Source organism: Colossoma macropomum, unplaced genomic scaffold, assembly GCF_904425465.1.
Source record: "Colossoma macropomum unplaced genomic scaffold, Colossoma_macropomum, whole genome shotgun sequence".
Lineage (NCBI taxonomy): Eukaryota > Metazoa > Chordata > Actinopteri > Characiformes > Serrasalmidae > Colossoma > Colossoma macropomum.
This window is the reverse complement of record NW_023494797.1, coordinates 13,625,757-13,696,513: the sequence shown is the minus strand read 5'-3', so window position 1 is coordinate 13,696,513 and position 70,757 is coordinate 13,625,757. Positions and strand designations below refer to the sequence as shown.

At 38.6% G+C, this 70,757-nt stretch overlaps 5 protein-coding genes across 10 annotated transcripts in view; 3 read left to right on the top strand and 2 right to left on the bottom strand.

Moving 5' to 3' along the window:
* mfap1 (microfibril associated protein 1) overlaps positions 1-384 on the bottom strand; it is a 5,976-nt gene extending 5,592 nt beyond the window's left edge. The window contains exon 1 of the mRNA XM_036584350.1: positions 303-384. Within this exon, the coding sequence (XP_036440243.1) occupies positions 303-384 (82 nt within the window). The remainder of the gene's footprint in view (positions 1-302) is intronic.
* Positions 385-2,347: 1,963 nt separating this feature from the next.
* On the bottom strand, positions 2,348-4,950 carry hddc3 (HD domain containing 3). 2 transcript variants are annotated; one of them, XM_036584348.1, is made up of 5 exons: positions 4,809-4,950; positions 3,694-3,807; positions 3,150-3,205; positions 2,748-2,988; positions 2,348-2,656 (listed from the first exon to the last, which is right to left on the bottom strand). In XM_036584348.1, the coding sequence occupies exons 2-5, from the start codon at positions 3,803-3,805 to the stop codon at positions 2,526-2,528; spliced, it is 540 nt and encodes a 179-aa protein (XP_036440241.1). In that variant the 5' UTR covers positions 3,806-3,807; positions 4,809-4,950; the 3' UTR covers positions 2,348-2,525. The 2 variants fall into 2 exon arrangements, with proteins under 2 accessions (XP_036440241.1, XP_036440242.1); XM_036584349.1 differs by having other exon boundaries at positions 4,856-4,930.
* On the top strand, positions 4,949-18,219 carry vps33b (VPS33B late endosome and lysosome associated). 3 transcript variants are annotated; one of them, XM_036584345.1, is made up of 24 exons: positions 4,949-4,999; positions 6,510-6,640; positions 6,738-6,818; positions 6,954-7,015; positions 7,097-7,146; positions 7,248-7,315; positions 8,281-8,326; positions 8,412-8,506; positions 9,181-9,285; positions 9,396-9,486; positions 9,787-9,864; positions 10,762-10,835; positions 10,924-11,010; positions 12,073-12,163; positions 12,330-12,404; positions 12,534-12,598; positions 12,758-12,812; positions 12,996-13,042; positions 14,237-14,369; positions 15,127-15,200; positions 15,280-15,381; positions 15,468-15,543; positions 17,581-17,703; positions 17,783-18,219. In XM_036584345.1, the coding sequence occupies exons 2-24, from the start codon at positions 6,545-6,547 to the stop codon at positions 17,860-17,862; spliced, it is 1,854 nt and encodes a 617-aa protein (XP_036440238.1). In that variant the 5' UTR covers positions 4,949-4,999; positions 6,510-6,544; the 3' UTR covers positions 17,863-18,219. The 3 variants fall into 3 exon arrangements, with proteins under 3 accessions (XP_036440238.1, XP_036440239.1, XP_036440240.1); XM_036584346.1 differs by having other exon boundaries at positions 4,981-5,027; XM_036584347.1 differs by having other exon boundaries at positions 4,984-5,004.
* A 1,521-nt stretch (positions 18,220-19,740) lies between these two features.
* Positions 19,741-31,414, top strand: prc1b (protein regulator of cytokinesis 1b). 3 transcript variants are annotated; one of them, XM_036583905.1, is made up of 15 exons: positions 19,741-19,851; positions 21,569-21,701; positions 21,787-21,909; positions 22,369-22,602; positions 23,996-24,166; positions 24,265-24,414; positions 24,867-25,014; positions 25,526-25,662; positions 25,767-25,862; positions 25,954-26,100; positions 27,294-27,404; positions 27,783-27,896; positions 28,017-28,193; positions 29,182-29,213; positions 31,264-31,414. In XM_036583905.1, the coding sequence occupies exons 1-15, from the start codon at positions 19,841-19,843 to the stop codon at positions 31,310-31,312; spliced, it is 1,833 nt and encodes a 610-aa protein (XP_036439798.1). In that variant the 5' UTR covers positions 19,741-19,840; the 3' UTR covers positions 31,313-31,414. The 3 variants fall into 3 exon arrangements, with proteins under 3 accessions (XP_036439798.1, XP_036439801.1, XP_036439799.1); XM_036583908.1 differs by lacking the exon at positions 27,783-27,896; XM_036583906.1 differs by lacking the exon at positions 29,182-29,213.
* A 3,094-nt stretch (positions 31,415-34,508) lies between these two features.
* Positions 34,509-58,819, top strand: ttc17 (tetratricopeptide repeat domain 17). The gene is made up of 25 exons (XM_036584343.1): positions 34,509-34,732; positions 36,726-36,815; positions 36,985-37,154; positions 37,275-37,386; positions 37,483-37,608; positions 38,712-38,821; positions 39,018-39,165; positions 39,280-39,419; positions 41,104-41,264; positions 41,522-41,634; positions 44,422-44,568; positions 44,754-44,869; positions 46,784-46,937; positions 48,526-48,597; positions 50,693-50,917; positions 51,202-51,388; positions 52,375-52,506; positions 53,509-53,768; positions 54,485-54,635; positions 54,766-54,886; positions 55,002-55,161; positions 55,263-55,346; positions 55,565-55,684; positions 56,219-56,362; positions 56,451-58,819. The coding sequence occupies exons 1-25, from the start codon at positions 34,559-34,561 to the stop codon at positions 56,580-56,582; spliced, it is 3,549 nt and encodes a 1,182-aa protein (XP_036440236.1). The 5' UTR covers positions 34,509-34,558; the 3' UTR covers positions 56,583-58,819.
* The last annotated feature ends 11,938 nt before the right edge of the window (positions 58,820-70,757 follow it).

The following is a 70,757-nucleotide window of genomic DNA, read 5'->3' as shown; positions in this document are numbered from 1 at the left end:
ACATCTAATGTTAGCGAGGAAAAGGAGTTTAATAAAACAGACACTCGGAAAATTTAACTTAATCCACATCAGCTCACTGTAACACAAACCAACACATGAACTCGCAGACCAAAGCTAAACTAGAGCGAATTATAACACTACACACCACTAAACTAACACAGTCTTATTATCACACAGCTTGTCTTTTACAGCGTATTAAAGACTTTTAACATGACGGAGAGTTTTGTGGACAGGTTTGAGTAAATAATCTCCGTTAGCTTCGCTGCTAACGCTGCCTGTAGCCGCTTTAGCGTGTTCGCTACCTTTCTCATTTAGGATCGGCACAGCTCCTGCCGTGGACTGGATCGGCGGCTGCTTGGCATTTAGAGCGTTTTGTCCAGACATGTTGGACAGTCGAAGTGGATCCGTAAATTAAATGATAATAATAATAATAAATTAATCGGTTTAATCCGCGCTGCGTTTCTTGTTTACTGCCCTCCGCTCAGAGAGCACCTGGTACGTCGTCCCTCTGGAAACGACAACGCAGCTGTGTCGTTCCTACCCTCGGCGTCTTTCTTCTTCTGTGTGTGTTCATTGACTTGTAGGATGTATGACCGCTGCCCACTGGACTGGAGTACAGATAAAGACCTCGCTGACCTATTCATCCCTTCTATCCTTGCCAGCATCCCTGTAAATAAAGATCCCATTTCATGGAAAGCCTAATTTTCTGTTTGATGTAAACATATTGTTTGAACGTACAGTTCAGTCTCCAGTCCATACAATCCACATATGTGATCTGCACACACAGCCCTTTTTGAATGAACTGTTTTTGTGATGTCAAAGAAACCAATACATTTACATATGAAGTCTATTCAGCCAACGGCAGTTCTGCTCCACTCGTTTGCACTGAAGTTATAAGGGGTGTTTCAGCTCGGGCTGCTTTCTGAATGAGGCACAACACAGAGCAGCCAATCAGAGCAGAAGTCTTTGACATACAGTACTGTGCAAAAGTTTAAGACACCTGAGAACGTTAGGAAAACACTATTATTATAATATTGTAAATACAAATAACATTAAGACAATAAGAAGTGATTCACGTATGCGTTGATTTAACCATTTCCAAAGCTCTCCTTGAGGAAGCTTATTATAATACAGGGTGTCCCAAAAAAAAATGACATCATTTGAGATGTGAATATCTGAGCAACTACATGTCTGAGGCAAACAAAGTTAAATAGACTTCATATTGAACAATACAAGATTTACTTATCAAAATTCGAACAAGAAATTCGGAGGGATGTAGATTTTATTAAAAAAAAAAAAAATCACAAAGCTTCACAAATGTAATATCTTCCGATACTGGTGGTCATCCAGATCCCTTTGTCCTGCACAGACAGCCTTCCTCTTTGAATTTTTTGTGCCACATCCAAATCTGCTTTCCAGTTGGTGCATTTTTATTGAATTTTCTCGAAAATGCACGCTGCTCACTCTTGTTTGAAAAAAAATAAAAAAAAAGTAGGTCATGGGCCCTTTAAAAAAGTGCTGCAACACTGTCTTATCTCCACGCAAAAGACTCAGTAGATTAAACTAATCAATTTCTAAATCCACTTCTTAACCCTGCTCTCTTGGGTATTGACTGCATTCTTGCAACACATGTTCCAGTTTCTAAACACTTAAAAAAGATGGTTCTTCGAGGGTTCTTTAGTACAGAAAATGGTTCTATATAGGACCATGAACACTCAAAGAACCCTCTGCATGATCAGTGGATTCTTTGTATTGTCAAAGGTTCTTCAGATTGATGGAGAATTTGTTGTAGATGGTTCTATATAGAACCTTTTTGAAAAGGGCATCAATAAAGGTTCTTCCATTGTAAAAAGCTTGGAATCATAAGAACCCTATATATGTTGTATAAGTTTCTCTATAGAACCATGTATAACACATTTGCCAACAATCTGAAGGTTTGCCATGTAAAGAACAATCATGCAAAGGGTTCTTTGAGTGTTCATGGTTCTACAAAGAACCATTAAAGAACCATCTTTGTACCCTTAACAGCCGCAACTGCCTGTTTGTATATATATATATATATATATATATATCAAAAAAATAATGCAACAAAATTAGTTCTTTCTGAAAAGTGTACAAGTTACTTAGATGTATTGTGAAAATAATCCAAAACATTTTTCAATCCTGTTGTGTATGTATATATGTATCAAATCACAGTCTAAATAAAAAAATGACCCATATAAGGCAGAAGAGCATTGTTATTCATTGTAATGTGTAGCAGTACTGTGACTAAAATGGTTTTAATCCACTTTATGAATGACTTTTTTTTCCTTGTGGTTGACCTGTATGTGGACAATAACATAGAGACTCAATCATATGTCATCTTTATTAATCAGAACAGTACAGTCGATGAAAGTGCTTAGTCTGACACATAAATATTTTGGGAAGAAGGAAAACAGAGAACATTTTTTTCATAATGAGAAACCAATCCACGACTGGTTACAGCAGTCTAAGACGGCACTATGTGAGGTAGTCCTTTATTAGCATTACATCTCCACGCCTCTCTCACTGAAGAGCAGCTGTAGCTTTTCCTCAAGTGCAGAGTTGGTTCCACGAAGTCCTTTTACTACTTGGGCTGCCCATATAAAGTATTCCTGAACACGTTCTGCAGACCAACCTGTCAGCACACAAAGGCAACAGTTTTAGCCATTCAGGTTGCTGGCTGGACGTTATCACACAATTCTCAACGGCCAAAGAGCGCAACATACCTGCGGGCGTGCAGCGATTAAGGTCTCGTAAATTATACAACTTGTCAGCCAGTTTGACCAGTTTGGCCTGGTGGCTGCAGTGAGGCGCGTGCTCCACTTGCAGGCGTTTTCTTTCTTGTTTAGGCAGTGTTTTGTCATCTGTCACTTCCTGAACAATCCTGGATACAGTGCTTCCAAACACAGCCTCTAACTCTTCAACAGTTGTGTCTGTGTCTTCTACAGTGTCGTGAAGCAACGCTGCCTGAATTACAGAAGACAGAGCACTTAGTCTTCCTTTGACATGTGCTTTTAACACAACATTAGCTAATGTACTAGTTATTTGTATTTAGGTCAGTTAGTTTCCTTTTAACTATTAGAATTCATTTACAAGGAATAAATTCATTTGAAATGTTTAAGACTCACCTGTAAAACCTCAATATCTGTAATTCCACCCTCATGACTCAAGATCCTTGCCACCCCTGTGAGAAGTGAACACATTAAACTGTTTACAAATCCAACAGAAGGACTGAGCTGTCATGAGTTTGCCAAACTCATTATAACTTAATATCATAATAAAGTGAATATTATCTTCGATCCAACAACTAAAAGTGGTATGATAAGAACAAATGTCACAAAACGTCTTCTGATTAAAAGTGATGTGTAGTTATTCTTTGGATGGACATTATCCTGTGAGCAGTACCCATTCGATTTTTTTTTTGTAATTGGCATACTTTTGTTCACAATCAAATTTGGATTCGCTATTATTTTGTTCAATATGGTCAAAAGACTAATTACTAGACTAAAATACCGATAAAAACACTTTTAGCCCTATGATTTGATCAATTATGAAACATTTCTTCAGATGTATGCTCAAGAAAACTCAGAGAACATATGAACCAAAGGAAATGTAACAATTCAGATATTTTGAGATAACCTGAAAAGTTCCTTTAGGGACCGTGTAAGTTACCTATGGGGTGGTTGATGTATGGAGTTGCCTCTGGGTCTTTCCGACGTTGGTTTCGATGCTTCTCTGCAGCGAAGTTTATGGTTTCTAATAGGATCACTGCATCTGAACTCATCGCTAAATGCAAGGAACACAAAGAACATTAATGCTGATTAATCCTTTACTGTAACAAAACCTACATTAGCCATTTTTATTAAACTATTCAGTTTAGATGCTGTACAATATGATGTTTAGCTATCTATGAACGTAACTGTGAGGTATATTACTACTGCTGAAAAAGACTGGATATCTACATGTCACAAGTTTTCATTGGATTATATAATAAATCTAGGGATGCACCGATACGGCATGCGTGGGCTGATGTTGATGTCCTTTTCTGTTTGCATATCTGTCGATGCCAATACGGGATGTAAAAATATGAGCATCTATAAAGGATATAATTTGTGTAAGGACCCACCTGGATCAGCCTTACAGAAAAATATATAATTGATTTGTGGAGTTGTATAACTTACAGCGAACGTCTAAGTGTTCTGGTCTAAACATCTCTCCAGTGCTTATGTATATTTTTGCCATTATCTGCCAATGCCAATATGATTTTGATATTATCGTGCATCCCTACACAAATCAATTTCTTTGCTAAAATAAGAGTCCCCATAGTAGGACCCCAGTCTCTTTTAGCCACAGTCCCATCAGAAAGAGCTGCTTGCGTTTCTTTTATTGGATTAAAAAAAAAAAAGATAATCAGGAAACACAGCAGTTTACAGACCTACAGGTTGGTAGCGTCCCAAAACGCACACAACCACACTAAATAGTACACCACCAATAGAAGGCCATTCATTAGTGTAGTATGTGTTTTTTAGACCCAGCTTTCATCTGTCATACTCAACATCCCATTATAACAATACTGAGAAGAATAACAGTGAAAATATCAGTAGTTTAGCTTTAGTTAATAAGTAAAACACACATTGAAACGCTTTAAGGGTTTCATCACTCAGTGATTACAGTCTGTGGTTTCACTACACAGCAGCCATCTAACGCTAAATGTGTCGCTTATAGTGACCGAACCTCTAAACAAAGACGATAATAAGCGCTGCTATATCTTTCCGATAATCACCCACCTTTATACAGACGTTATACTCATGTATTAAGTTAAATAAATCTTTACGTGACTTATTTGACAGTTTAACTCGGACTCGTCGTCAGCAAGGCGTCGCTGTTCGTCCTCTGAGGTGTGCGCTCCTGTAACGGGTCCGTAGAGAAACGCATGCTTTTGATTCCCGTTTCTTCCGTACGCGTAGTGGGCGAGGAGGTGAGGTTCGCATCTGGTGTAAATAAATGTTAGCGTTAATGATTTTATCATTTCAGTCCAGTGTGTGTTGAGGGCTCCAGATAGTTTGGGTTATAATTACATACATATAAGGTTTCTCAAATTGATGCTCTGCCAAATGGTGTGTAATTATAAATTATCCAGTGTCTGAATTCCATCTGTCAGTAAATTAGCTTGTGCTGAGCGGTTAGCGTGTTTCTTTAGCTGTAGTTTCATGAAATAATATTTGTTTTTAGGTTTCGTTCGTTTTTAATCTACCTTGAAGTAATGACCACTGCTCAAAATGCTGTGAGAGATCCTGATGCTATTTTTTAGCATGAAAACCGTAGGTTAGTGTAGCTCGGGGGCATTAATCTGCTGTCAAACAGGCGAAAAACTAATCACCACATGCTACAAATACAGCCTGCATATAAACGCTTACTGTACTGGGTGTGTTGTCTGTGTAATGCTGTTTTCTGCAGAAGAGCAGAGTATTATACTATCTACTCTCTGTTCTCTGGCTGTCGTGTTGACAGCTAGCTTCGCAATACGTCATGGGAGTTGTAGTTTTTTGCGACGCCTGGTCAGACCCAACTTCGTTGAAATGTCTCCCTTTTAAAACTACAACTTAAGAGTAACCCAAATCCATACTCACGTAAAAGTATTGTTACTTCTGTGAAATAATGACTTGAGTGAAATCTAAAGTACTTTTTCCTAAAAACAGCTGGTACAAAAGTACCAGGTCAAAAAAGTAAAAGAGTAATTTGTAGAACTGTAATGAAACTTCTTAGTATGTCCAGCCTTTTTTAAGTGTTGGTACCGATGTTTGATCTTTTAAATGAACTCCAAACAAACTAGCTTAACATGATAAACCTCAAAAATCAGATGAGTGGTCAGTCACAAAACAGCACAGATGATATCAGTAACAAGACTAAACAAACAAATAAAAAAAAAAAGGAATTAGTTATAAAGGGATTAGTAACTAAATGTTAAATACTAAAATGTACCAGAGTAAAATAGATTCCTTTCCTCACAAATGCACTTGAAATCAAAGTCAGTGTTTTTATTTGTCGTATATAGAATATGTCAAGGAGATCTAAACATTGAAATGCAAAAAAGAAGAAAACAATATACAGATAATTATATACACATAAATATGCTAAAAAATACTAAATAAATAAGAATATATGTTGTTACAGAATGAATGCAATTATAAAATTATAAATACATGCGCAGTGACAGTGAATCTATAACAATGTCTACAACCAGGACCAGAGTGCAAGTAAAAGTATTATCATTTGAAAATAACCAGGCAAGTTCTAATGTATCAATTTTTATATATATCTGAGTAAATGTAACTAGTTACTACCTCTGAGTATGAAGAAAATGAAGTACAAATAAAGAACATGTTGCATATATTAAACAATCTGCGAACAGTGCCATCTACACTGATTCAACTCATCTCAAAGTTAATAGTGTTTTTCTTTTTGTTTTTATTTTTATATATAAACAGAAGCACAGTTGTGGTGCTACTCTGCAGAGTCCCACATGGCGCACACTGGCAGGAGAGATGCTCCTGAACTTCCAGACTTCTCCCTCCTTAAAAGACTGGCCAGAGACCAGCTCATCTACCTGCTGGAACAAGTATGACACTCTCTATACCCAAAGTGCCTCAAGCTGGTAATCTGCACATTATCAGGTGTTGTAAAAAGTTTGTTTTGTTTATATTTTGTCCTCTTAGCTGCCAGGAAAGAAGGACTTGTTTATTGATGCAGATTTGATGAGCCCTCTGGACCGAATAGCTAATGTGACCACACTCAAGGTAGGAATACTTTAAAATTGAAACATTTTAAACACTAAACATTTTGGTAATTTTATTTTTTTTATAATATCACATTAGAAAATAAATGAAAACATTCAGCATGATGGTTCACAGTTGTCTTTATGTTTTATACAGCAACATGAAGTGGACAAACTGTACAAAGTTGAGCTCAAACCTATTGTCAGTACATCAGATCAGTAAGTATGTTTTTGCCACCATGCATTAAAGTGTATGGCGTTTTCAGCAAACCTGCTTCATTATATACTTCCATTTTATAGGCTGTGCTTCTTGATACGTCCTCGAATACAGATTGTGAAATGGATTGCAGGTTAGCTCTACATTCCAAATAACACATAATCTGAGGTCAGAATAAGGTGACAGCTGTCAATGGACACCAAGAAACAATGAACATTTTGCCAATGTTTGCAGAAATAGTTAACTTGGACAAGGCGTCTGGAAGATTCAGAAGATATAAGATCATATTTACCCCTCAGAAGGTAAGCTATTATTGATTAGATTGCTTGGTTATAATGCATTAGAATGCCTTTAGTCAGTATTTGTACCAAATACTGATATTGTCACTTTCATAAGAAACCCTTATAACAGCATTTACAGTATTGCTTTTACTGATAAATATTTTTTTCGCGCATCATTTTTCATGACAAATGGACTTAGAAATTTGAACAGCAATTTTTCCTATAAAGTGTGTTTTTTCACATGAAGGGAGGTTAAGAATGTTGTTTTTTCTTTTTATATTTTTCCTATACTGCTTAGGATATATGATGTTTTCATACAACACAGTGTATTTGTTGTTCATTGAGTTGGCTAAAAAGTTATTTCAATGTTCCTGCAATTATTTGGACAGATGTCAATGTACACTACATGTCTAAAAGTTTGTAGACACCCGCTCCTCCAGCATTTCTTCTGAAATGAAGGTAGAGGGTATTAGTAGAGGGTTTGTCCCCCTTTGCTGCAGTAACAGCCTCTACTCTTTTGGGAAGGCTTTACCCTAGATGTTGAACATTGCTGTGAGGATTTGATTGCCTTCAGCCACAAGAGCATTAGTGAGGTCAGGTACTTATGTTGGATGGTCAGTTCTAGATCACCCCAACTCATCCCAAAGGTACTGGAGCTCCATCACTCCAGAGAACACAGTTCCCCTGCTCCACAGCCCAATGCAATTTTTTACAGCCCTTTAGCTGAAGCTTACCACTGAGCATGGTGGTCTTAGACTCATGTGTCGCTTCTCAAGAGCATCCCATTCCACTAAACAATGCTTTTCTATGGAGATTATATAAGCTGTTTGTCTGTAACAGTGGGTGCACCCTAAAGTTGCTTAAGTCACCAATTAGAAGGGTATCTACAAACTCTTGGACAGTGTATGCATGAAATTAAACATATAAAACTATAAATCTGAATTAACATTTCTTGCCTAACATGTCTTGTTTGGCATTCCTTGCAGTTCTATGCATGTGAGACAGTTTTGGAGGAGCAGGGGGTCTATGGTGGTAGGTGCTTTCAATTTTCACGTAAAATCTCAGAGTTATTGAACTCACAGGAACTTTAATGGACACTGCTTGACCTTTTCGGCAGATGTGACAACAGATGAGTGGGCTTTCTATCTCCTTCCTCTTGACGATGACATCATAAGCCTAGAACTGCCTGAATTCTTCAGAGATAATTTCCTGGTAATATTTCACTGATGTGTGCATTCGAGTGAAAATGTACTAACTGAAAGCTGATGAAACGATTTCATTCGTAATTTAAAGCTACCCACTGGGAGATTTAGTGCTAGCTTAGTTTTGTTGAATATTGTTCAGGGCAGGCAATATGATGCCATTTTATTGTGATAATTTTATTGTAATATGCTGATATAATTTTACTGAGCATATTGCAGGTATTGTCAGTACTTAAAGAACACTGACCAGCTGCGTGTGTGATTACAAGAGGAGCATAATTAGCCCTGTTTAAATAGATTTAGTGCAGTATGTGAAACACTGAATAAAAATCATGTCCCAATTTGCCAACAAACTTCAGAAAAAACTAACATTGTGGTACATAGCATGAAAACGTTGTCATATATTGTGATATTATAGTTTTCCCATACTGCACACCCTTAAATCTAAGAAGCATTTCTCCAGGGTCTGCTCAAACCTTTGCATAAAACTGTAAGAAAAGTAAATATAAGACAAAGTAAATATAAATGCTAATCAACAAACAAGTACATTTTCATAGTAAGGATCTTTCTCCCTGATACTATATTATTGTTGGAATTTTTCTTCTTGTTTTTTTCTTCTTGTTTTTTTTTAACTATGTATTTTTTTTTATTATTTGCCTCGATTAACAACTCTAAAATCATCAGGAGGGAGATCAGCGCTGGGTGACCACAGCTGGAAGTGCATTACGTCTGGTATACTCCTTATACGGGCCCTTCTCAAAGGTGAATGGGATTGGACGATGTGCCAAGGTGAGATTACAAGGCCAAAGAAATAACTAAAATCTCGTTTTTGTTTTTGGTTTGTGTAACTTAGCTTTGGCCCCAACTAATCTAAGAAGTTAGTACTGTTCTTGTTGCAGATGGTGTATGAGTCATGGAGGGATCAAGTGAAGGATGGAGAGCAGAAAGCACAGCAGCCTGAGATTGGAAACGTTTTCCTCATCGACAGAGGTCAAAGTCACATTTAAATATTTCTTTTTACTAGTATTTACTCAATGTAATTTAGTGGCATGGTGTCCTGTTATTTTATATGTTGTTGTTGGTGGAACAAAATAGTAACTTTACAGGAGAAGGGAAAAAAACTTGCAATCAAAGTTAAAGTAATTCTGGACCTTTTCTATTGGTCTGTTCGTCATATCGTTTTAACACAATGCAAAGGGTAAAAATGAAAAACAAAAATGGAAATACAAGGTTTTTGCATGAAGAATGTGATGTCCAGTCTAATTTGGGGCTCTGTTCTTAAATTTACAGATGTGGACTTTGTTACTCCACTGTGCTCTCAGGTTGTCTATGAGGGACTGGTGGATGACATTTTCAGGATTAAATGTGGTAAGAGGTGATATACTTTCAAATCTGTGCGCAATATTTAGTTTGATTCCCAGTATTTTATGTGTTGAAACTGTCATAATTATATAGAGCTCGAATTATATTGTACATACGGTTTGACGAAAAATAAAAGTTCCTTAACGGAGCTTTTTCAGTGTCTGCCTTGTCACCATCTAATAACATAAGCACCTAAAACTGCACTTCAGTAAAAATGTCCTGTCATTTAGATGTGGGTGTGTCCACAGCATAAGCCCCTCCTTCTCCCCTCCCACTTCACTCTGATAAGATGCAGCAAGACGCCTATTTTTTATAATCAGCAGGGGGTTCACAAAAGACGAATAATGAGAGACCTTTGTAAGAGAGTGAGAAGTTTTACAGTCATATGCAAAATTTTGTGCATCCCAGTGAAATTACTTTTTTTTTATAAGTGAAATTAAGTTAACAACTCTTCTTCAGAGACCACACTTCTGCACATTTTAATGCACACTATTTATTTGCTGAATTTAACATATTGAGGAACAAATAAAACATAAACGTGGCCTGTGCAAAAGTTATGGCACATTTTATAATTTTTGTTTTTACAATACGTTAAACTCAGCAAACAACAAAATGCATAATTTGACTGGGGCTGTTCAAACTTTTGCATACACCTATACATCTGTGAAAAAGGTTAAATTTCTAAACAAGCTTATTTTTGCATTTTTATGCTGTATTGTAATTTTTATGCCTTTATTTTTAACAGTAATTTTTATCAGTAATAGTAATAAAAACAAGTTTATTTGTTTCTTATGATGCCTAACTATGAGAATTTCCCATTTGTGTGTATTATGAGTCTACTTGTACAGTGACAGAGAAAAATATACTAACTTCACATTTGAATCGCTGTGCCTTTTTTAACAGGTAGTGTAGAGTTTGGACCTGAAGTCACCTCCTCTGACAAGAGTATAAAAGTGATGCTTAACTCTCAAGATAAGGTACATTGTAGAGAAATAAATGCAGAGATACAGTTCCCATAGCTGCGCTTATTTGTGACTGTGTTAAGTGATTGTTTTGCTTCTTCAGGTGTTCAATGAAATCAGGAATGAGCACTTCTCCAACGTGTTTGGCTTTTTGAGTCAGAAGGCCCGAAATCTTCAAACAGCATATGATGTGAGTCTTTCATAATTTTGAGAATTTTAAGGGACCCATATCATGAAAAAGCATTAAGGAGTTTGATGTAGTATGTAAACATTGAAGTGTTAAAACGTATCATTCACTCCCAATTCTATACCGTCCATATATGGAAACTTAAGACCCCATTTACACCTTTGCATCTCAAGTATCAGGATTAAATCAGATAAGACCAAGCCACATAAAAATGCAAGTGTAAACGCACCAGGATGCTTTTAAAACAGATAGGAAGTGGTCTGAGATGCATTTAAGCCAAATGTTATAGTAGTGTAAACACATCTGTCTCTCCAAGACACTTTTGACAACCAAAACACTCCCGTAACTCCTCCCCATGCAGTTCGTTACTGGGCACGTGATCCATGTCTGCAAGAAAGATAATCGTGGAGGACACACATGTTTGGGGACCAGATGAAACGAAATTCTTAACAGCAGCATGGACAGACACTACTGTGCAAAACAAATTGCAGACAAAGAGGCTAAACAGATAAACAATTGGTAATTGGTTGCCGTGTAACGAGCAGATTTGCATGTTCCGTCCCACACAGCAATCAGATTTCAGTCCAATTAACTGAAGACACATTTGACTTCCAGGTGTAAACTGGTCTAAGCCTGTTTTGAATCCACTGTTTTAGTGATGCCAGCATATTTACACATATTCACCTGTTCAGCAAACAGCGCTGCCCATTGATGCTGAAGTTATATGGAGTGTTTCAGCCGCTTTTTGAACAAAGTGCAATATATGGTAACCAACCGGAACAGAGCTCATTTACATATGTCAGTCTTAAAAGCACAGTAACAAAAATAGCCTTTAATTATAAAGGGAAGAATAGGTTGGAAAATGTTAGTGAGTTGTGATTTTTTTTGTGGGGTTGGGGGGGTCAGGTTTGGGGGGGGTTCGTGGTGGTGTGGGGATAAATGTAGGATTTGGGCCCTTTTTTTGGGCCATGTTTGCTGGGAACCTAAATCCAATGGGAACCTAAATTTTTACAAAAAACAACAGTCAGTTTTGTCTTGTTCACACATTGTCTGCACTTACAATAGAAACGGCGTGGGATGGACATCAAGCAGATGAAGACGTTTGTTTCGGAGGAACTGAAAGGCCTGAAACAGGAGCACCGTCTTCTCAGTCTGCGTGAGTTACATAAACTTAATTGGGGTCATTTGGATGTTCCTCTCTGAGGGTTTGGTTAGTGGATATCCAGGCCAAGATAATCCTGAGAAGTGCTTTGGTAGTATCTTTAGGGTTTTGAAGGACAGGCAAAAATATGTTTTCTGACTAATAAATCATGTTACATCAGATATCGGTGCAAGTGAAAGCATAATGAAGAAGAAAACAAAGCAAGACTTCCAGGAATTGCTGAAGACTGAACACTGTAAGAAACATTGATTCTTTTGAAATAATTATGAAATTATTTTTATTTATGTATTTATTTATTTATTTAAGTATAGCAGAATTTTGCTGCTGAATTAATTATACATTTTGTGGGGGTGGGGGTAATTAGCTTTACTTGAAGGTTTTGAAGTTCGGGAATGTATCTCCTTCATTGAAGAACACATTAACAGACAGGTGCGTCAACACAAACAGAGCATGACAATATAATATGTATTATGTACCAAAATCCTCTGCCATAACAGTGAGGTATTGATCTACTTCACAAATTGCAGTGCAGTTCTTCATTGTGTTGCTATAATCTCACTAATAGAATTATTGTGCTTCATCCATTAGATATCAATGATTGACAGTCTGAGACTCCTTTGCCTGTTGTCGATCACCGAAAATGGTGAGTCCCATAAAAACTCAGTTAATATTGAAGCTTTTTACTGAAAGTTAAAGACCAACTAACTTATGTTTATTCTTATTTTGTTGTTACTGTTATGGCTGAGGTGGTGAGAGAGATGAGATTAATGAGAAGTGTGCAAAACCATGATACAGTTTCTGTATGCTATTTCATGTTCCTCAACAGGACTTCTCCCCAAAGATTATCGGTCCCTAAAGGCTCAGTACCTCCAGGTCAGTTAATACTGGAGCAGATGTTGGGCTGGTTTTCTGGACGTGGATTATAGACCCCTGAAGTCTTCAGGTCTAAGCAGATTTTTTTTTAACAGATAAATGAACAGGCTAACACTACTGTGCACTGAAACGCTGTTGCGTGAAAGTCTGCTACACTGAAAAAATGTTGCTTTGAGTTTTCTTGATTTAAATGTGTACACAGGTTCCACATGAATGAAATATATTACATGAACTTTTGTTCAATTTACTTACTTTTGGAAAGAAAAGCGTGGTGTATTTTATTCATTACACATTTGAATCAAGTAAATTCAAAGCAAAACTTTAAATGTATTTAAATGTGAGATGCGGTTTGACCGAGCCCTCTGCTCTGTGTGGGGTGAGGCTGCCAGTCTTGATGTCAGTTGAGTTCGTAGCAATGTTAGCTTGCATATAGCAATATTTGTACTTCGGCTCTTCAACAGCCTCATAGTTCAGAGGATTGAGTAACAGAATGTGATAGCGGTGATATTCGAAAATGCCATTCATTTGTCTCATGGAGAAAATCTGCTTAGACCTGAGTTCCTAATATGGGCATGATGCAGACTATAGAATGCCACACAACTTCTCCTTGTCTTAGACTACACCTATGCTAATAGTGTTTTACCATTTAAAAATCCTTTTCTAGGCTTATGGTTAACAGGGGAGCAGGAAACAAGCACATTGAGGTGGTCCTGGGGTACCCCTGTCCTGCATGTCATTGCTGTCTGAAAAACATGTATTTCCATTTTTTAGATTTCTGTTTTTCTGTATCATTAGAACACAGCTACTGCCCTTTTCATTGTTTGAAAATTTAATGATGATTGGACCAATTGAAATGCTCCAAAATTGCTCTGAATAAAATCTCTGTACATTAACTTACCTTAAAGGTAAAGAATGTTTTTGCCCCGTTTCCATTTTGGAGATTTTTTTAAACAGCAACGAAATATTGGTATTTTCTCTGCTCTGATACAACTGATCCAACTCATTAGCTGCTAAATAACAACACTTTCTTGAGTTGAAGTGATGTCAGAGCAGGGAAGCATTAAAATGTTCCCAAATACCAGGGCAAATATAGCACATATGTACATGTTAGCTCAACGTGCATGATAAGTAAGTATCTGACATTTGGTGTGTGATCGTTGAAAGTTTCATTGTGGTTCACCCTCTTGTCTTCAGAGTTATGGCATAGAGCACCTGCTGACCTTTGCCAACCTGAAGCAAATTGGCCTGCTAGTGGAGCAGCAGCCTGGTGAGACACTAACAGTCATGGAAAGCAAAGTGGGCAAACTGGTCAATGACAAGACTGCTGGTAAGATACGGGACAAGCTCCATGAAATCTCTGAGGTTGTCCAATATTTCTCTCACTTTTGCACTGTTTCCCTTTCTTTTTACTTTTATTTACTCTCCTTCACTCCTAAAAATATTGGGCCTCATTCAACAACATCTTCTTAAGTTTTTTCTTAAACTTATTCTTGAAAAGGTCCTAAGAAAAAATTCATGATGTGTCCTTAAACCATAGAATTGTTCACACTTTTGTGCTCTTCAGCGTGTTTCATAGGTTTTGTTCTTACCTAAGAACAAATCCCAAATAAGAATCTAAGAGTCTTCGTGAAAACTGCATAAGTGGGTTGTAAGAAGAAATTTCTTCTTAAGAACGGTTGGTGAATGAGTTCCCATGGTGCCAAAAAGGGTTCTCTGAAGTAGGCCGGTCACAATTATTACATAAAAGTTTGTGATTACACTCAAATTTAGTGATTGTGCCAGGCCTACTTCAGAGCGATGCCATAGAGGAATCACTTTTGGTTTCCTAAAAAAAGTCTATCAGTTCTCTATCATTTAACGCCTTAAAATCCCAGACTTATTACACACTAAGGCTTATTATTCAGTAACTACGGGGACTTGAATGCAAACTGTTTGAGCTATTCATAAGTTATATAAGTGTGTAACCAGTGGGCATTTAAGGGGTTAAAGATTTTCCTAGAACCGTACCTTTAAGCCAACAACAGCAACCTTTATTTTTGAGAGAATATGCACTGAACAGGTGATACAGTCATACTTTTTTTTAGGAAAACTGACTGATGCTTTCTCCTCCTTGGCCAAGAAGAGCAACTTCCGAGCACTGAGTAAAAGGCTGGTGCTGGTAAGATTGTCTTCTACTTTACTTATGAAACACATTAATAAACATTGCATTCCTCTTATGTGATCCTCCACACCCACAGATTCCTAAATCAGGGGAGGAATATGACCTCCGTGTCCCACGAGACATGGCCTACATCTTCAGTGGGGCTTATATACCTTTGAGCTGCAAACTGATTGAACAGGTTGGTGTTCCCAAAACAAGTTTTTTTTACAGTCAGCTCACTTTGTTCAGACTTGAAGGCAGCATAAATTTTTTTTCTCTTTGCAGGTATTAGAGAGAGATGGCTGGACAGGGCTTGAGGAGGTCACACGCATGTTGAATGGACATGAATTTGCAGTAACAGGTCCTGAACATCACAACTCTCCTCTTCCACACTTTGAGATGTATCTCACAAGCAGTTTCCAAGTTACACTATAAAATCAGTAAAAGTAAAGACACTATTCAGGCTTCCTGTATACAAGCCATATACAGTAAGAAACCACATAAGCAAGTAGGGGTGGGAATCTCCAGGCACCTCATGATTTGTTTTGATTTTGATTAAAGTTGCTGAGGATTTCTGCAGCCTATATTATGTTTTTACATCATAATGTAGGCTCTATGCTTTTTAATACTTAATGCAAATCACATTTTAAATAATTTAATAAGAAATAACTTGTTTGGAAGTTAGTCCAACCATGTGCATTTGTGGCTGTTGCCTCTCTTTAATGTGACTTGCTTGGTAATAGCACCCACTGCTGGAGAGACTTAATATTTCAGTAATATATTCATGGAGGATAGATACATGCTGGATGTTCTAAGGCAAAATAGTCCCCAAACTTTTCCTAGATTTACCATTATTTTAATATTATTGTGATTCAGAAGACATGTGTAGGTTCATTAGTTGTTTTGGAGATATGGCTATATTTATCTTGTACGCTACTGAAAAACCAACACAGACCAACATGAAATCCATGCTGGTCTCAGTTGGTTTATGCTGGTCTTGTGCTGGTCTGATGCTGATTTAGCAGGTCACCCAGCATAGTCATGCTGGCATACCAGCATTGAAAACACAACATATGCTGGTTTTGCTGGTGAGCAGGCATGCTGGTCTATGCTCATTTATCTAGCAGGCTAGACATCACGATCCCTGATTCCCATCACCACCGTTGTAAAAGAAATCTAAATTTCTCTGCACTGATTCGGAATCATCTCACATTAAACCAACCCTGCTAGAGAGACATAATATTTCAGTAAACATCTCTACTTAAAGTCTAACTCTGAATATTACTGGATTACCCTTTTAGCCATTTAGCATATCCTGGTTGTTGCTGTGTAGGATATGTTTGATTTGTTTTTGGCCCTCATATACACTCACTAAGGAGCACTTTCTTAGGAACTCCTCCTTGTTTCTACACTCATTGTCCATTTTATCAGTTCTACTTGCTATATAGGTGCACTTTGTAGTTCCACAATTACAGACTGTAGTCCATCTGTTTCTCTGAATACTTTGTTAGCCCCCTTTTACCCTGTTCTTTATTGGTCAGGACCCCCACAGGACCACCACAGAGCAAGTATTACGTGAGTGGTGGTTCATTCTCAGCACTGCAGTAACACTGATGTGGTGGTGGCATGTCAGTGTGTGTTGTGCTCGTACAAGTGGATCAGACACAGCAGTGCTGCTGGAGTTTTAAAAACCTCAGTGTCACTGCTGGACTGAGAATAGTCCACCAACCAAAAATATCCAGCCAACAGTGTCCTGTGGGCAGCGTCCTATGACCACTGATGAAGGACTAGAGGATGACCAACACAAACTGTGCAGCAACAGATGAGCTACTGTCTCTGACTTTACTTCTACAAGGTGGACCAACAAGGTAGGAGTATCTAATAGAGTGGACAGTGAGTGGACACAGTGTTTAAAAACTCCAGCAGCACTGCTGTGTCTGATCCACTTGTACCAGCGCAACACACACTAACACACCACCACGTCAGTGTCACTGCAGCACTGAGAATGATCCACCATTCACATAACACATGATCTGTGGTGGTCCTGCAGGGGTCCTGCCCATTGAAGAACAGAGTGAAAGGGGGCTAACAAACTGCAAACCTGCATACATTAGTGAGATTGTGTGTTGTCTTTCCTCCTACAAGCTGGGCTACTTTACTGATTTGGAATCTTTTAAGAAAGAATCATGATGCATCCGAGAATGTGTTTTCCCCACCCCTATCCTATCAGCAAAAATAACAGGGATTTGTAACAGCAGTTGTAATTGGTGGGCTATAAGAGTCCATTACTTGTTATTGTTGTATTAGCCTTGAAGCTCCAGTGCAAAACTAAACAAGACCCTACTTTAGTTACTTGCAATGCTTTCACCTTACTTACCGTACTCCATTTATGTTGTAGGAGGCACCAATGGAACTGAAGCAAGAATCAAAACGGATCCTCAGAGGATTATTCTTGTGATGTTCTTGGGAGGATGTACTTACTCTGAAATTTCTGCCCTGCGTTTCTTAGGTAGAGAGAAAGGTAAGGATGATTCAGTACAGCTGTAGTGGATTGAAAAGTTCTGACTTATTAAAACTAACTTAACTCTTCTTTACCAAAGGGTATAAGTTTATCGTGCTGACCACAGCCATCACAAACAGTGCCAGACTGCTGGAGGCTCTGTTGGATAATCATGCTTGAATCTCCAGTGGCTGCTGTTAACAAGGTGACAGAGTTGCGGGAGATTTGGTTGTGACCTGCCTGTAGGACGCAGCTGAAAGAGACATTCCAGAGGGATTTTTTCCTCAACAATGGACATGAATGCCATCACTGACCAACAGCACTACATATTGCCGTTTCAGTGAATAATGCATACTTCTGGGAGACCGTATGGTTCTGAAGACTCGCCGCTGCGCTGGGACACTCAGTTGCCAAAAGGCCCTTGTAGAAAATGTTTGTTGTGCTCTGTTTTGAACGTGATGGGCAATGTAATATATAAACAGAATATCCATTTCAATGGTGAAAAATAAACATTTATTTGATTTTAAATGTGTGAAAGGTTGTGAACCCTGAGTTTTACCTGATGTAAGAATATGTACCTGATGAAAAGTCTCCTACTATTACAATTCAGGTTTCATATGCTCATAGCCTTAGTCCATACACAAGTCTGGGTAGGTAGAAAAGGGACATGCAGATGAAAATTTGACATCCAAGCTAAAGCACAATGACCTTACCTGTCCGTTTAAACATTAGAGACACTTCTTTACATTATAAAATGTTACTAGACACTGTAAATAATCTGAGGTCCTGAGAAACTTGCCTTGTCACAATAGTTGTCATATTAATAGCGCTATAGTGTGTTAATTACAATTCATGACACATTTATTACTCTTTTATTTTCACTTTGCAGCTACATTTTCTAGGAAGAATTTTCACGACCTCCCATTCTCTACTCAGTATTTCTAATTTCTTTTACCAAAGAGCTATGGAGTGTAGCAGCCCTTATTAGCAGATAGGTGTGCTAGCAAAGCTTACTTCTATAACTAGGTTTCTAAGACATTGCTATGATATTCTGCATATTAAATCTTTCAGATGTAAAAAAAGTCATTGAGAGTGTTTTAATGTGAAATGATCTACTCTAGAGATAGTTTTATGATAAGATTTGGTCTAAAATGTATTTTTAAAATACATTCATGGAGGAGGGGTACATGCAGGGCGTTGTAAGGCAAAATAGTCTCAGAAGAAAACTTTTTTCTCCAGATTTACTGCTATTTTAACACAATTAATAATAATAACACTACATATAAAACCCTAGAAGACACATATAGGTGCACTGATTTTAATACAAGATAAAATGGTTACATTCGCATACCTGCTGAAAAAAATCATACAAGCCATTCAAAGTTTCTGTTTGCTCCTGATGGTGTCCAGTGGTCACTAATGGTATTCTGTGTTTTCCCAATGGGTTGATATCACAGTGTAAAGGAGTCTAATGGTTTAACAGGTGTTCTGGGACTGAGTCCAGATGCATTTAATGGTTTCCTAATGGGATCTAAAGGTGTCCTACAAGAACATAGTGGTCTCTAATATTGTATAAGCCAGTTCCCATTAGAGAGCAAAATCGCCAAATTTTAATCCTAACGGTTCCAATGGTTATTTTTCAGCAGGGAATCCTTGGTTCCTATCACCACCACTGTAAAGAAAGCCATAAGTTTATCTACATTGAGCCAACTTACATCGAACCACTCTAAATAACTGCGTAAATCTCAGCGATCGAATTATGCAGAAATTTTAAAAATTCGGTGGAATGCCCCTTGAACATACAGTAGTGATACTGCAAAGGAGCTCAGCGGATGAGTGAACCACTGAACTACACTGGTATACACAGAGCGACTGAACTCGGCCAGTGATCTGATCTCTGACCAGCCGGTCCTCTGGGGCCGGAGGCGAGTGACCGTTGATTGCGTCATTGATGGAAATAGCCCTGTTCCAGAACACACCCTCGCGCGTGCGCTGTTCGGCGCCTCGCTGGCCAATCAGAATCCGAGGCGCATATTTTGACGCGTGTTTTGAATCAGACAGAAACGGCTGTGGGTGATTCGGGTGGGTCGCAGCTCCGTCTTCTACATAGCGAGTTATTAAAAAACACGATTATAATCAGCTCCGAGGGCACCTTAGGATGAGGAAAAGGTCAGTAACGTTATTTTAAAACGTGTGTTTAATTATATTTAATCGCTTTATAACAATGGCGTTATGTACGTTCTCTAACTGGCTGACTGTTAATGTCAGGTTTCATGACAATCTAACGTTACAGCTGTGTAATAACAGTAGCGTTATAGCATTTACTGTCCTTTCTTTATGCCAAAATAATTACTTAAGCCTCCAGTGAACCTAAATGTGAGGTTAGTCTTTATTCTGCCTTTACTGAATAACGTTAGGCTTCGTATCTTACTTCTTAAGAGTGTTCAATGTTTTATGTTAACCTACCCCTACAGAAATCTGACACATGGCGATATAGGGGTTTTACATGTATGACATATATTATCATGTATGGATCTCCCTATATATCCACCTTATATTTATCACATATGCACATTAAGCTGACATTAATGTGACATAAATGCCAACTTATTTGAAATTTGCCTAGATTTCAAACGTATATCAACATATAATGCACAGACATATATGTGTAACACATGTATAACAATATATGATAGAAAAACATTCACATATGGATGGCATACAGCACTCGTACACTACCTTCATGTTATATAAGTTTTTTATACATTTTTTCTTCCTAATAAAGTAAACATTAGTATGATAGCTGCATAACTAAACTCTAAAAACATACACATTGTAAACTATGCAATAAAAGCATTAAGACGAATGTTGAAAATGAAATAAATGAAAATATTGTCCCTGACACTTTTAAATAATTTAATATTTAAAAGCAAACAGATAATATAGTGACAGAACTGATTGTCATTATAACTCTACCGGGATGTTCACCCACCTATCAGACATATATGTATGATCCATATATTTTGAAATAAATGCCTGACTCCTTATGATTTGTGCGCATATATGGCTATATATCAGACTTACAGTATGGATATTACAGTTACAATATGGATAATTCAATCGTCGAGATGTAAACAAAGTTATTCAGATGTAGAATGATTCATTGTAGAGAAACTTACTGACATGTGTTTCTTTACAGTGGTGGTTATAGGAACCAGGGTCATCATGTCTACAGTATAAATAGGAACCAGGGGTCACGATGTCTACAATATACATATATCGACTTTATACACTATGAAAAGTGACTAGTGAACCTATATGTGTCATGAGTTTTAGATGTAATATTGATAGAGGTGTAAAAAATGCATGGAAGTTTCCTTCGGGACCAATTTTGTTTTAAAAATACTGTTTGGGTATAAAAACCTAATCACAAACATTGTATTAATAACCAAAACAGTGTATTCATAATTATTTCATCTAATAACTTTTTGTGAGCTTTTAGAGTTCAGACATCTGGTTGCTGTCACCACAGCTGTGAAAAATTCTGTCTTGTTTCTTTGGAGCTGCACATTTCACATCAAAACACTGAATAACTTTGTATACGTCTTTACGAATGAATTAAAAAAGACAGGCAGTGGAATTATCCTTTAAGAAGTCTAATATCTATATATAAAAGATTTTGTACTGCAGCAGCAACCTAAAACTGGAATTAAGAGTAACCAAACCTCTCTGAAAACTAAGTTACAGTGTGAACTAGTGCAGATCACCTTTCTGTTTAAATCAGACAATTTTTAACTAGATGTAACTTCACAGCCTAGTAATGGTAAAGTAACAGGCGTAACAGTAAAGACGGCATGATTTGCATGTTTTTCCATTATAATTGCAGTGAGGTGCTTGCAGCCGAATCAGTGGCATGCCTGAATAAAGCACTATGCCACTTGAAGGACATATGGGAGGAGATTGGGATCCCGGAGGAGCAGAGGCTGGAGAGAACAAATGTGGTTAAAAACCACATCAAAGTGAGTTTGAGGTTGTTGTGCTCATGCATGGTGTCACTAAATTGAATAAGATCCTATGAATTGTGAATGTAATTGTTCATGTTAGGGCCTTCTGGACATGATGATAGCAGAGGAGGAGAATCTGCGTAAGCGTTTGATGGCGAGTATTGACTCGTGCCGCAAAGAACTGAACAAAGTGTGCTCGGAGCTGCAGCTGCCTCCATTTCAGGCAAGTGTGGTTGGACTGTACGTAGATGACCCTGACCAGTAGTACGTGCTTATTATGATCTCATATTATGAACAGTTATGATCATCAAATGTTAAAATCAAAAGAAAGAAAAACACAGTATAAAGTGATGAGCATGGTTGTCATCAGTGGGCTGAGGTCTGCCACTACAATAGAAGAACATTTATACCAAAGCGTTGTTATGTTTGATTATGAGTGAGCTGTTATGATGGTAGTATTTGCTGTTCAATCTCGTGAATGGCATTAGGACGTCCTGCATCAATAAATGGTTGTCAACATTTCCTGCTTTACTATGTTCTTTTGTGTTTATTGACACATTTTTATGGATTTAATATGTGCATTATTTTAGTTGATGTAGTTCATCCTTTGTTAATGTTATTGTTTAGTGGCAGATCATTTCACCAAAGAACTTCACATTTAAAGTTACTATTTGTCTTTTAGGAGGATAGGAGTAACACAATGCTCCAGCAGGAGAAGGATATTCGAAGCTGCCTTGAGGTTATGCTGAAGGAGAAGAGTCAGAGGATGCAAGTGCTTAAAGCCCTAATAGAGCAGGATCAGGACCTCTGTGACATTCTCTGCTCGGAGCCGTATTCTGTCTCTGCCAGCTCGGTTCCATCTCTCGAGCAACTGGAAAGCCTCCGACAGCACATAGCTGCTCTCACAGCAGAAAAGGTGGAACATTTATTTATTTACTCATTCACATTGGGCTTAATTGTATTTAAGTTTAACCTTTTTGTACCCTTGGCTTATGAATAAATTTTTTATCTTGCGCCTTTTATTCATTTACTACAAAGGTTGTAGCGATTTCAATACATATCAAAGATTAAATTTGAATCAGTGTTCATCATTTCAAACTATCACAAATACGCCCCTCGATTTCTTCTGGGGTCTCTAATTAACCGCCTTTCACAAAAACGAGTATCCATGATCAAAGCTAGGCTTCTGGGTATATTCTATCAGAGTAAAGTGTGCAGGAAGGGGGAGGGACTTATTGTATAGACACATCCTCACTCAATTGTGTTGTGTTGTTTTTTTAAGTCAATTATAAAGTCTAGGGATTGTGATTTTTGGGGTTTATTTTGTTAGAGAGTGGAGCGGTAGACATTAAAACAAGTTCTGTTGGAGAACTTTTATCTGAGCCAAACCAGTCTGTCTAGTAAATAATAGTTATTTCTTGAAATTGAATCTTGAATCTTGAATCTTGACCTTGGAACAGAAAGTCATGTTGAACCTTGAATTTTGTGCATCATAATGCAGCTAGTGTGCATACATGGTGCAAACATTAATATATTAATACTAGCATATGAACTAGGGCTGGAATCGTATCGAAATTGGAAAATTCAATTGAAATTTAAATTCAAGAGCTGCAATTTAAGTTATATTCTTAATTATGCAGCATTGTCTTAACATATTTTAAGGTAATTTAACCTGATAACACAGAACTTGTGAACTGGCAGTCCGTCATACTACAATTCAGCAATGAAGCCTTGACCCCAAAAACGGATATTCTTTGTGGAAAAAAAGACCTGTGATTTCTTGCTGAAAACATCTTGAAAATTTTAAATGCTCGAAAAAGTTAAATGCTTATAGGAATATAGGAAAAAAGGAAAACTTAAGGACAAAATTCACTTAAGTTGTTATAAGCACATAACCACTGGAGCTTCATTTATAGGAAATAAATGAATAAATATTAGAATAGCATTAGTATGAATTGTTCATAATGTAAAGAAGAAATAATCGCAATCGCAATATTGGTCATAAAATTGTGATTAGATATTTTCTAATCCATCAGCCCTAATATGAACAGAAGGCTCATATTCAAGTACTCCTTTTTTTACTCCTATATATCGTATTAAGACATCACTATTTTGTATCTGAAGAAATGTCACTTTTGTGCATTTGTTGTGAAACTAATATGCAGGTTATGTATTTATGATAGTAAGGAACTGAGGTGTGGGTTTACATGTAGGTCCTCAGGGTTTAAAAGGCTCTATTTCATAAAGCATTGGCACATTTTATTAATGTATGTTTGAATTAAAATATGTCTTTCATGTCTTTTCTTCAGGAACAAAGACACAGCAAGTTTGTGGAACTTAAGAAAAAGATAATACTATGCATGGATGACCTGGATCAGTTGCCTGAGACTAGTTTTGAAAAGGATATTGTGTGTGAGGATGAAGAAGCTTTTTGTCTGTCTAAAGAGAATATTGACTCCCTTAAAGTCCTGCTTCATCAGGTAAGGGCATTGTGCTCAAATTAGCATGTTTTATCCTATAAGGCCAGCTCTAATGAAATGCTTCAATATGCAAAACTTTTGATATTAAATTGTTTCAGCTGGAGAGCAAGAAAGCTGAGAATGAACACATGTGTGTGTCATATCGAGAGAAGATCCAGGACCTATGGGACAGGTTACAGATCTCGCAGGAAGATCGAGATGCCATTTCTGAGCATATGACCCTGTCTAAGAAGAGGAACATTGAAGCTGTAAGTACATATCTGTCACAATAAGAACAAGTATGCTGAGTTTCATGCTCAACTTTTCCATTTTTATGTATATTCATATGTAAAAAATTGGGCACCCTCTGTATTACAATACAGTTATATGCAAAAGTTTGAACATGTTTTGTTGATTTCCTACATAAAAACAAGTTAACACATCCTCTACAAACATATTTGGGGATAAAACATAAAAGGTGGCCTTTGCAAATGTTATGGCACATTTTATACTGTATTTTTTTTATTTTTTTACTCAGCAAATAAACAGAAATTGTGCAGTAAAATTTGCAGAAAAATGCCATATTTATTTTTTTCCCTGTGGAGGATGCAGAAAATCAACAAAACATGTTCAAACTTTTGCATATAACTGTATGGGAATACAGAGCCAAAGCATTTTGTATGAGTGAGATTGATTTGTTACGTTCTGTCTTTGTTGTTAGCTGCAAGCTGAAGTCAACCGCCTTGAGGAACTGAAGCTTAGGAATATTAAGAATGTTACTATGGCTATTCGGGATGACATTGCTGTGTTCTGGGAGAAGTGCTTCTATAGTACTGAGCAGCGCCAGGCTTTTGTGCCCTACTATGATGGTAAGCAGAGATTTCTGAATTACGATAGCGATTTTTTTTTTGATTTATGCCAAGACATACACTAGCTTGGAATAACAAAGTTTGGTATCACTATTTCTAATATAAAGTCAAATTTGTTGCAGACAGGAGTATATTATCATTCTAACATGCTCATTTCGAATATTTAGTAGGACACTAGGAAGATGTAAATAAAAATTAGCAGTGTCCAGAATGATGAAGAGAGCTCTGTAAGATTCTAAAATATATATCGCTGTTGTCGGAAGAAAACCTTGTATCTCCCAAAACCAGACTTTTTTCGAAGTAATTTTGGGTCACTTCTGTTGGTCCATTCGTCATGAAATTTACACAAAATATATAGGACCAAGGGTGCTTTCAAATTATGTCAAAAACTGAAAAACGTCAAAAAATGGAGATACAAGGTTTTCTTCCAACAACGGCGATATACACATTAATATGTATATATATATATATATATATATATGTCATGAGAATAATGATTTTCCTTCTTCAGATAATTTTAATGAAGACCTTCTGAGCTTGCATGACGCTGAAATCCTGCGTCTAAAACAGCATTACGAAGATCATAAAGAACTTTTTGAAGGTGTCCAGAAATGGGAGGAGAGTTGGAGGGTTTTCCTGGAACTTGAAGTAAGTTGTATGATCAAGAGATATACGCTGATGTGGTATATTGCTTTCATCTACAGCAAGCTTTGTTTTCTCTTCTTATTTATTTATTTCATTGTTTTTTGAAGAAAAGAGCTACAGATCCTTCGAGATTCACAAACAGAGGAGGAAACCTTCTCAAGGAAGAGAAGCAAAGGTCTGACCTGCTCAAAAGCCTTCCTAAGGTAACTGATTCCAAAACAAAAATCCTCAGCTTTGGCCGAACTGAGTAAAATCAACCCTGAATGAAATAATTTCTCAATGTCTCTCATTTAGCTGGAAAAGAAGCTGAAGGCCCAGATTGACTTGTGGGAGCAAGAGCAGGGAAGGGAGTTTCTGGTCCAAGGTCAGAAGTTCATGCAGTTTGTTACTGAGCAGTGGGAGCTGCATCGACTTGAGAAGGAGCGGGAGAAGCAAGAAAGGGTGTGCTTTTCTGGGTTTTTTTGTGCGTGAGGGAAAATGGAGTATTTAGAGGTGTTTGGAGCAGAAATCTGCTGATTCGGATCTTGTGCATCCCTTAAAAGAAATTACATATAACCACTAATATTAATCTCTTGATTTTCATAAGCACTAAATCAGCACCATCTAACCAGAGGTTCTGTAGCTCATCTAGCTGTTTGTAACTACGGTACACCTTGCATCAGTCCTGGGGCCATATGTAGGAAAGCGTCTGCCGAATTCCCACTAAAATTATGTGTACAAGTATTTTATTATTTACCTTTATATACCTACTATGTCAGATTTCTGACCATGCCTATTTTTGTCATAAATCACATGCTCATCTAATTGGTCCTCCAGTGGCACAGCCATTACAGTCATCAGTAATGATCACATATGTTGATCACTTTGGGAGGTGGTTATATTTATTTATCAAACAATATTTTTATTCTTACTAATTATAATATTATAATTAGCAGTAGTGCTGGAAAAATAAATTCATATAAGCTATTTATTTAAAACATAATATTCTGTGTGTTTTTAGTGGATTCTGTGAAAAAGTCACATTTCCAATCATTTTAGCAGTACCTCTCTTGTTTACCACTAGTTGTCAGTAATTCCCATTCACCCCCCATATTTGCATACACCACATACAGAATGTGTGGAGAACTACACACTTTTTCAAAGTTTCACTTTCATAAATATCAGTTGTCTAAGTAGGTGGTTGCTAAGCATCACTTTTATGCATGTCGCTGCTGTTGGAACAAAACCTCCCATCGCTGTTTTTGTTTTTCAATTTTTGACGTATTTTGAAAATGCCTCTTTCCCTTTACATTTTCTATTTATCTCTTGAATGAACTAAAAGAAATGACCCAAAAGGACTTAGAAAAAGTCTGGTTCCACTGACTTACATTAAAAGTAAAATATGTTTTTTACTTCTCTTGTAAAGTTATCATTTTTGAGATGCAAGGTTTTGTTCCGACAGCAACGGTATACACTCTTCATTTAAATGGGCCATAGTGTCCTAGCTTGTTATTCAGAATGTGAGTTTACAGATCATACAGGAAAGTCTTGTTATTGGTTGCGTGCCAGATGTTTAGCATAATATCAGAATATTTTTAGAAACTCTTAGAAGTGCTTAGACATTCAAGTTATTGAAGCTTGTGTCTTTGTTTTAGCAACAGAAAAAAAACAAACAAACGGAGGAGGATATGCTCTATGGCACTGCAGTTCGGACACCAACTAAACGAAGATTCTTGGGGAGTATGACACCTTGCAAGGCACGAAAGGTAAAAACACGTAATGAGATTTGCTTGAAATCACTGTCGGAACAAAACCTGGTATCTCCAGTAAGGTAACTTACAGAAGAAGAAAAAATGTCCTTAACTTTCAGCATAAATTGATGTAACAAGGTTATATAATCATCTTGGTCCTTTTCTTTTGGTGCATTTGGCATGAAATTTTGACAGAGGGCAAACTGCAGCTGGCTTTTTCAAATGTAATGACAAAAAAAGAAAAATATGGAGATAGAAAGTTTTGTTCTGACAGTGACTGTATGCTTATTAATTCCTGTCGCTTAAATTTAAGCTGAATAATTTCATCATTGCATGTTGTGATTCATTGCCTTTTCATTGCATCACTAACACCCCTTGCATTTCCCTCAATAGCTTAATGCTACCTCCAGCACCTCCACTGGCACCTCTAACAGCACTATGCGCTCTGTTTTTGGTGGAACTGTCTGTCACTCCCCTGTGTCCCGCCCTCCAATATCAGCAAGCAAGGTTAGTGCAGGGCCTTAACAAACATTAGATTTAGTTTCAGTCTTGCATGGACAATGGAACATAGTTTTATATTTAGTGAAGTGACTTCAAACAATGTTTTTGTTTTTCTTTCTGAAACAGGGTAATGCAGTAAGGACCCCTGGTCGTGGCAAACCTCCCCATCCAGGACTGGTGGAACGCAACAAGGAGAATATTTGTCATCTTAACTGCGGTATAAGTGGTGCGTTGAAGACTCCAGCTAGCCCACAACGTAACTTCAGTATTAACTCTGTCGCCAGCACCTATTCAGAGTTTGCGGTAATTCCTTTTTCTTTTTGTAATTCAAGTTTCAATGAACAACACACAGTCTAATCAAAGAGCAGAAAGCATTTAAAAACAGGCATAAAATGTTGAGCCTTACGGAGAGTACTGATTTAATGATGTTTTAACCTTTAGCATGATGCAAAGCTTTTGTTGCAACTAATACGTCTTGAAATGTTTTTGATATATAATCTGATTATCTGCACCTTAAAGGGAGAATCCACTGATTTTTCAAATTTTCAAATTTTCTATGAGGTGTAAACAAAAAGTATTTTGATGTGAAATTTTTATGTGTTCATTTTAGGAAAACTTAACAGTTCATTTAGAGAGCTTAACAAAAATTATTCACAATGGTAGTGATGGAAACCAGAGGTTGTGATATCTACAACACAAGTATAACCATTTTATTTACTATCAAAAATAACCAGTGAACCTGCCTGTGTCTTCTGATGTTTTATGTGTAATGTTAATAATGGTAAAATAGTGGTTATTCTGACTTCTTTGAGGACTATTTTGCCTTGCATCACCCTAGATCTACCTCTCTGCCATTAATGGATTCTAAAAATAAGTTTAAGGCCAAAATCTTATGTCAAAACTATTATAAAACAATGTCTCAGGCGTCAAGCAGCATATTCATAAGCATTTTGTATAATAGATTTCAGTGAGGGAGCCTTAGAGGCATTCAGTGCTTTAGATGTCTGGTTCCTATCACCATCACTGTCAACAATACCTGACTCAGTAAGTTTTCCTAGAAAGGAGCATTTCATATCAAACCACATTTGTTAATGCTTAAAGGAAAATTTGAGAACGGAAAAAACTCTCCTTTCCTTTAAGGATTAACAAAAAATATTACGTGTTAGTTGAGCTGTATTTAAATGTCTTCAGATTTACATATATTACATACATTACAATACTAATTTAAAAATATCTTGCATTATTTTATCTTACCTTGATGTATAATTCATTTTTAAATTTGTTTTAAAAGGAAATAGTCAACGCAGATTCTGTTCAATCAAGGTTTGTTTTAACAAATGCTTTTCTGAGCCAAGTTTCTTATAAGTGCATGCTTACCTTAACAAAGCTGCTACAGCTCTTTTGTGAAAAGATGGCAGATTGACAGTTTGCGTGCCACGCTTCTATCTATGTCTTGTCCCTTCATATGCGATTAGCTATTTCATTTTCCGCACTGGATTTGTAAATGTAAACATGTTTCATGCATTGATTCAATGACAACACAGTAGCAATAAACAATGGACAGAACAGACAAATGATCCTGCATTAAAATACAGGAGTGCAAACTACAGTTTAGTAATAGAAGAATTCAGCCTTAATTTAGTCTGCAGTAGTCTAAATAGTCTGAATTTATTATTTGTGTATAAACATTTGCCAGCTTATCCAAACTTTTTAAACCTTTATCTTCTTCTCCAGCTGAGCTGTTGCACATATGTAACCTAGTAATTATGTACTCCTGCTGACCTGTTGTTTGGAGTTAGACTGTGTGTATCATATAATCCCTTTTTTCATTCTTTCTCACAACTGCACATTTTAACCTGATGACTACTAACTACCTTCATCTGTCTCTTTATCATCTTTGTCACTGTTAACAATATCCAGTCCTTTGTCTGTTAAAGCAGAATTCCACTGATGTTCTGCATAATTAAATGGTAAACAAACGTATTCACAGTGGTTTGATGTGAAATGCTCAATTCTAGAGAAACTTACTGAGTCAGAATTGTGATGGGAAACAGATGTCTTAAGCAGTAAAAGTCTCTAAAAACTATGTCAAAGAATGTTATTGCATGAAATGGTTAGGAAAACAAGGAATACACTGCCTGATGCATGAGACATTGGTAATAGTTTCAAGATAAGATTTTGACCAAAAACTTATTTTACAAAGCCATTTATTGGTTTACTGGTTGATTTGAAGAGTAAAATATGTATATAAAAATATATTTGCACTGTAGTCTTGTAGTCATTGTGATCCCTGGTTCCTATCACCACCACTATAAAGAAATCAGAAGTCAGTAAGTTTCTCTACGATGAAGCATTTCACTTTAAACCACTCTGAATGATGTTTACATCTTGACAATTGTACTATGCAGAAATTTGAAAAATGAAATTTCCCTTTAAAAGAACAGACCATTTCTTAGATGTCTTATATTAATGTCACTGCAAAACTGTTTATTTGCTCTGTATCATCATTTGCAACATATTATAGCTACAAAGCTCTGATTGTATACTATATAGACTGATTTGAATCAGACACAAATACAATTTTTTTCAAAATAAAAACTGCAAAGTAGTGTGTCCATGTGCAAAATAGTGATCTCTTTAGATATAAAGACATGAGATATAAACAGTAGTAAAACCTGAACAGTGAATGAAATCAATGAATTGATTATTGATAGTGCCTTTCAGCAAGCCACTGTCAATGATCAGTGAGACCCTTGTTGGTATAATTAAGCAATAAAACATGAGAAGCAGTGTGTTATCATAAATAACATTATGGCTGTGATTCGGTCTCAGGCTGTGTTGTTCTTCTTGCTAACACGCAACCCCAGAGTGTTCTGTTGCATTTATACAACAGTTCTGCAAAATTAACCGTCAGTGTTTCCGAATCATTATGTCCAGCGTAATTTAATGGATATTTTTGAAATATATTGGTTTTAGCTTCTTCTCTATCTTCTCAGGAGTGAGAAAGTGTAGGTTTTATCATTTTTTGATGTTCATTTCTTGAGAAATCGAGGAGAGATTTTTTTTCTGTTTGTAATAAAGTAGAACTTACTAACGGTTGGCTGAAAAGCAGTCGTTACTTACCAGCTGGTGTTCAGCGTAATGATGCAGTCGTAAAAAACTGTCACTATCACAAATAACAGCACAGCTAGAATGCTTCTCAGCCAATCAGATTATGTTGTCTAAACTAACTATTGTATAATTTACACCCTTACATTTGACACAAGGAAAAGTTAACTTTCTAGGTTAAGGTAGACCAATCTATACATGCAAACATGCTGATCTAAAGGAGCGTTTACATGACACATTGTTGATTGGATGTTCTCTTCCACAGCGAGATCTCTCCAAGGCCTCTAAGTCAAAGTGCACCCCAGATGTCCTGAATTCCACCATCACACAGCTCTGACCACACACAGAGTAAATACTAATATTGGGACTGGAGCGGTAAATACTGCATGACCTGATCAATATCAAAAAGCTTTTATGTTCACGTTTTAATAATCTATGTTATTTTGCATTGTATGTGTACATGAGGGTAATATATTTAATGCTTCTTAAAGAATCTGTATTGAATGTTCACTGTTAATGTGATTAACACTAGTTTTAATGCACAGTCGAAGGTCCTCTTGTTTTAACTTTATATTCATGTTAAGCAAAATCATCTTTCCCTTGTAACATATTTACATGGACGTAGAATGGTGATTGGGTGTATGATTTAAGCTAGGCCAAGCTTTCCTGCCTCCAATTCTGTTGCCCAGCTGTGCTGCACAGTTTTTGTGTTTTCTGATGCGTCAGAACAGGAAAAACACAAAAGGTGCTGGAAGAGGAAACGCCGAGCTAGGTTGTTACCAAATGTACTACTTTAACGTCTATGCCTATCATGAATGTTTTGCACAATATATTGTTACAAGTTTTTTTTGTATTTGTATTGTACAGTTCACTATATAAAAAATGATTTTGAACACTGTCAGTCATCATTTAACAACTGTGCTTTGTGTGCATCACCATCTTTTATCCAGTTCAATTTAAATAGTTATTGTGACAGTATAATGACGAAACTCCCATGTAGATTTATAATGTAACTATGCACATATACATGGACTTAGTCTGTCTCTGGTCAAAAATTGATTTTGTTCCACAGCCTACATGATGTGGAATTTGAACTTTGCCCTTTCAGATGCTATGACATGTGGTAGTGACCTTTTTTCTGACTGTATATTCATTTCCAAATAGGCTTAAGTACTAGTTATAAAAGTTATAACTGCAGTCCAGTTGCTCTCACTTTTGAACTTTAGTAGCTTTCTTTTATTCCAAAAAGAAATAAAGACTTTTATAGTTATAAAAGTTCTAGTTATAAAAGTTGTTACTGCAGTCCAGTTATGAGTCTTTTATGTATTGCCTATGGTTTCATAATGTACTTTGACAATAGCAGAGGTGAATAGCAACTACATGGAACTATACTTGTATGAGCATTTTCAAATAATACATGTATTCAAGTGACATTTCAATCCTTCCCGTTTAGTTTCAAATACATTTTTGAGAATCATTTAATTCTGTTCTTTTGCTACCGTTGCTCTCACTTTCGAACTTTAGTAGCTTTCTTTTATTCCAAAAAGATCCCAAAATCAATTCACTCTCCACTCCATATGGTCCATATATGGAAACTAAACTGCAAAAACTGTGTTTTGAATGCTTTGATTTTATGATGTCATGAAAAACCTACATAATCATATATTTAATCTATTCAGCCTACAACAGTTTAGCCCCAGCCATTCACACTGAAGTTATAAAGAGTGATTTAGCTTGGACTGCTTTATGAATGGGCGACCATACAGGCCAGACAATCAGAACGGAGTTCGTTACATACATATTACATATATGTCAAATAGGGGCCTTTTAAAGACATTTTGAACCAACAGTTTATGCATAAATGCAAATGAAAGCGTTAAATATTGTGTGTAAGACATAAAGTGAGGTTGATCCCTTTTGAAATTATTTCTAAAACAAAATGTTTTAATTTGAATTCGAAAACTTAAAAATACATATTATTCAAAATTCCCCACAAGTATTCAGTCCTGTTGGAAAGACATCTCAGGAAGCTGCAATAGAATCATCAAGAGTGTAAATCTGCTTCAAGGCAAAACTTGCTAAAATAATCTAAAAAATATTTTTATTATATTTTTATGTGTTGAACACCTTTTTTGTTTTGAGTTGCTTCACTATTATTCTAATATATATATAAAAATTATATACATTTTTATATATATATATATATATATATATATACAGCCATTTGGTAAGGCATAATCATGAGAATGTTTTCTGTATTTATGACTTAATCTCATAAGTATGATTTAGTATCTCATAATAATGACTTAGTATCTTAGAATTATGACTTAATGTCTCATAATAATCTCATGACTTTCTAATAATTATAATTTAGTATCATCTCATTATCTCATAATTAACTCATTACTGACTTAATATCTCAAATTTATGACTGAGCATCTCATAATGACTGTCATAATTATGGCTTACGTTCTCATAATTATGACTTAGCATTTCATAGTTATGACTAACTTTCTCATAACGATTAGAAAATGTTCCCATTATTATGCATTTGTAATTATTATGAGATATTAAGTCATAATTATGAGATTATCACATAATTATGCATAGTAAGTCATAATAAAGGAAAACTTTAATTATTATGAGTTACTAAATGGCTGTGGTGGAAGTGTGGGAAATAGTAAAAATAAAAAATATAGCTAGCTATGTAAAAGGAACTATATTACGGAGCCCCGCTGGTGACATCCTGTATAAATAAAAATAACACGTGGGAATGAGAACCTAAGTGGTGGCCACGCGTTATTTTTATTTATACAGGATGTCACCAGCGGGGCTCCGTAATATATCGTTTTTCACTACTTTTTTTTCCTAGATTATTTCATTGCGATAACATTATTATTGTTGTAACATTGCAGTAACATTATTATTGTTTAATAATTGCAGCAATACAGAGCCCCGCTGGTGACGTCCTCTATAAATAAGAATAATGCGTGGCCTTATTAACGTGTGGGAACGAGATCCTAATGCGTGGCCACACCTTATTAATGCATGGGAATGAGATTATTAAGTCGTGGCCACGACTTAGTAAGGCGTGGGGACGAGATCACGGCTTACTAAGTCGTGGCCACGCATTAGGATCTCGTTCCCACGCTTTACTAAGTCGTGGCCACGACTTAATCATCTCATTCCCCGACTTAGTAAGGCGTGGCCACGCATTGTTTTTATTTATACAGGATGTCACCAGCGGGGCTCCGTACAACACTATTATTGTTCAATGTAATTGCAGTGACATTATTGTTATTATTGTTTAATAATTGCAGTAACATTATTATTGTATAATTAAAAATAGTTCATATTTGTAATAATAAAACATTGTTACAAATGAAAATGTATTTAAATGAGAATATTGAAAAATTAAATGTATATACACGTTTTAGCGTTTTTATTTTAGCATTGTTGTGGTCGCTGTTGAGTTGTTATAGTAACGCCAGACTGCGTGTAACCCGGATGTAGAAGGACCGCGATGACGACGCGGGTCGGATGGACGGGAGAGAGAAAAAATGGCGAACGACGAGAGCGGCGGCGTTAGACTGAGAAATCTCTTCGGTTTTAACGGACTGTGGAAAGCGTCGGCTCGGAGCAGGATGTTCGTTCTCATCTGCGTGCTCTTGGTCGAGCCAGGACGAGCCACCACCCACTGGGTCGTTACGGAGGACGGAAAAATCCAGCAGCAGGCACGCGAGCGCTCGGGCTTTCACTTATTTATTTCTGACGGGGCGAGAGAGGCGAAGCTGATGTCAGCTTCATATCCGCCAGCTTTTTCTTCCAGTGTTCCCAGCTCACCTTAAATGGTGCAGCAGTTACATTCTGGCCAAGTTGGCTTCCTATTCTCAAGCTCGCTGCTTCTTGTTCGAATTCGCCCGTTCCACCTTAAAGGGCGCAGCAACTAATGCACCATTTAAGGTGGAACGGGAAAATTCGAACAAGAAGCTGGCGAATAGGAAGCCAACTTCAGCCTCGTGTGAGAAAGCTCAACAAACTCTCATAGTAAAGCCAGCCGAGCTGTCTAACTGTCAGCTGGAGTGCTGTGGAATTGGATAGATGCTGCTTTAAGTAATGACTTACACCTTATAAAGCTCGTCAGGATGTGCGTAACGTTAGTAGATTTACAGGTTAGCTTCCTGATGCTAACATACCTGCTGACAGCAGCTTCGCAGCCTTAGGCTAAAGTGATGATAATGTGAAGGAGATTGTCTACCAAGTAGGTTCAGTATGTTTAGCTAACGTACCTAAGTTTCTAGCTGTCTATCTGCAATGTCGTGTTTGTCTTCAGCTCTGGCCAAGAGCCGTTGTGTGGTCAGAAAACTGAATATTGAAGGGCGTGAGGGTGGCTAACATGGCAACAGTCTCATATACAAGCATGGTAAACCTACAAGGTAGCCTAGGGGTTTCTAATGAAGTGGCTAGTGAGTGTGTGTTAACTGTTGGTACAGAGAACTGAATTGCTGTTAGAAGACAAAAAGAAGGTATTAACCTTAAATACATGTGTTGTACATTTTTATTACAGCCTCTTCATTTAAGTAGATACGTGGAGCATCTTTTTTAGGGATGTTGAGCAGATTGGGATTGGCTGGCTTGGATGTGAGGTAATGGTAATGTGAAGATTACCTGTCCGGTAGATTGCCGTGGTCTTCAGTTTGCTTAGCCGCACTCAGTCTTGCTAGAGGGTTGTTGTTGTTCACTGCTCTAGCCAAGAGCCATTCTGTGGTCAGAAGCTGAGTATTGAAGGGCTAAGGGTGACTAACATGGCACTAGTCTTATGTATACCAGTATGTTAGACCTACGTGGTAGGAGTTCCAAATAAAAGTGGCCGGTGAGTCTATATTAGCTGTTGGTTTGGAGAATTGAAAGATGGGTGTCAGAAGACAAAATTAAGTTAGTTAAATTAATGTACTGGATACATTTGTTATCTTTGGTTAGTTATTTGAACCCTCATCTGTAGGGATGTTGAGCAGATTGGGATTGGCTGGCTTGGATGTGAAGTAATGGTAACGTGAGGGATATTCTCTTGTCAAGTAGGTTGCCATGGTTTTTAATTTGTTCAGCTACAGTCTATCCAGCCAAAGGGTTATGACTGTCCCTGATTCTAATCATGACCAGTTTTGTGGTCAGCCTTTGAAAGGCTAGAGGGTGGCTAACATGGCATCAGATGGGCTACAGTCTGTAAGTGATACCAGCTTAGTTAGACCTACATGTTAGGAGCATCTAATAAAGTGGTTGTATACAGGTAATTCAGAGCGTTTGTATTATGCCATCTTCAGTAAAGTAGTTATTTGACGCCTCTTTTGTAGAGTTATCTGGCAGATTGGGCTTGGAGGTGAAGTAATGGTAATGTGAAGGAGAGCTGTTACGCAGTAGGTTGCCATGCTCCTCTACTTGTTTAGAGTCTCTCTAGCTGGAGATGTATGATTGTCACCAGGCTACTTTAGGTTTTGCAGTATTGACATCTCTGTGCCAGTCATCATGCTTGCTAGGTAGATAAAGAAATCAGCGTAGGACTGACTAACCAGTGCCTTATCTTCTGTGGTTACTGTAGTGTTGTAGTTCTGCAGTCACTGCGAAAAGCCTATACAAACAAAGGGAGTCGAGCTGTAGCATTTGGATATAGCTCGTCCATAAACATACTAACTTCTCTCCTGATAGCGTCATGTGCTGCTTTGTTTACAGGTGGATTCTCCGCTTAACTTGAAGCATCCACATCATCTAGTTCTTTTCATGCAACAAGAGACTCGAGTGAACTACCTCAAGAAATTAGAGGTGATGAGTTTTTTGTCCTGTATTTTCCGTTTCACATTATCTTTAGCGAGTCAAATGTCATGTAGTGATGAGTCAGACAGAGTCATGTTTTTCCGCAAGTGCTGATATGTGTTATAAAGTTTCCTTCGTACCAGTCTCCTCTTATGTTGAATTTTTCCTCCATCTGTAGAAGCAACTAGTTGCTCAGAAAATTCACATTGAGGAGAATGAAGACCGCGACACTGGGTTGGAACAACGTCACTATAAAGAGGATGCTGATTGTGTCACAGCTAAAGTTCCACTGGGGGATCTGGACCTCTATGACAGCACATTTATATCCCTGGAGAGCAAAGGCATAAAGTTAGTTTTGTTTCTACATCCTACTTGTAGGTTGTATATGTGCTGTCCAGTGGCATGTCTTTCTACTATTTGTGCTTGCATTGTACTTCGGTTCCACTCTTGTTTTTTTATGCGTTACAGTCTTGAGGATTATGTGGATTACATGTCACCTCTACCTCCAGACCTGGAAAAACCTGACTGTGCAGAAATTCTTGAGCTCCCTTATAGCATTCACGCTTTCCAGCACTTAAGGGTGAACATGCTCTCATTATTTATACATGAACGTGCAAATAGATATGCCTTCATCTCTATTTTTTCTTTGAATGCATCTGTTATCTGTCTTTTTCAGGGTGTACAAGAGAGAGTAAACCTCACATCACCTTTGCTCTCAAAAGATGACCCTATCTTTGCTTCATTGTCCCACAAATTGCGCATGGATGAGGTTGGTCATAGAATACACCAGGGTCTCTTGAGGGTATGTATATTTATGGTTGTACACAAAATAACATTATCCAAATTAGGATATTAGATGCACCACATTTCTCTCTTTAAAGATTTCTCTCTTAAAAGAAGCAATTTATGTCATCATATTTTATACACACTTTGCGTTTCCCCTACTGTAAAATAAACTCGTGTGCAGCTAGATGTGGGCAACATGACAAAAATATCATATCATAATACTTAAAGACATTTTGCACAATACAAAAATGTATCACAATGTTCTGACACCACAATGCACTAATAATGCAAGATTTAAAAAATCTGGTTACAGTGATTTTTATTTAACATTTCACATACTGTGCTGCACTAAATCCAATTAAACAAGACTAATTATGCACTATTTTTAATTAAAGATGCAGTTCATCATCATTCTTAAAGTATTGATAATATTCATTATATGCTCAGAAAAGTACAATATTTTTAACAATATAACAAAATGTGCCACAATAACAGTAAAATATCAATATATTGCCCACCTCTAGATGCAGCTAGAGGTTTTATAAAGTAGGATACTCTGGGGCAGTTTGGAAAAATATGCAGGATATCACTAATACAAGCATGTTTACATGTTTTTGGTCATCGTTTCCATATATATGATTTAAAAGGTCTGGAACCATTGTAAACATGATCGTATGTAAGAATGCAGCTTTATTTTATGACCACCTCCGCAAATTGGGAACAGGCTAATTCAGTATTGTTCAGAGTGAGGCTTTAAATTTAAGATTTTACTGAATTATACAAAGCTTATATATACATACAAAGTAAAAAAAAAAATGTTAACTGACAGGTTTTCATTTTTAGATTTTAGTGTAAACCTATTAGATGATGAAATAGGCTATAGGAATAAAAAAGCGAGATACATCATTTTAGAATCTTGGCACCCTTAATCAAAGTCAGTTCAAATCATGAGGTGCTTAGACATCCCCACACTTAAAATATTGGGTTCATAGATAATTTTTCTTCTCACAGTTTGTCAGCAGATCAGATAGGACACTGCTATAGCTGTTGTTGGTGGAAATTTACTTATTGTGGATGAGTCATTTTTTCTCCCTCTTTTTCTGTCCGTTTTATGTCTAGAATTCCTCCTCTTGGGTGCTTTATAATGTAGCCTCCTTCTATTGGCGTATGAAGAACGAGCCCAGGAGAGCAGTGGACTGTGTGATCCGTGCTCTGCACTTCTCTCCCAGGTAGTCTAATCTCACTAGCGAGCTGATACACATTAGCTAATTATAGAACTCCATGTAAAGGCCATAGAGAAGCAGAACTAACATAGCACATCGGTTCTCGTCACCTGATTTGTTGCCCTATTGTGAAATATCAGAATGATTATGTCCTTTAGTATGGGATTTGCATTTATTTGCATGTTGTTCTTTCCTTTTGTAGGCAGTACAAGGATGTAGCCCTGGTCAATATGGCGAATATACTGCACCGAGCTCACTTTTCAGCAGATGCTGCCATCTTGGCACATGCTGCCCTGGATCTTACTACTGATCTGTTTACTAGCCACTACACCCTTGGCAATATCTATGCTGTGAGTACTGTTTATCTAAGCAAGAATAACTGGGAGCTCATTCAAACTTGCATTAGTGCTCACTGTTTGCTGTGTGGTAAACATATCCCCCTCTCTTTCCCCCTCTGTTATCAGATGTTGGGGGAATATAATCACTCAGTGCTCTGCTATGAGCAGGCTCTGCAGGCCCAGCCGGGCTTTGAACAGGCTCTTAGGAGGAAGCACGCTGTTCTATGTCAGCAGAAGCTGGAGCAGCGGCTGGAGGCTCAGCATCGGTAAGACCGAGTGGAGAAAGAATTGAATGCTCTATAACGTACAGTGAGGGGAAACAAGTTTTCAGACACCTTTGTTTTGTGTTACTTAAACTATTTTCAATATGTATCCCCTTCAAATGTATTTGTGCTAATAAATATAAATAAAAAAATTACATATAAGCATAAAGTTATGTTTTTTTTAAAAAAAAAACAATTGATATGGAAAAAATTCTGACACCACAGATTAATAACATTAGTACTTTTTTGCAAATCTGTTGTTGGCAGCTGTAGCTTCTGCGGTAAGGAATAATCAGCTTTTCACAGCATCTTGATTCAATTTTGATCCATTCCTCTTGGAAGACCGTCTTGAGTTCCCCAAGGTTACAAAGGTCTTTCTGATAGAATTCTAACTTCAAAATCCTCCATAATTTTTCAGTGGTATTTAAATCAGGATATTGGCTAGATCATGCAAGCACCTTCACCTTCTTTTTTAGAAACCAGTCTTTGTCTTGTTGAAACATCCATGTTTTTCCCACATTCTGTTTGTTGGCCAATAAGTTGTAGTTCCATGAACTTTCCAAATACATTGTTAAAACAACTGTACTGACAGGGATGTTTAGGGTCTTTGCTATGGCTCTGCAGCTTTTTCCGTTAGTGTTTTGATAATGTTGTCCCTGAGAACTTTAGGAAGCTCCATCACCATGATTGCTGCGTCTTGGATGAAATCTTCCCAACAAAGCAGCGTCTTTTATGATGAGACCAAGTGCAATTTGCACGATGATATTATTTTGATATACTGAATATTTTTACCCCCATCAATTCTTTGTAGATGCCTGTGAGGCCATACCTTTTGTTCATATTCATTGAAGTACAAAAAGTCAAAAGACCTTGTGTGTAAATTTGAAGTGGATATTTGCTCAGGAAGTGTATTAAATTACAAAACAAAAAATGTCTGAATACTGGTTTTCCCATGCTATGGTTTGCGGGATCAGAAATTTCCAGCCGTGATGTGCATTTCGACTAAATTTGATATTCAATTATTACTAAGGATTAATAAACGAATAATGGGTTAACTGCAGGGAAGGAAAAGGCAAGAAATAACTCATCATTAATGTAGGGTGGTAGGCTTAATGTAATGTATGGCTACATTAATGTAGGGCCATCTTGTTACAGATGGACGATGTGATGTGCCAACATGTTAGTTTTTCAGGGAATTGTATTTGCACAGTTTCTGGACCAAGCAGACATCAACTAGAAGCCTATTTAGTGATAGCCACTCCAAAGCTGGCAGTTCATGCATGTTTCTTAGAAGCACAGTGTAACACAGTGAACTCTCCACATTTTAGAGTCCTGCTAAAGCTTAAAATTTCACTGAAGTGTTTCCACAGTAAAAACGAAATGAATACCCAAATAGTGATTTCAGGATTCAAATATTGGCACTTCAGCTCCTTAACCGAGTACTCAAGTACCCATGCACATCCATAATATCCAGTGTTTTTGTAATATTCCCAAATACAAAATAAATGGTAATAAGGAAAAGTGTTGTAGCTGGGTTGTACTTCTATTACTAAGCTGTTTGTTTAAAACTGTGTGTTTCCTTTTTCTTGCATATACCTAAACCCAGAGAATTCTCATCGGAGTTGAAACACCTAATCATTACCCCATATTGTGTAAAAGAGCTAATTTGAGTGCTCTATCTGTACAGGTCTCTGCAGCGCACTCTGAATGAACTGAAGGAATACCAGAAGCAGCATGACCATTACCTCCGGCAACAAAGCATGCTGGACAAGCATAAGTTGATCCAAGAGGAGCAAATACTGCGCAACATCATCCATGAGACGCAGATGGCCAAAGAGGCACAGCTAGGTGAGACTAACTGGTTAGACTTACTTCCTACCTAAGCTAAACGCATGTCGATTCTCTTCACTGCACACATGTATTTAGATAAGTAAAACTGTGCGATGACCTTGGTAAACAAGTAACATGGTTGCGTGAGCGTGCCAGGATTTCCTATGTTTGCTCCCTGCTCACTCTCTCACTCTCTTTTCCTGGTTGTCATACAGTGCTTCTATTTCAAAGCACTAACAAATGGGCTGGTAATGATTTATTTATGTCCCTTTCAGGTAACCACCAGATGTGTCATCTAGGCCAGCAGCAGTATAGCCTGTTCTGCCCCTTTGACTTGCCTGTTCGTTATCATCGAGGAGACCTGTTTGAGAATGTGCAGCACATTCAGGTTAGACTGAGCAAGCTTATTACTGGCTGCTGATTCTGAAAAAAATGTAGCCACTTTGTAACGGTCGTGGTTTTCAGTTGCTGTTTCAAAGCTTCAGTCTGCAACTTTGGATTTGCATGTAGCCTGGGAAAAACAGCTCTGATGCTTTAATGTGGCTAATAAGACTGAAAAATGAATATTTTGATTGTTGATTATTCATGTGAAGTTATTGACCAGAATTTGAATTATTGGCCTAAATGTGGCCTGAAAAATGTGAAATGCTGTAACAGTAAATTTGTTGTCAATGTTCTGACACATTGTAATACTGTTCATCAAGAGCTAAATTACCACCACAGAAATAAACACGGTGCTTTGTTCAAGCCTGCTTATATTCTAAATTAAAGTGCTAAGCAATAGCTAAAAATAAGTGATATAGTAATAATAATAAATATGTAGATTAACGTGTTAGTTCTTCAGGCTGCAGTATTTACCCGATTTAACATTTTAACATGTTAGTTCACTAGATGAGCTTTGTATGATCAGGTTTCCAGGACAAGTGGGTGATATTTTTTTCATGTGAAAACTATGCTTACAAAATAAGTTGCATTCTAGACTAATTAACCAGTTGTGTATAGTTAGCTGCATAATGTATATAGTGTCGTGACTGGATGAGCTGCCAAATTTTAAGCAGTTTTTGAAGTAGCTGCTAGATACTTTTAATGAATAGACACTAATATGGCTTAGAATATTCTAGTTACTACTAACATGTAACATGAAGAGCTTTAGTGTTTTTGTAGAGGTAATATTAGTGCATTCTGACGTATCACTTAGAGCAAGAACTGTGCATTCTCAGGGAGTAGTTCGGTTTGTCAGAACACTGGCATGGAAACATAGCTACCGTTTGCTCACTGCTCTGTTGCATGTTATTTTTAATTTTTTTTTTTTGGGTGCTTGAAGGTGACAGTTTACTTCCATGGAAAGCTAAGGCAGACAGTTTATTTCCACGGAAAGCTATGTCAGACTTGCATATCGCTGTTGTCAGAGCAAAACCTTGTATCTCCAAAACAGTAACTTTACAGAAGAAGGAAAAAACCTTCTTTACTTTTAATGTAAGTCAGTGGAACCAGTCTTTTTTTGAAGTCATTTTGGTCATTTTCTTTTGGTCCGTTACTTTCAGACATAACTGTACTTTTTAAGTATGACATTGTAAGTGAATTTGTGAGGTTAAGTCATTAACTCACTCTAGGTTGGACATCACTTTGAAATTGTAAATGAAAACATCAACCACAGATATGTGTCAACGTTTTTGGTATTGTTGACGTTATTGATAAAGTTGAATAACTGTTCTAGACATAGTGGCAAGATATTAATGGAAAGTGGAATACAGATAAATCTAGTCCAGATTCATATAGCCTGTTTACATTTTGCCACTTTATATGTCTTGGGTTAATTGAATAGCCATCTGATTTGCAAAAAAGCCAAGTGAGACCTAAACACATTGGATTAGGGTGCTATCTGAGTGTTTAGATTTGGGTTTGAAGTGCACTGAGAAAGCCTATGTAATCTTCACTCCTCCCAAATGAAACTACATTGCTGGCTGCCGCTTTTTACACCATAAGCGTTGTAAACTGGATCCGGTTTCTCCAGTTTCTTTAGTCCCTTTAAAAAAAACATAAGTGCAGAAAACAGAAAATCGTTCTGGTGTGACATCATTTCAGGAAGTTCCAGAAGAAAATGCTTTGAATTTGCATGTAACCTGGGAAATGCAGCACTGATGCAAATCATATTTATGTCTGTCTTTATGCATTTATTTGGCCAGGTGTAAATATAATTTTAAATAAACCATATCTAGACATTATCTGCATATGAGCCACATATAATGACAAGTATACATGTACTCAGTCTCTCTAAGACTAGCTTTTGAGACCACTGTCTGAAAGTGTAATTTTAGCCTATTAGTAGTTAAGTATGTGCCAGTATTAAATTGTATGTCATAATAACTAGCAAAACTTTTATCAGTTTTTTCAGTATTGTCACAAAATTATATTAAAAAGAAAAAAAAAGCTATATATTTAAGCAAACTGTATTCCCAATGCCATTTTAAACAGCAGTACACTCTCAGAAATAAAAGTATGATACTGTCACTGGGGCACTACCCCTCTTGTCACTGGGGTGGTACCCTCAAAGGTACATAATTCAGGGAACATAATTGTACCAAAATCCATTGAAATTATATTTTCTAAGTTGTGCTGACTCCACACACCCCGTCTCGTCTCCAGGCTTTTTATTTTATTGTTCTGTTTTAAAACATTCGGTCATGAAAGGATACAAATATGTACTTTTACACTGGGAAAAACTTATTTAAGGTGCACAACTGGACCTTAAAACCACTGTTGTACCTTTGAGGGAACATTTACATTGTTTGTACCTTGATGAACGAAAAACGTAAATGCACAGTACCTTGATTTCTAACAGTGTACTGTGTAGGTGGTCATACATGTACAATACGTACATTTAAATAATCACAAAATGATGGATGTTCACTATGTGTATAATTATCAAATAGGCCTGTTTACAGCTGTGAAATGCTCCAACGTAAAGCATGGGATATACTAGTCATTTCCTAAACTTTATTTTTTTTTAAATCAAATAATCATAAAGATGCCTCATGTTGTTAAAAACATCTATTGTTGTGCTGAAATCTGGTCTGTGAGGAAAAGTGATTCGTAATTGGTCCTTTGGTCTGTGTAAACATTTTTTCCTAATCTTTTAATGACTTTTGTCTCTGTTATTATGTATGTTGTGAAGTTTGGAGAGGAGGTGTCAGTAGCCAGCAGTGTGGCTCTGGTATCAGAGCTGAGCGTGAACGATAGCCGAAGCCCACAGCCTTACTCTTCAGTCTCTGGAGGAGAGGAACCAGCAGCACACTGGGGCAAGGAGACCTCCTCTAATACTGTAAGACTATCTCTGTTTTGTTGTGAATATTCTGCTTGTTCTCTGTATTTTCGGGTTCATAGTGGCCATGTGAGCGTTTCGAATACTATATTGGTGTTGTTTCCAGGATTAATATCAGAATATTTTTCAGTGTTTTGCAGTGTAGCACTGGAGTTTAAGACTTGTTCATGTTGAATGTTAAACAGGAGCCTCATAGCGTGTTGTGGCCGAGAAGATCAGACTGTGCCCAGCGATTCCCCTCCATACCCTCTGCTCACCTTCTGCCCACCTTCTTCCTCCCACCGGAGAGCCATGGCTTCGAGTGAGACTGACTGACTCTTGCTTTCTCTGTCTCGTTACTTCTGTTTACCTGCATATTACTGTAGATATCCTGTCATGCCTACATCTAATTCTAGCCCTCAGTCTCTTTGTACTATGCTGATTTTTTTTTGCTCCAGAGTGAAAGCTGAAGAAACTAGATGATTAATTTAAAAAAAAATGGTTTTAAACAATTTTTTATGGTCAGAACATGACAAATACTTGCCAAACAGAGGAACATCTTTGCAAATCTGTCATGGGATAGTGGGAGAAAGTTGCGATTTTTATACATAATTTTAAAAGAAAACAGTTTTGTAGCTGTTTGGTGGCAAATGCTAGGCTGTCTGGTTACAGATGCTAAACACAATAGTGTCAGCTTAGTAAGAACAGTAAATTTTAGCTGGCTCGGTACGTCAGTAATGGATCACACCGCTTTACTCATATCAGCCCTACCACATCCATGTCAGAGCATATCACAATATTCAAACACAAGCTAGCAGGCATTTGGATTTGTCTATTCTGTCATAGTAGTTTAAGGGATGGAAGACACGCAACATATCTGACACTCCCTGTGTGAAAGACGGACCTCGGTGGCATTAACTGTAGTGTGATTCTCTTGAACCAACAATGACTTTGTACTTAAAATGAGGACATTGTCTGGTGCGGGAGAATCACTGCAGTTAATACTGCTGAGATCCGTCTGTCTTGTTTGATCATGGTAGTTCACCACAATAACATCAGTTCGCTGCTTCAAGTTAACCAGCTGCAAAAAAACAGCTATCCTGGGAGTCTAGTCGTTTGAATCAGTGCTGCAGCTAGCATGACCCCACTTCTTTCTTTCAATTTTGTTGCTTAGGAATGTACTAATACTAAAATATACCCATTTAAGTGCTGTAACACACAAACCATTTCAGCTGTTGTGTGGAGCAGAGGTGATTTAACGCTGCTAAAGCTTGTTAGGATGTTAGGATAGAAGTGAGTTTGCTCTAGGCCACACGTGATCAACAAACAGATTGTACATCTAAGTATATTTGGTGACCCTCTCATGAGGACAGCAGTAGTTACAGTTTTCCTGCAGTAGAAAATGCCACCAGGGCTGTAGGTAGAACATGGAAGTGTCAGAACGATCTATTATATTGAACATTTATCAAACGTGTTATTTCTACTGATGAAAGCTGTATCTTGATAATTATTGTTATCATGTTATCACCAAACCACCACATTTTTGTGGGGTGTTTTAGTGAGGGTGCCAGTCTTACGGTGTCAGTTCTACGCACACCAGTGTTAGCTTGCATGTAGCAATATTTGTATTTTGACACCCTACTGACCTTGTTTTTGAGAGAATCTGGTGACATTCAGTGGAAAAATATCTGTATACCAAAATATATCAGGTCCAGATTTTTTCTTTGCATAGGGTACTTTAACAGCAATTTTTAAAAATGCAATTTATTCTTAGAAATCCAGCTTAGACCCTGAGCTCATGACATAAGACTACAGAATGACAACAGAATGACAGTTGAGAGGTCTATTATACACACACTAAAATTGTATTCATTTTACTGTGTTATAATAAATAAATAAATAAATTATGTGGCTGTATTATCCATAACTTTAAAACTGTCTAAAAATGATCAGGGCAACCCTATACTCATATAGTAGTATAGTAGTAAAATTAAAGTTCCAGAATGCATGGTCTGGGTAGAAAATAGCTATGTGAACAATGTAGAATGCATGAGTTTCATGTCTTTGCTCTCTGCTAGGTGTTTTGACATTGTTTGTATGTTTTGCATTCTCGCTTTCAGTTTTGGGCATTTTTGCATTGTGAAACATGAAAATATTTTAGGTTCTCTGAAACAAAAGCACAGTATCCTAATAAAGTTTCATCGTGATTAAGCTTGTTACTTTGTGTTTGGTTCAGGGCTCAGAGTAGCCTATATGCAAACAGGAGCCCCCCAGGGTCACTGGAGCCCCCAGACTGCAGTTCTAAAGTTCAGCTCTCTACTGGTGACCCCCTCGCCTCTGTGGCCTGGGCTCTGGAGGGGAAACAGCTGCCTGACCAGCATGCCACTCAGGTTTGATTGATTGTTTCCTTTTTTTGGTGATGCACGAGTCTAACACGCTTTGATTTAAGACACAAAGACATCATGCCCCATATAAATATTGACATTAAAGAGGCTGAATAAGATCTGTAAAACCAGGTTTTTGTCTAGCTTTAGCACAGTAATGCTTTGAGGAGCTTGGCCTCATTAAGATACATGGAAACAAAACTCAGCTGTCTCTAAATTTACTCTCTTCTGCATAACAGGTGCGTGTAAAGGGTGGCCTCAGTAACTTCCTTTTTGAGGTTTGCTCCTGATTTGACATGCAGTAATGGCTCTCAGAGAATCAGAAGTTAGGACAGTAATTTAGTTTGTGGTCTTTAAAGAAAGTGGCCTTTTATACATTTGTCACCTTCCAGAATGTTCCCACATTGAAAGGGCATTAAAATTAGTGTTTTGTACTTTACATTTTATTTGTTGACTTTTTACATTTCTCTGTGTGACCCTCAACATATTGCATGTTCATGACCACCTCTTGATTGACAGCCTGTGTCAAGGTGTGAACGAGTCAGAACAGGTGAACCAAGGATGAGCCTGGTTATTTGAATATACAGATGCCTGAATTCATCGTAGAAGTCAAACATTTGAAAAAATCTAAACAAGCCCTGCATAGGAGAGTTAACATGTTAATAGGCTTTCAAGAGTTCAGGTTAGGTCTTAAACTTAAGTATTATTTTTTTGCGAATAAACAGCACCGTTTGCTTAAGACTAATCCATAATTGTAAAATCCGTATAGGCGCTAGCAGAAATTAGCATTGCACAAGCAGGGTTATATACATAAAAAAAACTTTTCAGTGTTAAGCCGTTTGGCAGCCACTTCTTTACACAGTATATGACATAAATAAAAACAAATCTTGATCTAACTGGAATAGCCCATGTTTTATTTTTGTTTGGTTCAGGTTTTGCTAGGTTGTGGATAGCGATGACAAAAAGGTCCAGGAGTCCAGAGAAAAAAAAATGTTCACTACAGACACATAAAGAAATTGGAGACATTTTAGTTTTGAAGCTCTAATTCAGGCTGTCCAGTGGAGTAGTGTAAGCGGGCAAGTTGCTTTTGCAGTTTATGAATATGCAGTACAAGATCGACTGTGACTCGCTGTTATCCGTTAGTGTTGTGTGTGACGCCTGAGATAAAGCCAAATGATGTGTAATTCCAGAAAGGTTGCTAGGGGGCAGTATAGAAGTATTTTAAATTTCAAGAGATCGTTTAATGCACTGAAAGCATGCAGGTAACCCAAGTCTTGCTACTGGGTTAAGATTTTGAGTAAGAAGGGAAAATAAGACACATCATATTACTGCAGGCGTTAAAATTAAAATTATACCTAAACACCTCTAAAATGTCTGAGAACAAATATGTACAGCCAAAAGCATTTAAAAGTTTAGACCTAAATATACACAGTTAATTTCTCTGTAGAGTTTACAGAGCATCATACATTATCCTACCATATCATACCTTAGTAACTGAGCATACTAATCAAATAGGTGTTTAATAAGTAGCTGTGTAGTGTTTTCACAAATGAGTGATAAGGTGAAGCACATGATTGTGTGTGATTTGTTGCAGGTACTGCTGAGGCGTAGCGATGGGTGGAGTTTGGAACAGACTGGTGCATTGATAACACATGCTATGGAGAAGGTAAGGCCTAAGGACTGTGTTTAGAGTGGTGATAAATGATGACAAATACTGCATGACCTTGTTTTTGACCCATATTTGCAGCTTGAAGGCCGTGATAGTGAGTGGGCAAGATTTGTTTTGCTCTAAAAAAAACACTTTCACAATGTATGTAGGCTAACTAATTTAAGATTAGATGAATCAGGACTACCTGTGCAGTGTTCTGTGGGTTTCTTAATTGGTGCTATGACACAGTATACAAAAGTGACTACTCAGTGACAACAGAGTTTAGTGACTTTCAAGCACTTTTAACAATATAAGCACTATTAAGCAGCTGGATTGTTTTTAATAGACGAGGGTCTGTACAGTAATTTGTAAGGGATTTTACTGGGTGCTTCGCACAGGGTAAAGTATCTGGATAATTTCCCCAAATTACCACAGATATCTTAAAACTAGAAAACTAGTCGCATCTGAATATGGATATTGGCAGATAATTGCTTTTAAAAAATCAGCTACAGATAGATGTTCAGGTTTTGCTGCTATTTCAAACCAGTTTTTGATAATGTATTCATTGGACTATAGATTAGCGGAATGTTTGGTTACTGCATTTGTAACCCTATTAAATGAAATGTTTTATTTCTCCATAAAGCTAATCCAAGTGGGTTTAGTCCCAGTGTCGTCTACATGTATGAAAGTTAACTTACCAGTATGGGTATAGTCATTGGCAACTATGTACATAGAAGATATCGGCACACAGTTCCCCACAGTTCCCATATTGGTCCCGTATCACATCCCTAATTAATACGTCAAAGTCCCTGTTCATGTTAGCATTACTTGACAGGCACTTAAGAACAACTTGTTGCCTTCTGTTAATATACTGTGCATCACTGGCTCTTTTACCTGGATTTGATGTTATATATATGTTAGCCGTGAGGTGGATTAGAACAGGACTGCTATTGCTGAGGAAGCTCCTAGTTTGGGCACTGGGCACCGCACATTTTGTACTGGATTAAAATTAGGGATTGTGTCTGAGCTAATCAAACTTAAATAGGGTTTCAGACTTAGCAGGGCATTCCAGTCAAAATTAGCACTTAATATGGTATTTGTCATGTTATGCATTATATTCCTCTTAGCCTCATTGGTTTAACAGATTTTGCCATTTTATATATGTTCATCCATGTTTTCTTGCAGCAGTACCTAAAATGTGTTAAGCAATCCTTACTCCTAGCCTGATGTCTGGGCTAATAAATACAACCTATCTAGCATTAGTGTAAGTCTTACCCTGAGCCCAGCCTGAGGTAAGATATCTAGATAGCCAGCTGCCTTGCTAACTTTAGCTTTTACCTGTTTGTTCTCCTGATCTGATGAGCAATTTTAGTGACACTCCTGTGATCGGTCCTTTTTAAATGAAACACATGCAACAGTGCGACTCTCAGTAACATGTCAGAAACATATGAGGGTTAGGATTAGGTTTTGAATTGAGGTTAAGGTTAGGGTTAGGATTAGGGCCAGGGTTAGGGTTAGGTTTTGGGTAAGGTTGGGTAAGGATAGATTTTGCGTAATGAAAGTAACATATTAACAATACATCTACTTAATGTAAGTAATGTATCAGCAGAACATCTTCAAGATATTTACTTCAGTGTATTCAGATGCTGCACTACTGCTACTTCACTGATATGCTGTTGATGTGTTACTAATCATCTACAAAGGACCACTACAAAAAAAGTGTTACTGTCGTTTTCGTTGTTTAAGTAATCCATTCTCTCTGTTGTAATGATTATGAAACTTGTTACTGTGGCTGCTATAACATATTCAGCTTTTTAGCAGTACCATTAGCTAACCGCCTTCCTTCTGCACATGAAAAATAGCAGGAAAAACAATGCCTTAAACCAGCCCATCCCCAAAAGTCCACCCCAAAACAGTTGTAGTTTTCTCCTTATTTTAAGATACATCATCACAAGGGGCTTTTTCTAGTCTTTAAAGTGAAAAAAAATCTCACTCTAGAGTTTTCTATGGCACTGCTGCTGAATGTGAGTAAGCATGTTTACAACACATAGGTGCATTTTTAATTTTGGCCAGAGAGTTCTTTTAAGTCTTTCTCATTCTCTTTTTTTTGTAGATGAGTGTGCCGTGGTGGCTGCTGCAGAATGAAGCTGGGCTGTTTTGGAGAGCTCAGGGAAATGGCACGCGAGCTCTGCAGTGTCTGCGCCAGGCCCTTCACTCAGCACCACCTCAGCATAGAAGCATACCGCTGGTCAACACAGCCAACCTGCTGTTCCATTATGGCCTACACCATGAGGCCCAGGGGCTACTGCAGCAAGCCCTGGAGCTCAACGCATCCGAGGTACACCAGAGCGGTAACTCCCCTTCTAACAGACATGACCATGAGGCACAGGCAACCGCTCTAGCCATTTTGTATTTAATGACCTGTTAATTCACATTTCCAGATAGTTTTTCAGTTAGGGAAACACTTTTTTAGCCATGTAAAGGCAGTTTACAACTCTGATGAACTCTTCTACTGATGGCAAAGTATATTGTCCTACTCTGACTGAGTGTTACTTATATTTCTAAGGAAAAAAGCAGGCATTTTGTGTGTGATGGACTTTCCACTTGTCTTACTACATCCAGCCTCATACTCTGCTGAGCATGGTGAGTGTGCAGCTCACTCGGGGGAACCTGACTGGCGGGCTGGTCCTGTTTCGACACGCCCTGTCTTTGAGTGCCAGCTGCAGCCAGTGCCGTGCCAGCCTGCCTCTGCTGCGCTGCCTGCAGTTTTACCCCTTTCTCTACAACCTCCAGCACCAGGGCTGCCAGCGTGAGTACTCCTGCCACTAATGGCTGCTCTAATTGTCCTCTGACTGGGACCAGAAGGGAACTCTTTATAGCACTGAAGAGAGGGGAAAGGTCGAGAGGTAGGCATTGATCATTGGAATTAGATATGGGCAAAAGTGCACTAGTGGTTTGTTAGTTGTTTTTTTTTTTTTTAATTCATTCTTTTTATTTATTTTTTTTGGGCCAAGGAAAAAACAAACAACCATTTTTCTGCCTGCATGTCATTCAACATCTGGCATCACATTTTTTAAATTAGTGATGTTTTAAAGTCACTAGTTTATTAATGAATCTATAGGATTATGGCTAAATAATGGGCACAGTTTATATTAACCTGAGTTTACCCTAGACTGCCTCCGTATTGCACCTTTCTCCTTCCTCTGCCTTGCTGTCTCTTTGCTCTAATCCCTCGTGTTTCAGCCTCAGTTGTGTTGTGGGTTGAGGTCTTTTTATAGCCCAGTCACTGTAATCTCTCAGCCATTTTTAGCTCCCTCACTGCTGCATTTTCTATTCTAGGTTTGCCTTCTCTTCCTCCTCCCACTCGTTCTTTCCTTCCATCCATCTCTCCGCTTCCCCTGTAGTTCAGCACTCTTTCCCCTGACGCTGTTCCCCGTCAAGCCAAAGGGCTTTGAAGTAGAGAAATCTTGCACTCAATAATTCAGTGGGCCGAAAATAGCTCAAGCTTTATTTAGATGCTGCTCTACTCTGCAGACAAAAACTGAACTCATTGTCCTCTCCTAGTTTGGGGGAAACACGTGCTGTGCTATTGATTCAGATATTAATATACCACCCTTCTATTCTTAATGGTGCATTTGTATCCAAGTTTCATCTCTCCTTCTCAATCTGAGTCAAAGTTTTTGCAGTTTTCAACAAAACAAAGAGGAAGATTTTTCAAAATAGAGTCTAGTTAAATAGTGGCTTGTAGTTTTTGCTGTAGTTTTAAATGTGATTAGGCTGTGTGTTTGTGTGCAGATGGCTCTGGCTGTGAGAGAGATGAGGATGTGGAGGTGGAAGACTGGGACTCGGGCACAGAGGGGAGGCAGGACACAGGGAACAGTGATGCCATGCCTGGCTCTGCCCTTGAGGACTCACTCCTGTTTGAGAGTAAGGACACACTTACTCATATCCTCCATGTTTAAAGATTTGTTACTAGACCGCTGAAGTCGTGTGTCATTCTGTAGTCTGCGTCATGCCCATATTAGAAGCTCTGTTTCTAAGCAGATTTCTCTATGGAAGAAATTGATGACATTTTTTAGAAAATCTCTGCTGTTGTACCCTGACAGTTCCAAATCAGATATGTTTTGTTCTACATACATTTTCGTCCAGATTGTCAGTGGGTCCTTTTAGAGGATTATGGGGTCATTTAGCAGTCAATTGCCAAATAATGGTACATATGTGCTTCAAACAGGCTGCCATTAGTGCCCATTTAAATGCTGTTGTACACAAGTTCATTACTATATTAATACACTATTATATAGCGACATCAGCTACTCAAAGTGTAGGCTACTACTACCAAAGCACCATGACTACCACAGTGGACAAAGCTTGCTGCTCGGTGTGGGGTATTTGGTGATGTTGCTAGTATTCTGATGAGTTCAGTGCACACTTAGTTTGCATGTATCAGTATTCGTAATTTGAATCCTTAATGACCTCGTTCTTCAGAGGATCCAGTGACATTCGGAGGAAAAACATACACTGCAAATATTCCGGTTTTGGAAGATTTTGTTTTGAAAACGCTACCCCCCCCCACACACACAGAAATTGGCTTAAACCCAGAATTCCTAATATGGACATCACAAAATAACACATCAGATTTCTGCTGAGTATTTGCCACATATTTTTTTTTTTATTTTTAGGGCATATCTATACCTATATGGCTAGCTTCCCAGACCCTGATAAAGTTTAAGCATGGACTAATTAGGATTTTTAATGATGAAGCACGATTGGAATTGCAGTTTATTCCAAGATTAGTCTTAATTCATGACTAAGAGTAAGAACAGAGTCTCTGACTACCCAGTGTAGTCGTGTCTATGTTTCTGACTTTATCACACTCTCGCTCTCTCACTTACTCATTCATACTCTCTGGTTCCTCCTCTGCCCCTACAGAAGTAGTGGTGGACAGTAATGGCTCAGGAGAGGTGGGCCAGCAGGAGCGAGGAGGGGAAGATAAGAAAGGAAGTCTGGAGGGTGAAGAGGACTGGCAGCTGCAAGAGGACCTGATGGGGGCGTTTGAGGGGGCTCTGGACATTAGTGGGAAACGCGGGGATCTGCGGGGGATCCGTGTCCTTAAGAACGATAAGGTCATGGGGGCCAGGAGTGGTGGACCCTGCTTCGGTAACTGTGAGGATGATGATGGCGCTGAATGGGTGAGCTCTGCAGCTGTTTTCTTTTTTCAATTTGTAGGCAGCCAAATATGTCCTCTTTTATCGTTATACACTAATGTTCAAAAGGTTGGAATCACAATTCAAAGGTTTGACATTACTGTAGTAAATAAAAAAAAAACAGTTGTTGCAGTTACATGTATAACTTGATTCTGTTTTCTATTTTATTGCGACTACTCTACAACTTCAGGTTTCTTCTCATTTGTAGGAAACTGTACATGTATCCAGAATTATCAACAGAGCTATAGTTGTAATAAAAAATGTATTTTTGTACATTTGTTTTATTTACGTTCAAAACACAGTAACCAAATCTCAGGCAAATTGCTTATAATGAAAATTCTTAAAAATAAATAATTACAGTGTATATTTTTCAATTAATAACTTCTTCTACGTGACAAGTGATTCCAAACTTTTGAATGCTAGTATGTATCATTCCTGACAGATCAGTAAATCAATTTTTGTCTTTTTTTATATATATATTTTAAATTGTTAAACTGTTAAAATAACTGCTCTTCATAATTTACGTGAACATTTTATGACAAATGAATAAATAGAAATGGTCTGAAATTGCTTGGAATGAAATCTCATTACAGTAACACATTTTTCCCTTGTTCTATAAATTTACCATTTCTGGTTTTGGGATGAGCGCAATAATATTTGTAACAAAAACAGTAATATTTTTCATGCCTCTGGGGTTGCAGATCACATTCCAAGTGAAGCGAATGAGAAAGCCTAAGTCAGAGGCTTCAGAGGGCTGGGGAGGGGAGGAGGACTTCCCCCAGAGTGAGCCTGCACCAGGACACTCCATTCTGGAGATCAGTGGACCCACCATTCCTTCTCCTGGACCATCAGGTATGCATCATATTAACTGACCCCTTGCTTTGACCTATTTCCTACATGCTCTGTATCCATGGCGAGGGTACTTGGTGCTCTGTGTGTGAAATAGCAAAGAGCCAGGACATGTGTGTGTTGTGTTTTGCAGGGAGGTGGAGAGACTACAGCAGTTTAGGCTGGCCAGGACCGGAAGAGTGTCAACGGACACGACGGGTAGACCTGACCACTGTGGCCAGCACTTGGCTGGCTGTGTCTGCCAAGAACATTGAGTATGTTACTCCCTGCTGAATTTAATGCCCATCTTCAACACTTTGTCACACCATTAGTTTGCTTATTGTTTGCTTATTGTCTTCTCCCCTCTTTTCTGTCTACGCCTCTGTGCAGCATCACAGAGCATATAGACTTTGCCACCCCACTCCAGGAGCCGGCTGCAGAACCGGTGTGCAACGCTAACCTGCCTGCTAGCATGCATACACTAGACCACTTGGGGGGCGTGGCCAACCGTGGGAGCATCCACTACACAGGAGAGAGCCAGCTCAAAGAGGTGGGTCAAATTCACTCTGTCAGTGAGTCATTTGCATGTAGCCCTTAAGTAGTGCACTGCTAGTCTTTTCTCTTGCTTACCTTACTATGCCTGTTGCTTAGGTGCTTCAAAATCTGGGGAAGGATAAGTTCTCACCACAGTCTTTTGAGCAAGTGGGCACCCGCATTGCCAAGGTCTTGGAAAAGGTATGGCTGGGGTTGAGTAGTATCCAAAATTTCATAATCAGGTATGGTCCAGAGATAATACAGTTTGATGCCATTATTGCAGATTGTTAGTCATTGTGAATGGAGCTTAGAGGCAAGTATTATGGTGTAAAGCACCTACATATTTTGATCTATATGGCAAGAAATACCATGTGCTCAGTAACAGTATTTGTGCCCTAATTGCTCTTTTTGTACATTAGAATCAGACTTCATGGGTTCTGTCCAGCATGGCAGCATTGTACTGGAGAGTGAAGGGTCAAGGCAAGAAGGCCATTGACTGTCTGCGTCAGGCTCTAAACTTTGCTCCTCACCACATGAAGGTACCATCAATCTCATTGTTTATTCAGTTAGCCATACTCATGACTGCACTGCCCATGCTCTTTGAAAACTGAGACTGTTCACAGAAATAGAAAGGATTGTCAACATAACTCTTATGACAAAAACGGTATTTTTTAGGGCTGGGATGGTAAGTAACAAAAACAAATCGATAAATAGGAAAACATGACCCCCTCATATTTATAAATAAAGCCAAAAACCAGTTTTATAGACCCAAAAAAAAAAGTTTTAAAAAAGGAATATATGAACTGATTTAAATAATTACTTCTTTACCATTTAATATGCGATAAATCAGTTTGTTTTTCCTGCATTCTCAGTGTTAAATTTATAAAGTTGATTTCAGATTTGATGTGAAGGTTTAAGTGCATTAAATCTGTAAAAAACGAGATGGTGTGAAAAGACGTCATGAGAACTAAACATTAAACTATAGCAAAGAACAGAAAATACTGCTTTTACAAGTATACTGTATAAACACATCTGGAACAGCTGTCAAAAAATGACTCTCTCTTTTTCTCCAGGATGTGCCCCTTATCAGCCTGGCTAACATCTTCCAGAATGCTCGCCTGTGGGAGGATGCGCTGACTGTGGCCCGCATGGCTGTGGAGATTGCTCCTCACTTCGTTGTCAATCATTTTACGCTTGCCAATGTCTACATAGCAATGGTGAGTTTCAGTGCTTCACTGCTTATCTGAATTCATTTGTTCCTCACTGATGTTTTTCACACTGATGTGTTATGGTGCGCTCTCACAGGAAGAGTTTGAAAAGGCTATGCGCTGGTACGAGTCCACTCTAAAGCTTCAGCCGGAGTTTGGACCTGCCAAAGACCGTCTTCGCACCATCCAGTGTTACCTCCTTACCAAGAGGGACAGGCGAGCTCCATAAAGGCATGGGGGTGGTGACACACTGTGCACACACATGGTCTACACACACACATATACATATGCGTACAGGTACATGCAACTTCATTTTTAAGAACAGTAAAGTCTTCGTCTATTTTGGTCTTCATTTTGTCCTGTATAGAACATATCATCCATGGCAGAAGGATTTGGCTTAAACAGATGTGTTTGAGCTAATCTGTATCTTGTTTTAAAGAAAGGGTTATAGTAATTATTTTTATTGATTTTAAGATGCCAGGGTTTTATATTAAAGCTGCTTTACAAAGACAACAACAATAATAACTAACTACAGACTCCGAATTCTGCATTTTAGGGTCCTACTACTCCTCTACATCAGTACAACACAGTTAATAATGATCTAATTCCTGCATCAAGATCCTCAAGTTAAAATTGACCAGAATTGATCAGTTTGAGGGAAAGACGTCTGCCTGGTTTACGTTAAAAATGTTATGCAAATGTAGTAATGCGCAATAAATTTCCATTTATTTGAGTTCCAGACAATAACAGCCATAAAGTACAAGTTATTCATTTTCCACATATTACTGTTAAGATTAGATAAAGATAATCCACTTGCCTAAGGAAGGGGTTCATCAAATGAAAATAAGTAAAAAAACAGGAGTTTCAAAAAATGATTAAAGGATAACACAACTCAGAGCTAAGGGTCTGGAAGGATGTGTAGCTGTTGAGAAGCTGTTACTGAGAAGAGGAAATGGACAAAAAAGAAGAAAATTTGCAAAACGAATGGAATATGTAATAAACGCTTGAAATGGATGCAGTAAACACTGAATTGAATTGATGTATTTAGGTGTTGGGGCTTCTCTGTAATTGTCTGTTAAATACTTGTTTGCTGACACTGAAAAATGAATAACTTGTACTTAATGGCTATTTTTAGTGGAAATTGAATAAATAAAAGGGTGGTATGTGACACTTGCCAAGTACTGTACATCAGCAGGTAAGAGGTCACTTTTTGCAGTGTAATTCACAGGCATTCATGTATGTCCTGATATTACTAACAAGAATGGTGGAAACAACAGAGATTTTGGCCAGTGTTTGTAGATACATCACTGCAGTATGCTTAACTATATAAGACCAGCATAATATGCCTCCACAGAGTAAAATAATATGAACTACATGACTTTGCAGCCAGTTTAGCTGTTTGTTACCAGTTCTAGCTCAAATTCTAGCTGATATGCAAAGGTGTTTCATGATGTGAGGGTAATTAGATACTCTGCACTACAAAAAGGGAGAAAGGCAGTGAAGGTAAATAAAGAATGATCGTTTTTTAATACCAACAGTTTAGATAGCATGGATGGGTTAAGGGAGTTATTGGGTGCTACAAAAGTAGTCCTGTAGAAAAACTCAGTGCTCAATACTACTGATTTTTTTTTGCCAATATGAGACGACCTCTACCACTCTTAACTGTACTCGCTTTAATACAAGGTTTCAGTTGTTATACTCATGAAAAAAAAGTTGTTTCTGTACCTCACTTTGGACCATATCAACCTAAATGAGACCTTAAAGTACACAAAGTGTATCAGTACTGCATATTGGTAGCTTGTGTTGAATGTCAGATGGTGCAAAGGCGTGAAGGCATGATGCATTTCCCTCTTGTGTTACCTTAACAACTGAAATATCATCTTATTTAAAGTGTCTAAAGAAAAATTTGAAATCAGACAACAGTTTACTGCCATGCACTGCCATCTGGGTGTATCCATTGTATTTGTTCTATATTTGGAAATTCATGTTCTTTTCATTATAGTATTTCTGGGTGAATGTGGTTGGAGGTGGCTACAGCTATGGGCATGAGGCTTCAGTATAATGGATATAATTGTTCTGTATTTATTTATTTTTTTTTAAAAATCAAATTCCTTTTTTTAAAACATGTTTGCTGTAACACTACACACATGCACACATACCTACATGTCAATGTTTGTAAAATGTAATACAACTCTGAACTCTTTCTTTTCATCAAAACAGTAAAAAGTTACCCGTCTTATTTTAATTAATGAATAAATGAATAAATATCACTGATGTAAAGAGAGTAATAATAATGTTCTATACAGCGTAAGCGGTTTAAAGTGACTGGAACCTGGAACAGTGTTATTTTAACTCTAAGACAGACTGGGTATGTGTCTTTTTCTATTGAATGATGTGATTAAGATGGAAGATCATTCTCTTGGGTGGGTAAACTTTGGAAATGAATAAAAATACTTTTAAAAGCAACTTTTGAATTGTATTTTACAGTTCAGCAGGTACTGCATGGGCAATACTCTTAGCTGGAGTTACTGTGAATGATATTGCACTTTCCTGTTTGACCAGAAGGGAGCAGCAAAGCTCCACTGAAAGAGAGTCAATATAATACAAAAAACTTTTGTATAGTCCTTTTTGTATGTAATGTTTCTTAAACTTGAAAGGGGGAAATTAATAATTCGGAACCATTCTAGTTATGGTTCTGATTTGAATGATGTTCAGCCATTTGCAATAATGAATCTGGTTTATATAGCTGCAGCAAGCAGAGTCTGCTAATGCTTATACAGGTAGTTTTTTTTTTTTTTGTAATTTAATACATTTTAAACTCTTCAGATAATGGGGATATAATATACTTTGAAATAGCTGTAATAGCCAGAATATGGAAATTGTGTATTTGCATATGACTTTAAAAAATATTTATAACCTTCTCATGTAGTAATAGAACAAGATATTTTAGCATCACTACATCGCATGCAGCTCTTGCGGATATTTATAATGTTGTATATTCTGAATTACCTTTTTAGGCCAGCAGGTGGCTGCATGCTTGAGGGAAGCAGACTTTGACTAGGTGTTTCCCAAACGAGTGATCCATGGAAACACATAACGCAGAAGCACAGGCAGAGACAGGGTAATGCAAGGTAACATGGAGTCCCTCTCTTCAGCCCTTCACCATCAGCCGGTCCTTTTGAACGAAATGTTAGATATAAGGTATATTCCGATATCTGCGTCTTGCATCTTATGGTAACTCAGTGCCGCAAGAGTTTTTACATTTAGACTGAAAAAGGATCGGACTGCCTTATTTCTGCACTCACCGGTTTTCTCAGCTGATTGTACTGCTCTCTTGAATAGTAACTTTCCGCTTGTTCTTGGCCCTCTTCACTCTGTGCTGGGTGGGGCCACATCTTAATTCACTCATACACAAAGCTCATCTTTGTACTACGTGCAAAAGAGACAGAAAGCCCCCCTCCTCCAGCTGCACAGCCACCGCGTACAGTCTGAGTCTCGCACTTATTTCCAGCCCGCTACTGCTGGAAATGGCAGAGAATGAGGGTCATCATCCTTTTAGCAATGGTGCAAATGTGGTTTTTTGGTAGCCTCAAACATTAGACTACACTTTGCTTGCACCACTTAAAAACAGTAGTAGTAATAATAATAATAATCATGATAATAATAAATCCCCCCACCTCACATTCTTACACACACCCCTCTTGCCAGCTGAATTAATCTGATGCTATTTTTGAATGTCTATGTTTCTAAGGGATACCTAATGACGCAGTGACGTCAATGCGGGTCAATAGCACAGTGATAGGCTGACGGAGGGGGTGGCTTTTGCTCTCCACTAGGGGGCAGCACCACAGCCTGGGAAACCAACCCGATGCCTGGGGTTGGAATAATGAAACAATAAAAAAAGAAAAGAAGCTTACCAACTTTTTCAAAATGCATTCAGAATTTTTTATAGAATATTATTACTAGGAAGTCGGTTAATATGAAGTGTCTTCGTGTTTTTTTTCTTCACTTTTTCCAACCCCAATCCAAAGTGCGCGCGAACATTCGTTCAGAAAAATAAATAAATCGGCAAATAAATAAAATACGTAAATAAATAGATAGATAACCTGAGAGAAGCTCGTGCACGCGGAGAGCCTGGTGGTCTAGACGCGCGCGCGCGCGCGCGCATGCCCGTACACTCCAGTCCAGTCTGTCGGTAGTCTTGACACAGACACAGACACGCACGCACTCGCACACGCGCACGCACGCGGAGAGTCTACAGCAGACGGCTGAACGGTGAGTGCTCGCGGTTTCTGTGAGTGTGCACGTGCAGTTCTTTAACCACACAGTGTTTTTGAAACTTGTCCGGCGACTGTTTTCCAGCGTCGCGTGAGTGCGTGTCCAGAACTCCGCAGTCCGCGAGTTTGGCGGCGCTCTGACCGAGCTTGTTAGATACATGTGCGCTGAAAAGCGGAGTCAAGTTTAGCCGTCGGGCGCTGCTGCTCGTGTTTTTCCTCGTAATTCCACAGCGCGTTGCACTTACGAGGCTTAAGTGAGCTTCCTCTCCGCCAGTTTCTTGTCCGAATTTTCCAGTTCTACCTTAAATGGTGCAGCAGTTTCATTCTGGCGCCTGAGGAGCCAGGATGTAACTACTGCACCATTTAAGGTAGAACGGGAAAATTCGAGTAAGACCTCAGCTTCGTGAGGAGCTCGAACTTAGCAGGTGGTTCGGACTTGACAACTTGTACGTGAGAGAGAAAACTGCTGCTTTTGTGTGTGTATGTGTGTAAATACAGGCTCGCTTTTCTGTTTGAACGTGTTTTATGGTTCCAGATAATAACGTGCATGTAGTGAGCAGCTGCAAGCTCACTGGCTGTAAGTTCTCCAAAGCAGCTCCAGTGTAGCTGCTTGCAGTCACGACTCGTTCACAATTATACATCAGTCCTGGGTCAGCTTACGGCGCACAATGTACTTCTGCTTAAAGCAGCAGCGTTCTTAGGAGCACAGAGCTGATTTTTAAAAATATATCATTACATATGCATATATTTTTATTTATAGTTATATATGTAAGTGTTTGCATATTTTATATCGTATAGGCAGAGCTACAGATTTTACAGCTTCAGCTGTTCAGAAAGATAACATTAACATCTGAAAAACTGAGCTGCTTCCTAAATTATGCTGTGAATGCTAAACCTTATTCATAATGATTTCTGTGCGGATCTAGATAACTTTTTTGGTGAATACAGGCTGGTGGTCGTGTACTTTATGCACGTGCTGTGATTTAACGCATTTCGTGGATAGGTTTAATATGGTGCACAGTTTTCCCTGAATGTTGGGTTGCTGCTCAAACGAGCGCCCCCACCACCAAATCCCCACAAAAGCAGCGGATTTCGAGCAGGAGTTCAGCACCATGGAGAGCAACGTGCACTCTTAAAGGGCCCATATCCTGGAAAAAACAACATTTTTCATATTTTTGTTTTAAATTTGACTTTCATGTCGCATGACTACGTTGTTAAAGTTTTAAAACATACCTTTAACTCCTCAGTCCATATATGGAAACTAAGCTGCAGAAACAGCATGTTTTACATTCAGTGTTTTTGTGATGTCACAAAAACCAACACATGCATGTGTCTAACTATTCAGCCAACAGCACTTTAAGTCCTGCCCATTCATGTTGATGTTATAAGGAGTGTTTCAGCCTGGACTGCTTTTTAAATAAGGGCAGCCAATCAGAAGAGACCATTTATATCAGATAAATATATGTATATTGGTCTTAACAAGCAGCCTGTTTAATGCAAAGGGATAAAGAGAGGTTACAAAATGGTCATGTTAAAATCAATTATGACTGTTTTTTAATGTATGCCAACACAAATAAGTGGAGGAAAAATTAAAATAACAAGAAAATATATAGGATATGGGCCCTTTAACCAAAGTTTGTCAGTCCAGTTTGGTGTTTTTTTTGATGCTCTATACTCTTAAAAAAAAAAAAAAGTGCAAACAAAGGTTCCTTGCCATAGTCAAACCACTTTTGGTCCCCTAAAGAACTATCCAGTTAGTTTTTTTAAAAGAACCGTTCTTTGAAAAGTTCTTTTGCAAACTAACAGAGATTATGTTATGGACATTCCTCCAAAGAACTCTATTTTTAAGCATGTAACATATCCAGTAGAACTCAGTATGAGATGGATGGGGAGCCGATGTGTTCAGTTAAGTATGGTGGGAGTGGATGGACTCTAGATGCAGGACTGTCCTTCCACATAAGACAACACAAGATCTGTAGCATTATTGGGTTCATAGAGTAACTAAAGCAGCTAGTAGCCATAGTGGAGCCCCTAGTGGAAGATGGCTTACTTAAGCATTTGTTTACTTTAGCATTTGTTTGCTACAGCAATAGCAATCTTTGCAAATAAGGGTGGATTTATGACATTTGGGCTATATTCATCTGCTAAAATCTAAGATTGTCCTCAAAATCATCAGTAATTAGTTATAACTAGTAAAAATAGAGATATTTCTTTGGAGCGATGACAATGAAGAACCACTTTTGGTTCCTTAAAGAACCTTTTACTGCATGTCACAGTTGGTGGGGATGTGGAACAGGGGTTCAATTCCCTGTCCAGGCAAGCATACCACACTATACTAATAAGAGTCCTTGGTCAAGACGCCCAACTCAGCATTTGCCTCTCTTTGTAATTTAGTTGAATTCTAGATAAGAGCATCTGCAAAATGCCAGAAACACAAGTCGTTCCTTTAATAAAATGTTACTAAGAGATGTGAAGAACCCTATGCAACCTCCATGCAGTGGAAAGGTTCTGTAGCAAGTAAAGGATTTCTTCTAATGGTACGTCCAAGCCAACTACCATGCATATTTTAAGAGTTCATTGTACACTAATAACACTGTATGCTCTTAGGGTTCTATGAAGTACCAAAAGCAGTTCTTTGACTTCTAGTAGTGGTAGAATAGTGCTGTTTAGAGCCATTTTAAAAAAGCTTCTTTAAAAAAATCATATACCACAGTTTCTCCATTGTAGTGACAAACCGTCAACCGTGCAAGTAATCATTTAAACATTAAAACAATTTTGAGCTTTGATGCCTCTGTTGCATTGAGGAATCACCTTCTGGTGGATGTTACTGCAGACCTGAGCGTTTTGCCAGGCGTATTCCTCTCTGAATGTGTTCACAGTCGCTAAAATATTGGTGACTGCTGGTGTGTAGACCCTTGAAGATCAGTGCAGGTCCATGATCCTGAACATCCACTGCTTTGTCACGTCCCTCACAGCCTTTGCAGCATGACGACTGTACATGTGTGCTAGATTCATACGTGACTTTGGTGAAATAACAAGTGTACTAAGAATAGTAACACTGCATCTCCATTTAGAAGCTTGTGGCCATTCTTGGTCATGCATGAAAGCAGAGAGAGAGAGAGCGCACATGAGCACGGATGATGGAAATAGAACAGCATGGTAAATCTGCTTGGTCCTTTTTCATGTAACACCAAATGCAGTTAATGCATTTGAGTGCGTTTATCATGCTGTTACCACTATTCCAAAACAGCCAGCAGACCAATGAAGTCTTTAATCAGGGCAACAGAGAAGAAGGAGGAGGGTGTGGGGGGGACCTAAACGTGACGTCAATGCTTAGGTGCTGACGCACCCTGGAAAAAAGAGAAAGAAATAAGGCGAAAAATATTACTTTTCTGTGATTCTGTGCTCTTCCACATAACTCTCATTCATATTAAGTGTCTGGAATGGCAATCAGATGGATGGAAGGGTGGATGGATGGATGGATGGATGGAGGCAGAGCAAACGAGCGTGTCCCGTTGAAGTCTTAACAGACAATGGCTTGGAAAAATAGGAAAATGGGGCAAGACACAGCAACGCCCATGCCGGGTTAGATGCGAGGCTCGCGCGAGTCGCGCGAGGTGAAGAAAGAAGCGGATTTTCCTCGCGCTCCGGCTCGTTCGTTTTCGAACGCATCCCAGGCGTAAGGCACGAAAAGAAAGCAGACGACGTGGACGCGCATGTCACGGCCAGAGAGGGGGGGGGGAGAGACGTGAACGCGCATGTCACGGCGATCACGTAGAGGAGCGTTTGTGGGCTAAAAATAGTAACAGAGTTTGATCGTGATCTAGAAATAGAAGGGAGGGGGGTGGGGGAGGTGGGGGGGGTTTCACCCTCAGAAAGAGCCCTCGTTTGGAGAGAGAAAACCCTGGAAACAGTGCGCGTGCTTCATACAGATACAGTCAGAGTCTGTCCTTCAAAATCGTGTAGACATAGTTCGTCCCTTTCACGCGTGCATGGAGGACCCCCTCCGTCGGTGAGTGGGTTGCATGCCATGCATGTCCCGGCCTTATTTTATTTTTCTACAATTTTTGGCACCATATCGGAGCCCAGAGAGCTCAGAAAATAAACCAGACGTGAAAGTCTGCTTGATACATATATTTATTTTTTTCCTCTCGGTGACTGGGAATCACCCTTTCTGCAAACCAGTGAATGAGACGGAGCTCATGCAGCCTGTGGGCGCTGTTGAGCCCTTTCCTTTCTTTCACTTCCTTTAATATCTGAACTGCAGAATGGAAACGCTCCAGTGTGAGTGTGAAAAAAAAAAGAAAAAAGTTTCCAGCACTGAATTGTTTAACTGTGCACTGACAAAGAAATAGTGCTTTAAATTTACACAATTTGTACATGAATTAAATATATAGTACACACTTAGCAGAAGGGTCCTATATAGTACCCCCTTAAAAAGGTTCTGCAACATAACAGTCGTGGAACCCCATTTGGTGCTCTTAAAACAGGTTGCCACCAAGGATTTTTTTAAGCAGTACCATAGACCCACTTTAAATCAGTGATCTATGAGTGTGAAGGACCTTCTAAAAGCTGTACATAATTGCTGAACACTTTCAGGGTTCTTCCTAGAACCTTTATATATGTGAAGGTCTTTAAACATCAAAACGGTTCTACACGCTTACACATCTCATTTACAAAAATGGATCTCTGGGAACCATCTGTTGAAAGGTGGTTCTTCAATGGCATTACACAAAGAACCCTATCTGGAACGTTTTTAGGAGTGTAGAACAGTTCTTTAAAAGCTGCTTTATAGAACCATATATGAAGGGGTTTTAGGAAAGAACCAAGAACCATTTATGCATTCAAATGGTGTGTTCACAGTTCTACATATAACCACTGCACTAACTAAAGAATCTTTACTAAAGACTCGTAAGGGTTATTCAAGCAATGCCATAAAAGAACCCCTTTTGATTCCCTGAGGAACCACGTTTGAAAAAGATTTATTTAAAGATTAGAGTGTGAAGAACCTTTTCAGATAACATAAAGGTTCTTTTTTCCTTCCTAGAACCTTTACATTAGGTGGAAATTCTGTAAACTGTGAAAAGATTCTTCTTATTCACACATCTCATTTATAAAAATGGTTCTCTAAAGAAACATCCGTTGAAAGGTTCTTTAGGGAACCAAAAGTGGTTCTTCTAAGGCATGCATCGCACAAAGAGCCCTTTCTGGCACATTTAAGAGTGTAGAGCAGTTTTAAAAAATGCCTCTTTAAAGGACCAAATACGGCAGGTTTTAGAGAAGAGCCAAGAACCATATACACATCCAAATGACGTGTTTACAATTGTATGTATAACCATTGCATTGACTGAAGAATCTTTACTAAAAACTTGTAATAATAGTCGACCCATTTTCGGTGCGATAGAGAACCACTTTTTTAAAAGATTCTGTAAAGAACCTTGCACAACATGCTCTCCAACATTGAGAAGAATTATTTAGGCAGACAAAAAAAACATGTAAGTATTCAAATGGTTGTTAAAGTGTTCACAGTTCTGTATATAACCACTGTGCTTACTAAAGAACCATTGAAGAACCAACTTTTAAGTGTGTACACATAACATTATTTATTTGTGTGCACCTTTTTTTCTTTTCAGTATGATGCTTCACATGCTGTATGAATAAATAGCAAAATTCCCAGGATGGACATCAGTAGTACTGAATTACAGGAGCTGTTATGTAAACATACAGCAATATTAACACTTATAGTACTGAATTAACACGTGTTGTGGAGTTCACTCGTTCAGTTTTGACCTAAGTGAACACACATTCCACTCTGTATTAGGTGTTAATTCGACACTGTAGGCAGGTGTTCATTAAACTAATTGAGCTTATTGTGGTGAAGATGAAGAAAACGCTCTATGAATGCATTGGAGCTGTCCACTGCACTGGTGCTGAAATTCTTTACACTTGTCTCAATGTCAATGTCAGTAGCGTACAATCCAATACAGGCTTGCTTGCATGGGTCTGACTGACTCTTAGACCATTCCCCAGAGACATGAAGGCGTTGTCTAGCCACATCTTGGCCACTGGCTCAATCATCCAATGGCATTTTAGGGGTAACTGATGGGGTTTCCATCATCCGTTAGATGATACTGGCTTTCTATAATAGACTTCTGGCTCGTTATGCATTTTGAGGACACTATTGAGGAACCATATCACTGCATCTGACTGAATTTAGGATCTCACCTGAATCCTATACCACAGGATCCTTCAGTGTGAATGGTGGAGAACCTTTCTGATGCTCATCCAATACAGCAGCCTAAATTACATTAGTGTTCTCCACACCAGAGTCACTAATGATGATGATTCTAGTGAAGAATATGTTCTCTGACATACATTTAGCTCAGCACTGTATATATCGTGGTTCGACACTAGACAAGGGTGGTGGTGGATTGGGGAGGGGAGGGGGGTGCAGGGGTTGTTGAGTTTAACATTTTGGAGACACCTGAGGCGCTTCGCCTTTTGCCAGCGTGTAAAAATGTAAGGTGGTCTTTATAAATCCAGCGCCAGCGCTCGGCAGCGTTAGTTTGTGCACAGCAGCAGCAGCAGCAGCAGCACAAGCAGCCGTGCCGTGTGGGCAGCCGGAGGAAGGCGTTTCTTCACGTTTAGCGCTCGAAACGAGCCCGTTTGCACGGCTTTGCCACACGCACGGGGTGGACATGGGCGTGCTGCTCGTGGCTAATTCGTTTCTGGCGAGCTGGTGGATCGGAAACGGTGCAGATTGGCGAGTCGTGACTGCGAGAAGTGAGTAATGCGCGTCGGCTGCGTCAGTGAGGGGCAAAGCGCTGGGAGCCCGACACACATGGAGGGGAATCGTGACTGACTGGAGACTTCCAGCACACAGCCCGCGCGCTACCGCTGCTGCTGCTGCTGCTGCCGCCGCCCGGAACCGTGAAGATGATTGTTGTGTCTTTCCATCTTTCCATGTCTATCTCCATCTCTCTCTCTCTCTCTCTCTCTCTCTCTCTCTCTCTCTCTCTCTCTTTCACTCTCTCTCTCTCTCACTCTCTCTCCTGACCTTGGGATCCGGAGCCAGCTGAGAGAAACGAATTGGAGTATTGGGTTGTTGGGTGAGAGAGGTATATGTGGAGAGAGAGAGAGAGAGAGAGAGAGAGAGAGAGAGTTTGTTGGTTCTCTTTTGTGTATCTCTGTGCACGCGCGTCTGTGGGGAGGGGGGTGGAGATGCTTGTGATTTGTGTGTGTGTGTGTGTGTGTGTGTGAGAGAGAGAGAGAGAGAGAGAGAGAGTGAGGGTTTGTGTACACGCGCGAATGTGGAGGGGTGGGCTTGCTTTTGTGATTTATGTGAATATATGTATGTGTGTGTGTGGGGGGGTGGGGGGTGGGGGGTGTTCTGAGGTGTCCAAATATAGCCAAACTCAGAGAAATGATGTTCATAATTCATGAGCGCGCGGAGCCGTGGGGCTCAGAACGCGCGTGCACTCGCTCACTGCTTTGGTAAGCGAGCTGTGGATCCTGCTGCATCCTTCTGGATCCGTTATTTTCGGGATCGTAATTTTGCGCGTTTTTGGAAACGCGCTGCTGTTGGCTATCAGGGAGAGCCGCTTCACACCAGACTGGATTGCAGCTGCTTACTGCGCGTGTTTCGGTGCGTAATGAGTAAATTGCATGCGGAATATGGGGCTCCTTGTGGACTAAAACTAAACCCCATCTAAACCTAATCTACATCGACCCTGCGCGGTATCGTGCACTGTTGGAGATTTAGTTCTTTTTTTCTTCTCTATATTTTTTCCTTTTGAAAAGGGGGGTTCCTGCGCGAGAAGGCCAGCGATTGGTTGATGACGCGTTTCTGCTCGCTCCAATCAGATCCCTCGCTGCTGTGTATTTACTGCGAGCTGGAGCGCACCGACTCCCCTCCCTCCTCTTCTCCTCTCTCTCTCTCTCCTCCTCTCCATCTCTCCTTTTCTCCTTCCACCACATCCCAGCGACTGACAGGAGTGGATCAGCTTTTCTCCTCCTCACGACACGGAGGGGAGGATTCGTGTTCCGTTGTGCCGATAAGACCGTCTCCACGGCTTGGATGAGGGAAAAACAAGGGGACCCCCCTCCCCTTCTTCCTCCCTCCCTCTCTCCCTCTCTTCTTCTCCTCCTTCTCCTCCTCTTCTCCCTCCTCCCCACCCTACCTACCAGAACGGGACCCTGCTCGTTTCACAACACCGCCGAAAACGTTCAGGACTGGAGTGGAAGTGCGCCGTGTGGGCCGCTCGCTCGCGGATATGCTGCGCGTAAAAACAAAAAAGGCCCGGGTTTCGGTTTTTTTTTACGCACGCACGCACGGAGAGAGACAGACGAGGCTGCACGTGCACCGCCAAGCAGGTCCTTCGCGAATCTTTTTGCGGTCTGGGCTTGCTGTTCGTGACTCTCAATGGGAAGCCCTTACCCCAAAAAGCATTCGCGGAGGGCACACGCGCCGGACGCTGCCACGAGGATGATGCTTTCGCTTTCACAACTGTGATGCTGTTTTGTCATTCTACTGAACCCTGTCTTGTGTTTATTTATTCATTTGTTTATTTATTTATTTACCCTCCTTAACTCTGGCACACCATAGCAATGCATGGTGTGTCCCGCCCTACCACAAGAATGTGAGCCATGGTGTCAGAAGTGCTGCCTACAACGCGTTCGTGACATCGGCCAGTGCTGTCACACGTGGCACGGCACTATTAGCGAGTGTGCGTTAAATGCTGTGCAGACCCGCCTGCACGTCTCGGTCGTGACATGTGCAGTTTGGCACCGAGGCGCATGGCGCGCGCAGGTGTGCCGTTCAGCTTGGTTAAAGTGCAACAGCAGCAGCATCTCCTTTTTAGTGTTTTTGTTGTTGTTGTTGTTTTATTCCTTTTTTATATCAGGGTTTTCTGCTGATATCACCAGGGCGGTGCTTCTCTGTAAAGTGGTTTGAGTTGGCAGCAAGATTAAGGAGAAGAGAGTGGAGGGTGACCCCCCAAAGGCTGTTTGCATTGACTTGCACACGTGTTTAGTCAGCTTGGTTAAGCTGCTGCCACTCATTGGAATCATTTGAATTGTATTTAACCAAAAAAAAGTCAATAATCTCAAGAAAATATTCGAGAAAGTCAATGCAGGAGTTCACTTCTCTTTTCTCTTTTTAAAAAGGAACCAAGGCTGATTTTATACTTGAAGTTTTCAAACCTTTGCACACCTTCCAGCATGCTTTTGATGCTCTCTCACTTTTTTCTCATTTCTAAGACAAAGAATAAACTTGTTTTTTTTTTTTTTGATATGACAAATGCCAGCATGTGTGATAAAATAATACTGATGCAGTCAAATGTTTTGTAAAAAGAAATGTGTAATATGTTTTATAAAGGCAACAGATGTTATTGTGGCTCTGGAACAGTGGAAGAACTCAAGTGCACCTGCGTGAGACACGTCACACGTGTACGTCTTGATGAAGGTGATCAGATTTGTGGTTTGTTCGTAAACGTCTGATCCGATCCGGTCCGATCCGATCTGATCACTCACACCCGGCTTGACACAGGACTCTAAAAGGGTGCGGTGGAACTGTGGATCTAATTAAAGGACATTTTAATGAGGCTGAATTTTGCTCTGTCATGACACCAAGCTTTCCAAGTTGTATGACTTCAGATATGAGAAATAAAAGCAATACGATTGGCATAAATCGTGAGTCGTGAGTTTGTGCGTGTGCGTGTGTGCGCGCATGCATGTCTGTTTACGTCTGTACTGACAACATCTTGACTTCACATACTGTCATTAGCGATGGAGAGCAATTTTGTTTTTGTTTTGGATTTTTTTGTTTTCCCCTCTGTGGTGAATTTTTTAATCCAAAATGGAAATGCTGAGATGGACTGGAATGGGCACGATAGGGCCTCGTCATGTTCCGGCTCCACGTCTACAGCAGGGGAGTCCCCTGATCTAACAGAAAGCACTGATGCATTAAAGAAAAAACAAAAAACATTTTTTGTCTATTACAATGTATATCTGGCTGAGCTAAATGAGTCTGCATTTTTGATTTGTGTGCAGGTTATTCCAGCCCTATTGTCTGAGCTATAGTGCTATAGAGGGAAAGTGAGCGAGCATGGAGAGAGACAGAGAGAGAG

Coding starts and splice junctions, on each gene's coding strand:
- hddc3 (XM_036584348.1), bottom strand. CDS start 3,805: ATGAGTTCAGATGCAGTGATCCTATTAGAAACCATAAACTTCGCTGCA. Junction 3,206..3,693: donor ATACATCAACCACCCCATAG/GTAACTTACACG, acceptor CACTTCTCACAG/GGGTGGCAAGGATCTTGAGT. Junction 2,657..2,747: donor TAATCGCTGCACGCCCGCAG/GTATGTTGCGCT, acceptor GTGTGCTGACAG/GTTGGTCTGCAGAACGTGTT.
- prc1b (XM_036583905.1), top strand. Junction 25,015..25,525: donor TTTTGTGCCCTACTATGATG/GTAAGCAGAGAT, acceptor TTCCTTCTTCAG/ATAATTTTAATGAAGACCTT. Junction 28,194..29,181: donor GCACCTATTCAGAGTTTGCG/GTAATTCCTTTT, acceptor TTGTTTTAAAAG/GAAATAGTCAACGCAGATTC.
- vps33b (XM_036584345.1), top strand. CDS start 6,545: ATGGCGCACACTGGCAGGAGAGATGCTCCTGAACTTCCAGACTTCTCC. Junction 7,316..8,280: donor TCATATTTACCCCTCAGAAG/GTAAGCTATTAT, acceptor CATTCCTTGCAG/TTCTATGCATGTGAGACAGT. Junction 12,813..12,995: donor GTTGTCGATCACCGAAAATG/GTGAGTCCCATA, acceptor GTTCCTCAACAG/GACTTCTCCCCAAAGATTAT.
- ttc17 (XM_036584343.1), top strand. CDS start 34,559: ATGGCGAACGACGAGAGCGGCGGCGTTAGACTGAGAAATCTCTTCGGT. Junction 36,816..36,984: donor ACTACCTCAAGAAATTAGAG/GTGATGAGTTTT, acceptor CTCCATCTGTAG/AAGCAACTAGTTGCTCAGAA. Junction 41,265..41,521: donor GGCCAAAGAGGCACAGCTAG/GTGAGACTAACT, acceptor TGTCCCTTTCAG/GTAACCACCAGATGTGTCAT.